Source organism: Phaenicophaeus curvirostris, chromosome 31 (assembly GCF_032191515.1).
Source record: "Phaenicophaeus curvirostris isolate KB17595 chromosome 31, BPBGC_Pcur_1.0, whole genome shotgun sequence".
Taxonomy (NCBI): Eukaryota; Metazoa; Chordata; class Aves; order Cuculiformes; family Cuculidae; genus Phaenicophaeus; species Phaenicophaeus curvirostris.
The window spans coordinates 68,128-140,002 of NC_091422.1; the positions used below are offsets into that span (position 1 = coordinate 68,128).

Sequence of the window (71,875 nt, forward strand, 5' to 3'; positions counted from 1 at the left end):
GGTGGCCGTGTCGGTTGCCCCCAACTCCTGGGCCTCACACGAAGAGCTGGAGCAGAACCTGGCGGTAGCCACAGTGGCCATGTTGGTAGCCCCGGTCTCTTGGCTCTGGCTCGAAGAGCTTGAGAAGGTTCTGGAGCCCATGGCGGACGTGGTGGTGGCCGTGTTGGTCGTCCCCATCTCGTGGGTCTCGCAGGGGGGGTTGGAACAGAACCTGATGGTAGCCACGGTGGCCGTGCTGGTAGCCACAGTCCCCTGGGCCTCAGATGAAGACCCAGAGAAGGTTCTGGAGCCCATGGCAGACGTGGTGGTGGCCGTGTTGGTCGTCCCCGTCTCGTGGGTCTCACAAGGGGGGTTGGAGCAGAACCTGCTGGTAGCCACAGTGGCCGTGCTGGTAGCCATGGTCTCTTGGCTCTGACTTGAAGACCTGGAGAAGGTTCTGGAGCCCATGGAGGTCGTCACCGTGTTGGTCGTCCCCGTCTCGTGGGTCTCGCGGGGGGGGTTAGAGCAGAACCTGCTGGTAGCCACGGTGGCCACATTGGTAGCCGCCATCTCCTGGCTCTCACACGAAGAGCTGGGGGACAAGTTCGAGCCGGTGGCCACCGTGGTGGTGGCCGTGTTGGTCGTCCCCGTCTCGTGCGTCTCGCATGGAGGGTTGGAGCAGAACCTGCCGGTGGCCATGCTGGCCGCGCCAGTAGCCACGGTGGCCTGGGCCTCACCCGACGAGCCGGAGCAGAACCTGGCAGTGGCCATGGCAGCGGCCGCGGCGGCCTCGTGGAGCTCTCCAGGTTGCCCGGAGCCCCCGCGGCTCCCGGGGCTGGGCCCGGGCGAGCCATCAGCCAGCAGCTGGAGCTGGGGGGCTAGCGCGGCGCCCACGTTGGCCACCAGGCTGGTGGTGGCCGTGTTGGTGGTCCCCGTCTCGTGGGTCTCGCAGGGCGGGTTGGAGCAGAGCAGGGTGACGGTGGCCGCCTCGCTGGCCGCCTCGGGGGCCCCGGCGGCCGCCGACTCCGAGGTGGGAGAAGCCAAGATGGAGACGGGCAGCTCCTGCATGGGCGGCGCCCCCACCCCGCTCGGCGTCGTGATCAGCGTCACCCGCGCCGGCGCCGCCACCGGCTGGGGGCCAACCCGCAGTCAGAGGTAGCCCAGGGCCGCCCCAAGCCACAGGCAGGGCCCCGCGGCCACCGACCGCGCGGGGCGGCCACCGCGCCAGCCCACAGGTGGCCACCGGGCCCTGCCGCACGGCCCATGGTAGGGGGCCTCGAGGTGCTACTGGGGGCCCTCAAGGTCCCACTGGTGGCCCTCAAGGTCAACCAGGTAGCCCACAAGGTCCTATTGGTGGCCCTCAAGGTCCCTCTGGTGGCCCACGAGCTCCCACTGGTGGCCCTCATGGTCCCACTGGTGGCCCTCAAGGTCCCACTTGTGTCCTATAAGGTCCTATTGGTGGCCCACGAGGTCCTACTGGTGGCCCTCATGGTCCCACTGGTGGCCCTCAAGGTCCCACTTGTGTCCTATAAGGTCCTATTGGTGGCCCACGAGGTCCTACTGGTGGCCCTCAAGGTCCCACTGGTGGCCTTCAAAGTCCTACTTGTGCCCTATAAGGTCCTATTGGTGGCCCACAAGGTCCTACTGGTGGCCCTCAAGGTCGCACTGGTGGCCCACGACCTCCTATTGGTGGCCTATAAGGTCCTATCTGTGGCCTATAAGGTCCCCCTGGTGGCCCTCAAGGTCTTATTTGTGGCCCTCAGGTCCTATTGGTGGGCCATGAAGTCCTATTGGTGGCCCTCAAGGTCCCACTGGTGGCCCACAACGTCCCACTGGTGGCTCTCAAGGTCCTATTAGTGGCCCTTAAGGTCCCAGTGGTGGCCCTCAAGGTCCCATCAGTGGTCCACGACCACAACCTCCCTCTAATCTATGGATCCTCCCATCTGGTGGCCCCTGGAGCCCAACTAGTGGCCCTTAAGCTCCTATTTGTGGCCCACAAGGTCCCACTGGTGTCCTATAAGGTCCCACTGGTGGCCCTCAAGGTCCTACTTGTGGCCCTCAAGGTCCTATTGGTGGTCCTCAAGGTCCTATTGGTGGCCCTTAAGGTCCCACTGGTTGCCTATAAGGTCCCACTGGTGGCCCTCAAGGTCCTACTTGTGGCCCTCAAGGTCCCACTGGTGGCCCTCAAGGTCCCACTGGTGGCCTATAATGTCCCACTGGTGGCCCTCAAGGTCCTGTTGGTGGTCCTCAAGGTCCTACTGGTGGCCTATAATGTCCCACTGGTAGCCCACAAGGTCCTACTGGTGGCCCTCAAGGTCCCACTGGTGGCCCCCAACCCCCTGCTGGCCTCCCACATCGGTAGCCACGTGATCCTACAGGTAGCCCCCAAGCTCTCGCTGGTAGCCCCGGCCCCGCCGCACCCCCTCCCGGCCCTGTAGCCGCAGTAGCCCCCTCAGTAGCCGCAGTAGCCCCCCCGGTAGCCCACCTGGACAGCGATGGTGGCGGTGGCCAAGGCGGTGGTGGCGGCGGCCGAGACGGTGGTGGGGTAGGGGCTGAGGACCTGGCTGGAGAGGGTGGCGATGGCCCCCAGCGTCGTGATGGGGGTGGCTAGCGAGGCCGAGGCCCCGTGGCCACCCGCCCCGGCCAGGCTGTTGGACACGGTGCCCGTCACCGTCCCCAGCGTCGTCACCCCTGCACCGTAACAAAGGAGACGCTCGTTAGGCTGAGAAGCACGGGGAACAGGGTAATTAGCCCCGGGAACCACGCGGCTACTGACGTCCAGGGCTAAGTAGCCACTCTAATGGCAGGAGAGCAGGTGAATTAGCCCCTTGAACAACGTGGCTACTGACACTGGGGACCAAGTAGCCACTCAAATAGCACAGGAACGTGTTAATTAGCCACGTTAATTATGTGGCTACTGATATTCAAGGCCAAGTAGCCACTCGAAGGGCCTCCAAATGTGTTAATTAGCAGATTTAATGATGGGGCTACCGACATCCAGGGCCAAGTAGCCACTTGAATGGCCTCCAAATGTGTTAATTAGCTGCTTTAATGATGTGGCTACTGACACAGAGGACCAAGTAGCCACTCAAATAGCACAGGAACGTGTTAATTAGCCACGTTAATTATGTGGCTACTGATATTCAAGGCCAAGTAGCCACTCGAAGGGCCTCCAAATGTGTTAATTAGCAGATTTAATGATGGGGCTACCGACATCCAGGGCCAAGTAGCCACTTGAATGGCCTCCAAATGTGTTAATTAGCTGCTTTAATGATGTGGCTACTGACACAGAGGACCAAGTAGCCACTCAAATAGCACAGGAACGTGTTAATTAGCCACGTTAATTATGTGGCTACTGATATTCCAGGCCAAGTAGCCACTCGAAGGGCCTCCAAATGTGTTAATTAGCAGCTTTAATGATGGGGCTACTGACACTGGGGACCAAGTAGCCAATCTAATGGCCTCCAAATGTGTTAAGTAGCAGATTTAATGATGGGGCTACCGACATCCAGGGCCAAGTAGCCACTTGAATGGCCTCCAAATGTGTTAATTAGCAGCTTTAATGATGGGGCTACTGACACTGGGGACCAAGTAGCCACTCGAATAGCACAGGAACGTGTTAATTAGCCACGTTAATTATGTGGCTACTGATATTCCAGGCCAAGTAGCCACTCGAAGGGCCTCCAAATGTGTTAATTAGCAGCTTTAATGATGTGGCTACTGACATCCAGGGCCAAGTAGCCACTCGAATGGCCTCCAAATGTGTTAATTAGCAGCTTTAATGATGTGGCTACTGACATCCAGGGCCAAGTAGCCAATCTAATGGCCTCCAAATGTGTTAATTAGCTGCTTTAATGATGTGGCTACTGACAATGGGGACCAAGTAGCCACTCTAATAGCACAGGAACGTGCTAATTAGCCACTTTAATGATGTGGCTACTGATATCTAGGGTCTAGTAGCCACTCGAATGGTGTGGGAAAGTGTTAATTAGCCACATTAATGATGTGGCTACTGACACGCAGGGCTAAGTAGCCACCCAAATGGCCTCGGAATGTGTTAATTAGCTGCTTTAATGATGTGGCTACTGACACTCAGGGCTAATTAGCCACTCGAACGGCACGAGGTGCACTAATTAGCCACGCTAATGGCTTGGCGATGTGCTAATTAGCCGCTCTAACCATGTGGCTACCGACACCAAGGGCCAAGTAGCCACTCGAATGGGCTGGCAGGGAATGTCAGGGACTAATTAGCCACTCTAATGGGGGGGGAACTTGTTAATTAGCCACTCTAGGGGGTGGGGGAGGCTAATTAGCCACCCTAATGACACAGGGCACGGTAATTAGCCACTCTAATGACCCAGGGGGTGGTAATTAGCCATTCTAATGACATCGAACATTTCAGCAAAGCCTTTGACACAGTTTCTCCCAGCGTTCTGCTTGAGAAACTGTCACCTCTGGCCTGGACAGGCGCACGCTCTCCTGGGCGGAAAACTGGTTGGCTGGCCGGGCCCAGAGAGTGGTGGGAAATGGTGTGAAATCCAGCTGGAGGCCAGTGACAAGTGGGGTTCCCCAGGGCTCAGTGCTGGGTCCAGCCCTGTTCAATGTCTTCATCAATGACCTGGATGAAGGCATCGAGTGCACCCTTAGCAAGTTTGCGGACGACACTAAGCTGGGTGGAAGTGTCGATCTGCTGGAGGGTCGGGAGGCTCTGCAAAGGGATCTGAACAGGCTGGACCGCTGGGCTGAGTCCAACGGCATGAGGTTTAACAAGGCCAAATGCCGGGTCCTGCACTTGGGGCACAACAACCCTGTGCAGTGCTACAGACTGGGAGAAGTCTGTCTAGAAAGCTGCCTGGAGGAGAGGGACCTGGGGGTGTTGGTTGACAGCGACTGAACATGAGCCAGCAGTGTGCCCAGGTGGCCAAGAAGGCCAATGGCATCTTGGCTTGTATCAGAAACGGCGTGACCAGCAGGTCCAGGGAGGTTATCCTCCCTCTGGACTCGGCACTGGTGAGACCGCTCCTCGAATACTGTGTTCAGTTCTGGGCCCCTCCCCACAAGAAGGATGTTGAGGCTCTGGAGAGAGTCCAGAGAAGAGCAACGAAGCTGGTGAGGGGGCTGGAGAACAGGCCTTATGAGGAGCGGCTGAGAGAGCTGGGGGTGTTTAGCCTGGAGAAGAGGAGGCTGAGGGGAGACCACATTGCTCTCTACAACTACCTGAAAGGACGTTGTAGAGAGGAGGGTGCTGGCCTCTTCTTCCAAGTGACAGGGGACAGGACAAGAGGGAATGGCCTCAAGCTCCGCCAGGGGAGGTTTAGGCTGGACGTTAGGAAAAAATTCTTTACAGAAAGGGTCATTGGGCACTGGAACAGGCTGCCCAGGGAGGTGGTTGAGTCACCTTCCCTGGAGGTGTTTAAGGCACGGGTGGATGAGGTGCTGAGGAATATGGTTTAGTGTTTGATAGGAACGGTTGGACTCGAAGATCCAATGGGTCTCTTCCAACCTGGTTATTCTGTGATTCTGTGAGTTTATGAACTGTTCACGTGGGCAGCCAATGTTCTGAGTACATAAAGGGCTCTGTTTCTCTTATCTTAACTTCTTAAGAATGCATAGCTTAAATAGTCCTGATGAAAGTGAGTTAATATATTAAACATGTTGTCTGCAGGGATTTTTTTTTTGTTGTTTAAATTTGGCCTGGTGTGATCAGCAGTCATGTGCTCACTCAAAATATAATCTTCCGTGTTTTGTTTGAGCATGTTTTTTGGTAATGGATTCTTCTACTAATTTAACTGTATAAATACAAGATCTTAACTAGTGTAGTGTGCTGGTATGGAAAACTAGTAGCTTTGTGACATTTGTGGTTTGACAAGTGAAGTTGTGCATGCTCCACATTAGCTCATATATACTCGTGAGATTGACAGTGGTGTAATTGTACTGATCTATATATACCTGTATACACAGAGGGGTGATAGGCCCTCAGGCTGTTTAATAACTGTTTAAGCATTTTCGTATCTCTTCAGAAAGTATCATGAGGTTTAGGTCACCTCTTTATCAAAACTTTTGTTGTAAAATGAAACTTTTTACTTAAATATTGCTTTGCTTTAGCTAAAGGCAGTTTTAGCCATCTTTTTTTTCATGCCCCTAGATGTCTTTTCTAGTGCAATTTTTCCCTTTAGCTCTAGTTTTTATCAGAGCCTACTGCTTTAAAATCCATATATTCTGAGGTTCATATCTTCTGACTGTTATGCAGGTCAACCTCTCCATCTCATTCCAGTCCACACTGATGACACAGTTTTAGCTACCTTAATTTTTTTTTTGCACTTCTAAATGTCCTGCTTTGCCTTCAATGTTCCTGGTTTTGTGTCAAAAGTTGAACAGCAGTTGTAGAAAGAACTGTTTAGTGATAATACCATGAGTTTGAACTGCTCAAGCATCCACCTTTTTATTTCCAGAATAACAACCTATTAAAATATATGGCTGTGCTTCGATCACAGTAATGGAGCTTGGTCTCAGCTGAAAATAACATTGTTGAGATTGCTTATAGTTATGGAACTGTGTGACATATTCACATATCTACATCTCTCATTAAGAGCTAAAGGGAAAAGGAAACAAGGTGTAAAGGCTTTTTGGTTTGTGGAGCCATTTTTCTGTAGATGGAAGCAAAGACCTCTTGGTTGATGTTAGAGTAAGAGAGTGGCTCAGACCTTGAAAACCATTGGCATGCCCATGTCAGTCATCCTTGAAATATGTTGGAAAGGTAGACCATCCCTGTAAAAAGCCAGATTCAGTGCTCTCAAAGCTTGGAGTATTGTAGCCGAACTTCACTTTCAGACAGATAAGTAGCATGTATAAAAGATGACTGGATGTCAGACCATTTTCCTTAAATATATGTGTAATCACAATTTAATGATAGGAGATGAAGTCAGAATGTGGAGTCTCTAAACCCAGGTGCACTTTCTGGAATCTGTTTTTGTGCTGAAGGTGTGTGTTTTCATACAGTGTCATTACAGCCTGAATCTTCCAAGGCAAACTGGATAAAATGTTTTCTTAGACTGCTTTTTGAGATTGATGATGTGGCTAAAACAAAAATCAAGATTTCTGTGGTTGGGAATGAAAAGAGACAGTTGGAGGATAAGTGCCCAGCTTATACATCTCACCAGCTGTTTCTATGTTACTTTCTCAAAACTGCTGATCTGGCATTTCTTCTTGTTCACTGTGTATTGAAACCACTTACACATTGAGAACAGCAAGTCTACTGTTCCTGACTTTGACAGGCAAAAGAAGGCGGCACCTGTAGCTACTTAGGAACTTGAAAGGTGGTACCTAGCAAAACCCCCCTCAGTCCAAACATTTGGAAGAGCTTCATGAATTTCAACTTGTTATATGCCCAATTTGAAATCCTTTCATGAGACTTCTCGGGGACCAGAGCTGTTGAGGAGGGTTTTATGTGAGTGAAATACAAGTGATGAAGGGCAGAGAAAATAGCGTAGATGGTTGCTTTTTGGTATGAGGCTGGAGGGAATACTTTTATAATTAGATTGTTGACTTGGTTTGAAAACAGGCCTTAAGAGCGAGCTGGAAAATAGATAGAGCTTACTTCATTGCACTTGGAGTGGGTATAATTTTATAAACTAGCCTGAAATTGTGTTTTCTCTTCAGAATCTATTCCAACGTTAAGTACTATGAAAACGTAGCAAGTTACTCCCAGCATTTCTGTAGTTGTCTACATGGCTGCATAACTGTACTAGATGTTATTTTATGTTGTTCAATAATTACTGAAATTAACATGAGGTAATTTTGATCTAAAGTAATGAGTTAACTCGGGGAGGAATAAACACTACTTGATGTGCTCTTACTGTGGCATCAGCTTATGGCCTTCCAGTATGATCTGACTTCCTGAAATAAAGATTACCTAGTTTGCCTGGATTAGTTGATGGTATCATGAGTCACTGCTAGAAAAATATTTCTTGGGTTTATAAACTTGAAAGCTAAGAGATAAAATTAAATAATGCACTAGAGAAGATAGTGTTTCCTGGATTTATTTTAGTAAACAAACAAGAAAAAAAATGCAGGGGTGCATGACTCAACTTTCATTTGTCTTGCTTTGTGGGAGTGAAGGTAGAAAAATATATGTCTTGTTCTTCTGAGTTTAGGATTAATACATTTTCACACTTAGTGATGTGCTTCAATTTGAAAGTACTTTTTTGTTTTGTCTGTTACTTTGAACGTCAAGTCAGTAGTTTTTCATTGTTTTATATTTTATTAAAAAAACCCCACAAAAACAACCACCAAGCACATTCAGGTTGTGCCAGACCTTTGTTTCACTACTTTTGAGGCCTTCTGGATCCGTATTTTATCTCCAAAAACTTTTAGAGTTTAGCTAGATAAATCTTGCATGCATGGGTACTAGTAGTGGAAAGCGATCCATTTCTTTGAAGCTTATTTCTTTGAGAAAGTAAAATCTGTAGGTTTTAACCACCTTTTTTTTCTCTTGTAATGTTTTTTGGTGTTCTAGGGTTTTTTTCATGTTTAAGACTGTAGTTGTGCTGTGTGCAGTGCGCTTGGCTGCGTTCAGTCAGCTTCTTGGGAGAATTCACATTAGTGGTTAATGTGCAGGTTGGTAGGCTGAAAGAGTCAGTTTTCAGTGCTCTGCTCTTGTCATGAAGATTAAGTGTTTTCTTATTCATGTACTTATCTTCTGTACTGACTTCTCCTCAGTTTTTGTGCCTGCTGTTCTTAGCTTTACCCTGAGAAACTATTTCCCTCTTCTGCAAATGGAATTAAAGAGTTAATATTTTAAAAAGGAGGTATTGCACAAATGTACAAATACATTGTATACTACTTTTGATGTTTGTAATGTTTTTCTCCTTCCACTTTGAATTTACCTGTTTCACACTCTCAATCTTCTTGGTATTCCTAATTCTCCATTTCTTGATGCATTAACTCAAATTTTAAGTTTTGTGTGAAAATAAGCTTTTGAATTTTGCATGGAAAAAGATATTAAGATTGTAACTTGTGAAGGGGTTGCAGGTTTTTGTACTTAAAAAGGATCTCCATTGAGTGATACTTCTGTACCATAGTGTCTGGTAGCCTTACTGTGTGAGCTTTTTCATGTTAGAAAAGGCACACTTGTTGCTATAGGTAATGGAAAAAACAAATAATTTATTATCATAGAATAACCAGGTTGGAAGAGACCCACCGGATCATCGAGTCCAACCATTCCTATCAAACACTAACCCATGTCCCTTAGCACCTCATCTACCCGTGCCTTAAACACCTCCAGGGAAGGGGACTCAACCCCCTCCCTGGGCAGCCTGTTCCAGTGCCCTTTTGGGTAGCAACTCTTCAGATAAGGAAGAGAAGTAAGTGTAGTTTTTACTTGAAATGCATGTTAAGTTGTGTTTTTTAAAAAATATTACACAGGCACATTTATTATTATGCTACAAGTAGCGAAAACTATAATTGTAGGGTTAATATGTTGTTTTCACTGTTGTGCAAGTGACAGACTGTAAATATGTATGGAACTGTCTCTTTGAGTAGCTAAATGTAATGGGTATATGGAACTCATCTTAAATATTATTCTTGCCTCAAGCAGACTGAGGAAACAGATGAGATCTCGATGATTAAAGAGGGAAGGGGGAAGCATTTAGCTTCAAGGGAAGAGCTTTGGCAGAAACTTGTCTCATCGGATGTGTCATGCTGTTGCTGGGTGATGTTTTTTCGTTTGCTGGAAGTGTGATTATGTTTGGTTACCCCTTATGTAATATTCACGTGTGAGTTGCGGTAAAACAAATATCTTTTTTCTTTGTCCCACCATATAAAACCATTTTAAACTTGTATCTGTTAAGTAATATTTTATGTTATCTTAAATCTCAGCACCTTTTCAAGTCTCTGTTGGGTGATAGAATCCTTTTTTTCTGTAAGGACGTTCCTAGCTTGTTTGTATGTGGAAACAACAAAACGATTGTTTTCCACTAAATAGGCTGAAAAGACAGTTAAAAAGGTGTGATTAGTTTTTCTGGTGTTTCCAGGTAGAGCAAGTTTATGGTTACCCAAGTTCTGTTCTAGAACTGATCTTTGGTATCCAAGCTACTTGTGCTGAGCAGGCAGCCATTGTAAGTGTTGCTTTTAATTGTCGTTTTTAATTTTCAGGAAGCAGATTTTTTTTTTTCTTTTTTAAACATGCCCCCTTTTTCTGCTTGGCATTTTAAATCCTTTTTCATTCACTCTGTTCCGTGACAACCGCTGTATTTGCTTATTGTAGCAAATGACAAGCCAAGTAGTTTTCTTTTTCTGAAAACTATAAACAGAACCACTCACAGAACTGTTGTGTTTTAAAATCGTGAGTTGATTTCCTTTACTGTTAAGTCTCTCAAAAAGCTATGGGAGTAACTTAATTTAAAATCCTCATCAGGCCAAAACTTTGAAATTGGTGGATTTATTTTGTTTCTTCTTAACCTCTTTTTTTTTTTGTTTTGAGGAGGGACAGGAAAAGCTGTAGTAACTTCAGGCTTACTGCTGCACAAAACACTTGTTTGTGTCCTACATATTTGCAAATTCAGTTATTTGCAATATTATTTCTCTTTAAGTGTTTGGAATACAGTCAAGTCACTTTATAAATATATCTTTAATCACTTAACTGACTAAATACAGACATATATGTTAAACCATAATATTCTAGAATTATTCTGGTTTTGGTTTTGCATTGTTACGGGTCTTTAATTGCTACCTTGTTATTGTCAGGGTTAGCTGCTTTAGCTGTGTACTTAGAAGCTTCTTATAGGACATTGATAAGACTGGTTTTGATTTTGCACTTAATAGGAAACATCTGAATGGTAGATTTTCCTCCCAAGTTACTCAAATGTATTAAAGAAGGGGAAGTAGTGTATTGGTGTGGTGCTGAATTGAGGGGGGTGTCAGAAAGATGTTTCAGCCTTTCTTTTACTACCTGTATCTGTACTGAATGAGAAAGGGAAGACAAAAGGCCCCATGTTCTCCTTATGGACAGTAGTAATTTAAAATGTAAAGACAGGTTGGGGAATGATGCATGGAGAGTCTTTTAAGGGTATAAGAATTGCACAGTGACAAAATTCTTGAAGGAAATTATTGCAGAAAGTCGCATGAAAATGTTGCCTCCTTTCTGATTTTCTGCACTGTATATTGCACAAGGAACAGGCCGCTTTGTTTTGACAATTTTGTGCTCACAACATGAGGACAAACATATGCATGTCCCTTTGACTTTTGTTTGAAGAATGTCAGAGGGGATAAAGGGTTTTTTTAATTGTTTTGAGTGTTCTTTTTGGTACAGACCTTTAGCTGTGTTCTGGTTTAAGGTCCTGTTTCAAAGCATGGCATGTTGATTATTTCGAACAAAAAAGGGGTTAGTGTCTATTCTAGAAAACGCTGTTCCCTAAGGTAACAAAAACAGACAGTAAAATATACACAGAATTGTAAACCAAACATTATTTCCCACCCTCCCTTCCATACAGAATGAGAATGTATGCAGTGTGGTTTGGAATTTATTTCGTAGTTACCGTAGCTGCTTTTCTGCTGAGAATTGACCAATTTTAGACTTTTTTTATTGTCTCCTGAGACCTACAAATGCATAGTTTCAGGTATCCATACTCTGAAAAATAAGTATGTTATTCATTTTCTTTCTGACCAGTTTGAGGTGGGGAGGGCTGTTTCTGTGAATCTTTTGAGTTGCAGACTAACTGCCTAACTAAGGCAACGATGTGGTGATGGTGTCTTCCTTTCTGTGCTGCCTCTGATAGTTCTGTGGCAGGCCAGTTCAGAGAGCTGATGCAGAAAAGGATTGATGGCTTTTTTAGAGAAAAAAAATAGTCCCTGAACTAGGTTGCTTTGGGTTCAGATGACTAGTCTAGGTGCAGCAAGGGCAACTAGTAGGACTGTATAGGCCTTTATAAAGTATGGGCAGTAGAACTGCATGTTTCAGAGACAACAATGTCTGTTATAACCATAAGCCTTTATTGCATTGTTTTTGAATGGTAATTATTTGCAGAAGCAATATGTTAATGTTAGGACCAGGAACTTATCAAAAGTTCATACGTGCCTAACCAAAGAGCAAGATGAGGGAGTCCTGTAACTTTTCCCTCTCTTAACTATTCTCAGTTAACCTAATTTATTGTAGTTAGTAACTTTTTGGTGGCTGTCTTTTTCAGCTCATGCAGCCTCTTTCAACTCTTATAGCCATTCCGCATCCACAGCGCCCCTTTGGTAAGGAGCTCCACAGTGTAACTGCACACTCTGTGAATGTCCCAGTTTAGCAGGTGACAGCTGAAGGGGCACTAATTTCTCCCCTTCTTCCTCTACTCCAAATTGTGAAGGGGAATCAGGTAAGGTAAAATAGACCTAAAGGCTGAAACAGAAAACTGATATAAAATATTTAAAACCCAAAGTCTATAAATACTCAGACAGTCATGGAATGCACACTACCAGCAGTGGTTACTAGAAGACACATGCCTAAGCACAGCCACCCCAGTCAGTGAGGATGTCACAGTCCTTGCGGAGAGGTTGTGAAAATCGGAACTGGACTTGGCACAGCAGCCAGACTTGAAGCAGGGCAGCCATCGAGAAGGGCCATCCCAAGGGAGTTTCTCACTTGCATAAGGAGCATGACATTTATGGTGTGAAATACATTCTTTGGTCAGTTTAGGTCAACTGTCCAATCCTTTTTACAGTTCTTTACAGTTATCACTTTATGCTACCAGGAGAAAATACCAAAACACTGCCATCAGGAAATGTTGTCTCGTTGCTTGAAATAATTTATGAATGTATCTACACTGTACCTCTCAGGTCAAAATGTTATGAAACACTGTGGTGAGAACTACCTTTGTTTGAATATTTGGAGGCTATACGCACTAAAGGACCTTGGATCCATCTACTGTGTTTCTCCTAATGCTTTTGTGTTTTCCTGTACAAGGGATCTTGTTAAAAGTATTTCAGAGAACTCTGTAGGTGTGTGAGGCGGTACTATTTTATGAAGCGTTTATGTTCCACGTTAGAGCATTTATCTACAAGTCTGCTAATTCTCTTCCAGTTGACCTAGATATTTGCTGCATTAAGCTAACAAATTTTCAAAGAGTAATTATTAAAATAGATTTGGTGGAAAGTAAGAATCTACTTACAAATCGATCTCGGCTGTTGATGAGGAGAAATAGTTGCTGGTCCCTTTGTAAGTAACTGCTTTGCTTTGGAGCAGCTATAACCAAACTGACAGAAATGGAGACACTGTCCATCTTGCAGAGCCTTGAACAAAGTTAGGCATGCAACTTTGAAAATAGAAATGTAGGCCCCTTAACCTGCCTTCTAAGTGCTTTCTTTAGTTCATGGGAAATCAGACCAATCTGTGAGATTCACAGGCTTTTAAATTGAAAAAAATCCTGAACAGAGATGTATCTGTTTTTTTGTTCAGTCTGTGCTTTGTTGGTCAGCCTGGCTTTTGATGTGGATATACAGGTATAACTAGGATTGGCACTTCGTTAACATTCTTGAAGCCAGTTACTTGTGTCTTCTGTATGGTCAAGTGCTTTACCTTCCTTTCTACGACATGGCTGATGGCATTGTGTTTCTCAACCTGCTTCTCATTTTGTCAGCATGTAGGAGGTCTCAGGCTTACTTAGCTGGAGGAGAGTGCCCTAAGCTCTGAAGTGCAGCTAATCCACTCCTGCTATTATTGAAACTGTGCTGTTATGATGAAAAAAATATAAAGCAAGAGTAAGTGAGCCTGACTGTAGTGCAGTGAGATGCCACGTGCAAGAGCATAGAAGAAACAGTTTTCAGTCGCTGCGTAGAGTACTGTATATGAGTCACATCTTAGCTGTTCATTAAAGGAGAAGAGACAAGCCAAAGCCCTTGGCCTTCTGCTTGCTGGGTCACTGTAGCATAACGACTGGTCTATTACAGAATTGGTGGGTGCCTTTACTGATGTCTGTTCTGTTACGTTGCCTTGTGCTGAACTCAGTGCTGTGTTTTATACATGGAGTGCTCTACAAGGATGGAGCCTTTCAAGGGACTTGTATAGAAATACCAGGTGGTCCTGGGTTATTGAGCCTCCCAATGTGGGCATAGTGCCAGAAGTTTGCATTTATTAATAGAAACAAGATTGACAAGGTGACCAAGGAAGGATTTATCTCCATTTTCTTCATGAAAACACTTTTTTCATCTTCATATTTCCCTATAAATAGTAATGCAGTTCCAATCAGAGCATAACTAGTCTTACCTCCATCGTATGGATAAAAAAGTCTATATTTACTTTCTGATAAGAAGAGGTGACTGGTATATTTGTGCCTTTATGTCAGCAGAGAAAAGCAGAAATAGTGCACTCTACTCAATCCCTTCATTGAAAGTTTTAGAATGGAATATCTGAGTATTGTTATAGACTCTCTAACTTGTATCCTCTTGTGAAATGGAAACCTGTGTTTTAATGCAGAGTGTAGTATCTACTGTGATTCTGTGTAAGAAGAAATTATTTCCTGCCTTAGCCTCTGAAAAAGAATAGTTTAAGGTCCTTTATAATTTATAATGTAGGTCAGTTTTTTCGATTACACACCCTACACCTGAGGGAGAAGGAGGGGAGGTAAAGCAGGTACAATACTAAATACTTAGTATTTCTGACTAAAGAGAATGTTTTCCCTTGTAATATATATTTAAATGTTTTTATCATTAGGTTGTTGAAGACTATGCTGGAAGGTGGCAAGTTCCTCTGCCTCAGCTTCAGGTGCTTCAGACGGCGCTCTGTTGTTTCACATCTGCCTGTGAATCATTCCCAGCTGAATGTGAGCATGTACAATACGTATTGAGTAGCCTAGCTTTGTAAGTACATCTTATTTATTTTATTACTTTATGTGTAAATGTGTTACTTTTATAATAGCAATAGGGTCTCAGAGATCCTCAGAGCTTTTTAGAGTAATTTTACCAGGTGACGTAGATACATGGAACCAAGAATTGTTAACTGAGGGTACAAAACCTAGAATTCAGTCTTTTTATGTCATCTGAATCTTCAAGTCAGGCATTACAATGTTGTCACATGTTTTCCTGCAAAATAAATAATCTAAAGAAATAAGTGATAACTATATAGACTTTTTGGAATAGTCTTATTTTGAAGTATTTGAAGACTGATCTTTGACAGTACATGATTGTAATATCTAAAGTTTTTACCGTTCTGCCTCTAGTGATGTAATAAGTGAAGTATTTAAGATAAATTTCTTGTAGTGTTTAAGAAATTAGTCAATTTTAAAATGGATTTTTATGTCTGAGTCATCAGAAAGCTGACTTGTTAAACAGTTAACTGAGAAAATGTCATATTCAACTTTACTACAGAATGTTGCATCATAAATCTTTCTATAATCTTGATGCTTCTTGATGCATTGGTGGTTTTCCCATACGAAGACTGAAAGTGTCAGGGTAATGATCAGTAGATAAGTAAAAGCAATTTTTTTCATGTTCTAAAAACCTGCTTTTCGCATTTCAAAACCTTAGTGTGGAATGGAATAAAAAAAAAGTCTTTAAGTGAGTTAGATATACTGAGCTGAGATGCAATATACTTTATTTTCTCTCAGCCTATGGGGATGAACATCTAAAAGATAGCTTTATAGTATGGTTTGAGTAAACTGGATTCATTTGTCCAGCTGGTTAAATGGCTTTCTTGTTGAACAGTGCTTTTGAATGCAGTTTGGTATCTCAGTTCAGAATTTTACGTGTAAGCGTCTTATTCCTGCTTCATGTAGTCATCAGAAGTGAATGCTCTCCTAGTCATCCTCTTTTAGTTTACCCGGTCAGGACAACTGGGTTGCTTATCCTTTCCATCATTGTTGAGCTGTTGGTACTAATTACATAGGAGTCAAGGCTTTATTCTGTACTCTGATAGAATATAGGCTGTCTTTAAGTGTTGGAGAAACTTCACCAAAGAGATTTATTCTTGTGTGTGTGACATGGGACTACTTGTGGAATCATAAGACCAAGGTTTTTAAAACTGGAATCCTTAGATATCAAAGAATGACCAGCAATTGCGTCAAACCATGGTTACCCTGGGTTGTTTTTTCACTAATTTTTAGGAAAATCATGATGTTTGTATACTTGTATATGTCAAAGCGTGGGAGGAGAAAAGGTAGAAATGCAGGTATTTATTGTATGTAAGGTGGTCCCTTCTTGATAATCTAGAATTGGTCGCTGAGTTCCTGTCTGCTCTAGTTTTGCATGGGATACCATAAAGTGATCCTGAGACTTGGTAGTTACAGTTACCTGGGAAACCTTGCATGAGTCTCTCTTGAAAATTTGGTGTATATCAAGTCTTCAGTTCTTGGAGAGCAAAAATCTGCTTAACTATTTTCATATTCAAGTAAGATTTCCTTAGTAACCAGACGATAAACTATTAACAGTAATGACTGTTGCATTTCTTATACTTATTAGCCTTGCTATTCATCACAAGTGAACCAGTATTACCATTAATATCAGGATTTTAATAATGTTGCCAGCATACTAGTGTTGTTAGGCAATCTTCTGATGTCTGTAATATCAAAGTAGTGATATGATAGATTCAGAAACACCATCATTATAAGTGGATGGGTTTAAATAGGGATGTGCAGTGCTGCAAATTGGTTTAAGATAACAGGGCCAAGCTGGAATTGACTATAGTAATTTTAACTGAATGGAGACTGGTGATGAGGAAATATAAAGTAATCTATCAAGATATAAATATTAGTCTGATAAGCTTGGAGCAGATGTGGTGATAGGGAAGAAAACTGTAGTGTACACTTGTTCACTGTTAACCAAAAAAAGAATCTGGAAATTAAGATCCTATTTTCTTTAAAACAGTCAAAGCAAATAAAAATCAATGCATGCGTCATTTGCTATAACTAGTTGATGCCTTAAATAAGTTCCAACTTGACTGCCTTTTAGACCATGACATGACTCATGTCTGACCTTTCCTGAGAGTCAAGAATGCTCCAAAATTTTGTTTATCAACATGAAATGAAATAATGTTTTCCAGAACAAAGTACTTACTTGGGTACTGGTTGTTTTTTTTAATGCCGTATTTGAGTTGAGATTCAAGTACCTAACATGGAGAAAAATTTTGTCATTGAACATAATGGATGTGTATCTTAAATTTTTTAGGTCTGTTTTTGGCATAGCTTATGGCTGGTTAGGAAAAAAATTACTGCAGCATAATCTGAAGGAAATCTAATTTTTTATTATTTTTGTTATTTCTGTACAAAGCTGCATTTTGCTTACATGAATGTTAAGATCTTTTAATGCACTGTATTTCTGAAAATGTTATATAGAGGAAAAAAAATGCCTTAAGTTCCCGTTTTACTATGCTTTTAATTAACTTTAATAAACATTTTTGTTAGGAATGCTTTGGCTGTTAACTTCAAATACATTTAAATGTAATTAGATTTAAATTTGTGGATGACTGCAGTGAATTGAGTTATTCTGCAAGGCGTTCCTTGTCCAGCTGTTCATGAAAATCTGCCTTTTGTTTTAAGAGCTGTTGCAACAAAAGACTAAATGCTGTAGTCAAAGGATTTGCTGTCAGCAAGATCTTCACTCAAAAACCTGTAGGTTGGAAGAGTGCTGGAACCTCTTTCAGGAATTATCTTCCACCTTCTCCCTCTCTGCCTCCTTATTGGCCCAGTTCATTTGGAAAATGTCTAGAATAGTCTTAAGGAAAATTATTCCTATTTTCTTCTGTTACAAGACCGAAGCCTCTTCAGTCATATTTCTAAAATTCCCTTGATACGCAGTTTATCTTTCAGTACTGTCTTTCCCTCTGAGAGTCATGTAGTTATTGCCTGCTGCTCATGACTTTCTCAAGCAGCAGCTGCAGATTACATTAGTTCAAGACTTGGTTTATTACCTTTTCCAAAGAGAAATTAAATTTCTCAGTCTTAAAGCAGAGCAGTAGCGGGGGCACTGGAGTTGCCTGCAGATCCAGGATATCCAACTGCCTAGTTTTTGAATGAATTGCCTGTATTCCAAGTATTATTCTGGAAGTATGCTTCTATAAGCAAAGACTTAAATTGACTTGAGCTCTGGAAATCTTCCTTTTAACAGCCTCTCCTATACTGTTATTGGGATTATTTGTCTCAGTCACTGTATTTAAAATTAAATAAATAAATAAATAAAGCTATTGTAAGATGATGGAAAACACGGAGGCCACAGGTCAGTTTGAATCTAGGTTTTCATATAAAGACTTCAGGGGGTACTGTGGTGTGGCAGGCCTAAATGGAACAAAATGTTTTAAGTAGAAAGTGCTTATCATACGTGAAATCATGAATTGTTGGGAATCTGCATTGACATGAAGTTTCCATTCCTTGAATGTAACTTCTTCTACACTGTGCATGCTATAGTAACTTTACAGTTGTCCTCTTTCTTCCTGAAAATTGCTGTATAACTGACCAACATTTCTGCTTTTGGTGAAGGTTCAGTTCTGTAATGGTGAATGAGGAGACACAGTATTGAGGACATAGGAGTTCTTGAGGGAGATGATCAGGCAGGTTCTGTGATCTAAATGTCCTGAACTTATGAAAAGGGTGCAGCAGAAGGAGTTTTAAATCGTGCTTAAGTATAATCTGTTTGATTTGATCTCGTTAGCTTATCTATAGCTGTATTGTATTTGGGACTCGATGCCTTCTGAAAAATGCTTGCAGTGTGTGTGTAAGTAACTGATGAAATCCAAGACAAAACATCAGACCAATGTAAAGGTTTTGAAATATGAGTTATGTTTAGAGTGTGGGCATTAGCTGAACTTTTTAGATTGACTCTGGCATGAGCACTAGTCTAGAACTTATGAAAGTCCTAATTTCAATTTTTGTCCTGTGAAAACTAAGACTTGTGGTAGTTTCATTTTTTGAATGAATGTTTTTAGTTTGGTTGACTTGTCACCACTTCTGTTTTTTAGGAGTTTTTTTGAATTGCTGCTGTTCTTTGGAAAGGATGAGTTCTATGAAGATCCTTTGAAAGATATTTTAGGTTCAATCCAGGTAGTGTTGCCTACTTTATATAAACTTTTAGTATTATTTTAGTACATGTAAAGACAGGTTTTGTGGATATGTAAATATGTAACCTGGAGAAAACATGCCATTATAGTGAGAGGAGGTAGTTGCTTTACTTACATTTAAAACCAAAGGGTGTAGGGGGGAAGGGGATGGATATTTAAAGGAAAAGCCATTTATTCTAATGTTTATCGTTAGCATTGCTATTTGAATCTACTTGGAGTAAGCAAAATGCGCTCCTCTTTGTTATACCAGTATTGTTAAAGACTTACTTTATATGTAGCCTGTATAGTAGAGGGAAGCTTTGCTTCATTATAACGAATTAAAACTTAATGTCATCCAGTGTTGCATACCAGTTCACGACATGAAACCTTAAGGTTCCCGCTGTGGTTTTAAACAGTAAGATTGAAATTGAAGCTCTGTTTTAGTCAGCTCTTTGAGTCTGCATAAACTCTCATTGTTTGAGGCTGGTGTGCTTATGACACAGCACAAGGCACGAGCACAGTCAGTCATAACCTGACTGGGACAAGGTTTTGTCTGGCTATATAAAACTGCATAAGATAAATCATCCTGGATTAAAAAAAAACAAACTTACCATTTTTGCCAGTTAGGTCTTTTTGATCTGAACTGATTTCAGAGTTGAATTCACTGCATGGGAACACAACCACTTGTGCCACCATAGAATGAAAACCAGGGTTGCTTCTTCTGTTAATACTGAGAACAGAATTGTAGTTTGAAAAATAGCTGTCTCTGTTATTTTTATGTTGAAACCTGTTTGTTACTGCTGCTACAAATTAATGTGTCAGCACTATTTACCTTAATCATCAAATCCAGCAGCACTTACATGCTTAATTAGAATTGGTGGAATAATGGGGTCAAGGAGTGGCTCAGGAATGGGTAGGGTCTCTTGCGTGAGAGTAATTGGAGATTTTTTGCAGTCCTGCAATGAGTGCTTTTCGAAAACAGTCTTATTAGTTGCCATGACTTTTAAACAATGAATACATTGAATATGCCTCTACATCATTTTCTAGAGAAATAATTTCTGAATCAGTTGTGTATTCAAAATGGTCGTGAAAACCATTGTGATGGTTACTTAATGATTTTTTACCATCACACATTTATCTGAATATAAAATAAAAATATTTAGTTGAAACTAAACGAATTCACAGTAAAGAAGCATAAGTGAAGAAGTTAATTGTATGTGCATAGAAGCCATTCTTCAGCTACAACTTTTTGTTTCAAAATTAGATACCCTTTTCTTGTGATGAAAATTCAAATGTTGATTAATGTTGACACTTTTACCAGCAAGTAACAAGGGAGAGTGTTGAACTTGGCATATGTGAAAATCATGGATGGCTAAAACATTCTGGATTATTTTAGGCAAGCAGAATTTGTTATGTAGAGATTTGGAGAAAAATTATTGCTTGAGGGCTGGTGACTCACATGGCTTAATTTGTTTTTTCCCTTGTAGAATCTGGACACTGTCACTGGATCACAAATCCAGCATCAGCGTGTCTAAATCTGTACATTGTTATGCAAATGACAAGCTCTTGCTGCATGCCTGTAGAAAACATGAGCATTCTGTCTTCCATAGTTCTGTATTATTGTTTTCAGAGAACATAAATTGTTGCTTTAGGGCTTTGTGTAGGCTCAAACAATAAATGACTTTGTAGTTTGAATTGTTGACTGAGGAAATATTTAAATATGCATAGTTTTTTCCTGTCTCTTAACTTTTGAATTGTCTAACTTTAGATGATTTTTTTCTTTTTCTAATAGTTTTTCTTTTTACATGTAGGAATGTCAGAACCTTCTAAGTAAATACAGAAATATGAACCTGGAACTAGTAACCCGTATCATCAGAGATGGTGGACCATGGGAGGATCCAGTATTACAAGCAATTCTTAAAGCAAAACCCGTATCACAGGAATTAGGTATATCATGTACCACGTTAATTTTTTAGAGTACTGAAAAATGTGTTAAGTAATGCTTTTTTTAATATTAGGGTCAGGTGTTGACAGCAAGTGTTGCACACAATTTAACTGTTTTTCTGTAGTAAAATGTGCTGATGCTCTTCTTTAATAAAACTAATTTTTTCTTGCTAGTGGTTTAAGTCTGCTTTTGTAGTGTAGAGATGAGATTATTCAGATAAGAGACTACTAAGCGGTTTACTTATAAAATGAATTTACTGAACTCAGGTGTTCAACTCCTGAAAGAGCATGGAGAGTGACTTGACTTCACTTAAGCTACTGAAGTAACATGATTAGGGAGGACCTGATCTGCATTTTTGTCTCATGGTGCTCTGACTTGTTTGATTTTCATTTCAAATTGTAAATACTCATGCTTGTGACTTTTCTTGGTTCTGTTTAGAACGAGGGCTGTGACTACACCTGATAGATGCTTTCTGTTTATGTGTATGTAATTCCTAGAGCTGGGAGTAGGAAAAAGATTTCTGTTCAGGTGCAAAGTAAACCTGCAATTTTGATGGCAAGTAGAAACAAACATTACCAGAATGTTAATGGAAGTTCGTATCCAGTCTACAGTAAAATCTTTACTAACAGCTTAGGCGATATATTTGCTGGTATCTCTTAAAAGTCTTTCTATTTGATAGTGGTCGAAAATACTAGTATTTCTCCAGTTACTATGGTGTAATGCACAATTCAAATTCATTACTGTGTTTATGATAATGTGTTGGTTCTTTAGCGAGAGGTAGAGGACTATAAAGTTTGAACAGCTCAGAGAGCTGCCCCCGTTGCCAGGGACAGTATTTGATAGAATAGTAACACAATTGATTAGGTAGTCTTTGTTGTTTTTTCTCTTGGAAAGCAGGCACTCAAGCAACATGGTTTACCCATGACTTTTATTCAATATCTGATAAACTTCTAGACAAAGACCTACAGAAACAAAATGAGAAGAAATAATCCTGTTGTTCTGTATCTTGTGACGAACTTGAGAAGTTTTGGTGGTTATGATCTGAAGTTAGGCTTCAGTCTTGATCTCTCTCAAAGAATTAGTTTAGTCCTTTCCCTTAGTTATTCCCTTGAACATCATAAAGTCTCTAAATGACAGGTAACAATTTGAGGATTTTTACTTAGTTTTAACCTGGCAGAGTAGAAATGAGTCTGCCTGTTGTCACTACGTGATCATTTTGCTTCCTTTTGTTGCAGGCCACTTCTCCTTCCCCTCTACTGAGGTATTCTTCCTCCTTTTATCTTTCCGTGTCCTGCACGCACATACCCTTGATGCATCTCATTTGTGGTGACCAATATTTTATTTTAGATAATATCTTCTGGAGCTTTTTCTTTCTTGCCTCACTTCCTCTAAAATCTGATGCTTGTGAAGTCTTACACAAAGCAAACTTTATGTGCTGCTTTATAGGCTGGCAGTGTTTGGTGTGTATCTTGAAATTTAGCCATATAGTTCCTCAGGGATCATAAATGAGGAAAACTGCCAATTTTTGCTGAGTCACCAACCATTACTTGCAAAAGTCAGTTTGATAAATATGCTCTGTGTGAACTACATAATCCTGTCTTGGATTCATTAATTACTTGGAGGAGCTTAGGCCAAGACAAACCAAGCTGGGTCTGTCTTTACGTGAGTTTAGTGTGCTCCAAGATGTTGCAGTCTGTTTTGAGAGGGCTGGAAAGGAAAGCAATCTTTGGATTTAAAGAAAAATAGTAGTATTGAAATATAGAAGCAATAAACTTTTAGTAGTTAGAAAGAATAAGACAGCATACTGTGAACATCTACAACAATATTGTAGACAGAGGTACACTGAGATGTAAGCAGTTAATTGGTGTCTAAGCTGATGGTTGGCATCTGTCACTAAAACAAAGCAGTGCGCATGCTGCCTGGACAAGAACAGATGTTGTGTTCTCCAAGCCATTTTTAATGTATTCCAGACTTGGCTAAATGCTTCTGTAGTTAGTTGTCTTGAAGCATTCTGCTACAGGGAGGGAGCACAATCCTGCCAGTGGTGTAGTTGGAACTCGCAGTCTATTTAAAAAAGTCTTGGAGGGTCTAGGAAACCTCTGTCCCTGGGCACTTGTGCTGTCAATGTTCAAGGGTGTAGGAGACCCTCTTCCCTGGGAACTTGTACTGTCAGAAGTGGGATTCTTATTTATGGAGCAGAGGGGCATACTGACCTAAGAGTTCACTACACAGAAAGTGGGAATGGTATAATAAGTTAACCTGTGTTGTGGAAGAGGAAATATGTAAGAGGACAATCAGGCCATATTGTCCAATGCATTACATAAACATTGGCACACCATTAGCACCTCACAGTGTGCATTTACTTAACAAGATGCAAACAATTCTCAAAATAAAAGCAGCAATACTGCATTTTGCATCCTTGTGTGATATGTTAACTTTTAAGAGAAGCTAGGATCTCTGATCTTTCATAAGAGACCTACTGTCTTTCATAACAGAGACATTACCTTTTTTGTAATTTCCTAATTACTTAAATGTTAAGTATTTTGAGTATCTCACTTGAAACCATTCTGTTCAAATGTTAGTTTTAATCACAGAATCACAGAATAACCAGGTTGGAAGAGACCCACCGGATCACCGAGTCCAACCGTTCCTACCAAACACTAAACCATATCCCTCAGCACCTCGTCCACCCGTGCCTTAAACACCTCCAGGGAAGGTGACTCAACCACCTCCCTGGGCAGCCTGTTCCAGTGCCCAATGACCCTTTCTGTAAAGAATTTTTTCCTAACGTCCAGCCTAAACCTCCCCTGGCGGAGCTTGAGGCCATTCCCTCTTGTCCTGTCCCCTGTCACTTGGGAGAAGAGGCCAGCACCCTCCTCTCTACAACGTCCTTTCAGGTAGTTGTAGAGAGCAATGAGGTCACCCCTCAGCCTCCTCTTCTCCAGGCTAAACAACCCCAGCTCTCTCAGCCGCTCCTCATAAGGCCTGTTCTCCAGCCCTTTCACCAGCCTCGTTGCTCTTCTCTGTACTCTCTCCAGAGCCTCAACATCCTTCTTGTGGTGAGGGGCCCAGAACTGAACACAGTATTCGAGGAGCGGTCTCACCAGTGCCGAGTCCAGAGGGAGGATAACCTCCCTGGACCTGCTGGTCACGCCGTTTCTGATACAAGCCAAGATGCCATTGGCCTTCTTGGCCACCTGGGCACACTGCTGGCTCATATTCAGTCGGCTGTCAACCAACACCCCCAGGTCCCTCTCCTCCAGGCAGCTTTCTAGACAGACTTCTCCCAGTCTGTAGCACTGCATAGGGTTGTTGTGCCCCAAGTGCAGGACCCGGCATTTGGCCTTGTTAAACCTCATGCCGTTGGACTCAGCCCAGCGGTCCAGCCTGTTCAGATCCCTTTGCAGAGCCTCCCGACCCTCCAGCAGATCAACACTTCCACCCAGCTTAGTGTCGTCCGCAAACTTGCTAAGGGTGCACTCGATGCCTTCATCCAGGTCATTGATGAAGACATTGAACAGGGCTGGACCCAGCACTGAGCCCTGGGGAACCCCACTTGTCGCTGGCCTCCAGCTGGATTTCACACCATTTCCCACCACTCTCTGGGCCCGGCCATCCAACCAGTTTTCCACCCAGCAGAGTGTGCGCCTGTCCAGGCCAGAGGTGACAGTTTCTCAAGCAGAATCCTGTGAGAAACTGTGTCAAAGGCTTTGCTGAAGTCCAGGAAGACCACATCCACAGCCTTTCCCTCATCCAGTAGCCGGGTCACTTTGTCATAGAAGGCGATCAGGTTAGTCTGGCAAGACCTGCCTTTTGTGAACCCATGTTGACTGGGCCTGATCACCCGGTTCTCTTGCATGTGCTTCATGATAGCACTCAAGATCACCTGTTCCATGACTTTCCCTGGCACTGAGGTCAGACTGACAGGCCTGGAGTTTTTTAATCTTAGCCTTTAGGTCTGAAAATTTCCAGAAGTCGGGGCCTAGATTTTAAAGGTATTTCAGGATTTAGAATGGTGCATAGTAGCACTTTTAGATGAAGTGTATTTTCCATTTCTCCAAGCTAAGTTAAGGTGTTCAAAGCTACTTAAAGGAACAGTATGTGAATTGCATTAAACTTTTTCACCACTCTGACCTCTTTCATTTTAATGGGTGATGAGTATCCCAGTTGTTTAAATATTTATAATTATAGCGTTGGAAGTGATGTCGACTCTATATGTCCGACAATCACCTGGATTCCAAGTTCTAAGAAAGGAGGGAGCTTTCTTTCTTGAAAATGCTCATATCTGCTTTTGTATAGTGTGTATTTTACTAATCCTTTGCAACACCTTGTGTTGATTAGAAACAAACTGCTGAATTAGATTACTGTAAAGTAACAATTTGTTTCCAAGTAGAAAGACAGGTTCTTGATGGTATTTAATTTAATATGATAGCTTCTTTAGCAGACCCTTTTTTATAGCATTTGTTGACGTTGCACTATTAAAAACAACATTACATTTAAATATATTTGTTGTTTGGACTTCATATTCTAATTGCCTTTAAATCTTTCTTTTCTGTACAGTTAATAAATATTTAAGCTCTGAAAATCCACTGTTCTTTGAACTACGTGCCAGATACCTTATTGCCTGTGAACGCATCCCTGAGGCAATGGCTCTTATCAAATCTTGCATAAATCATCCAGATATCAGTAAAGATCTGTATTTCCATCAAGCTCTTTTCACCTGTCTTTATATGTCACCATTAGAAGATCAGCTATTCCAGGAGGTATTGTTTGTCAGTATACATTTTTTTTAATGAAGTGGTACATTATACTTACTGTGTACAAGTTGTCAAGAGGAACATATGGAACTCTGGTTTTGTAGAACCAAATGTCATAAAATCAGATGACTGCACCAGTGTTTAACTTAGTGCTGGCTTGCATTTTGAAAGGTTAAATGTTAAGCACCTACAAATCTTGTTGACCTAAATGGAATTTTTTGGTCAAGTTTACTTGTAGATATATTCCCCAAATAACTTGAGAAATTAATATTTTGTAATTTCAGTATGTTGGCTATTTTAGTATTCATTATTTTAGCAAAAGCACTTGAGCCTAATTGATGTCAGTCCAGTGTTTTGTATGTTATATGGTTTTGTTAGTGTTGAAGGTTGTTTTTTAATGATGCCTCAGTGTGTAAAATGACACTAGCTGTATGTGGCCTTACTTTTACCACTGATAGCACTTATTAGGTAACAATTGTTTTCTTAACCTTGTTTTAAGAACAAGCTGCCATTGTGCAAAAAAGTGGTTTTGTGTAATCTTAATTTCCAGACAATTATTGATTGTCATTACTCAGAAATATGGAAGAGCTCTAAATATCTCAAAAAATTCTATTCACAGACGTACACAAAAAGTGTTCCATAGTTGTCCTATGTTAATAGCAATCCCTGAAATTTTCAGTAGCTTCTTTAATATAGCAAGGTCTGATAGGTTTTTTATTTCATGCTAGCAAATTTATCTAAATTGATTTTATTTTAATTGTATAGCACTTGTTGAGGACTGATTGCAAGAGTGGAATTGAGATCATCTGCAACACTGAAAAAGAAGGGAAGACTACCTTAGCCTTACAGCTATGTGAATCGTTCCTAGTCCCACAGCTTCAAAATGGGGACATGTATTGTATATGGTAAATACTTTATTTTTGGTGAAGCAGCTTAGCAGATAATAAATGCTTATTGCCAAAATGAAACACGCATAACTTTGAGATACAGCTGGAGTTTAAAATACCAGTCTAACATGATCTGTAAACATTCCTAGTTATATCTGTTCCGCCTGTTGCCTTTTTACACACCATCATGTTCAGTGGTAGGCTATATAGTACATAACACTTATTAACTGTTTCAAAGTATCAGAAAGGTGAGCCTTCGTAGTTGAGGCTCTAAATACCTAAAAATATGACATTTATTATTAGCAATGTGTAACAATATACAGTCTGACTCTCTGGCAATGCAGATATTTTGCTGTTATGCTCATTAAATGACACTGCTTTTAATAACAGAACTGTAGAATGTCACCCATGTGTCTTAAAAGAGAATGTGGTTCTGAAAATGTGCTATGAATTATGCAAACTTCTACTTCATAAACAGAGCCGTAACATAAATGATGGTCCTCTAGAAAACATTTGAGAGAGAATGTTACATGCACGCTGAATTGGCTTGATAGTTGGACACTTTTATGGCTAAGAAGCGTTTCTAAAGACCTATAGAAACAAATTCCATTATTCTGAGGAGTGAAAGATGACTAGGCAAGATAATGCTTTTATTTAGCCTGTATAAGTTTTGTACCTAAAGTAACATCTGCATTCCTTGATAAAGTATGCTTAATTTGTTTGATTATGAAGTTGAAGGAAAAAGGGTTAAAGATTTGATTTTTTTTTCGTGTCAATATAGATTACATTGCTAATCTGCATAACTAATTTTAATTGAATTTAGAATCTATATAGGATTTGCTTGTTCCCACGTTTCAGAGAATTGAAAAATGTCTCCTTTCTTTTTTCTTGAGGAAGTAGTGAAGGTCAGACATGAAAATACTTGGTTTATTAATAACATTTTTCCTTAATGATTGGATAAGTAAATTATTATGTTGAATAAAAACCTGTTGAATTATGACTGACATACATTTATGGTACAACATATTGGCAATACCTAGTGGCATTTTTCAGTCTGTTTAGAAGAAGATGGGCATGACTGTCCCCATAGGGCAGATTAAGAAGTTTAACCAAAAAAGGTACATAGTTTGTGTGAGCCCAGTGACCAACTTTGGAACGGAATCTAGCTTTGATTCCAAATGCTACATTTCCTGACTTATGCGTATCAGTTACATTGCTAGTGCTTTCTGGTTTGGGGCTTCAGTCTTTTTAAAAATATTAAATTAAATTTAATTTTTATACCTTTTGCTGTATTAACATATTAACCTTGCTCTTACCCAACTGATCATCAAATCTTGCATCTTCCATTTTGAACATTGCTGTTCAAAACAAGATGCCTATCCTTATATTCTGGCAAACTGGATGTCAAACATGAAATTCCAAAAGAGACTAATGTTTCATATCTGTTTAATAAAGAAACCGGTTTGACATCTTAGTATTTTAATCTTATGTTCAGAATATAAAACTTGTGGATCTTTGAAAGGATTTAGAGCAGTTATGTCTGTGCAGCTAGAATAGCTATTTTGGTTTTTTACAGAGTCTGAGCCTTAACAATTGTGTAACCAGCAAGAGAAATCTGTATAATGCTTAATAGATAATGTAAACTGGAACAAAGCTTGTGAGGGCATGACTATACTGTCATTCAGATTTTTGAAGTAGGAGCCCACATTGTGTTTTCTTACCTAGGGAAGATTTTAGTGACTTCAGCACAGCTTAAATCATCTTGCCTTGTCCAGAATTGAGGACCTTGCAGATCCTGCAAAGATCTACCATCCAACACGACTAGCAAAGATAAGATCAGAATAGATTAGAAAGGTGTAAATAGCAAGTAGTTGCTATTGCTTAATGTGAAGCAGCCTATATGAAATCTTCACACTGAAACCGTTAGCTCTCCTATTAAGTCTGAGGAAGATGGACTTCAGGCAGCTCTGTCACAAAGCTCTTGCTGTTCTCATTGCCAGTAAGAAGGAATTCTAGATTTAGATGATCTGCATTATTTTTCTTAAGTGAAAGCCCAGTTATTAAGCACAGAGCAAGCTGTGTGTGGTCTTACTAGAAATTTTTGTGTACAAGATACTGGTAAGGGATCAGTCCCTGATGATGTGATTAATGACTTTCTAATATCAAAAAAGAGATGTCTCTTTAGGAAGACAGGCAAATTTTGATGGAACAAGTATAGTAGAATGGCTTGCTTTCTCTGCCAGGAAATTTCTAAATGCTGTTTTGGCTGTTTTCAAATGGTTCCTGTGCAGTAAATTCAGTAAGTCAGGGATTTTTTTCCTGTATGTTCAGTCAGCCTTTGGCCATTTAGTAAATGTTTGGTGAAGCGTACTCTCTGTACCCCAGGAAAGATAGCCTTTCTACTTGTCAATAGTAGCAAAGGGTTTAGACCTAGCTAAGGTAGGACACGCTTAACCATTCTCTTACGTTGCTGATGGAGGCACTCAGTGGTGTGGTTTTTTGTGGGGGGTTGACACGCTGGAATACCTGGTTGCCTCTGATAAAGAGGTACGGAGTTCTGTGATCCCACAGTAACAATTTAAATTTCCCCAACTTGTGTCCACAATAAACACAGACCTCAGTCTGGACTAAGTTCTACTAGCCAAGAAGTAAATGTCATTTAAGTGCTATACTAGTATGCCATAATAACAGAGCAAATAGAAACTCCTCCTGCCTACATTATCTCAAGTTTATCATCTGTGTTGGGGTCAGTGACACAGAATCTTAAGTGCTGCTGATTTCAGTTGGTATCCAGAGCATTTAAGTGGCTGAAATGGAGTCAATCAGCTCTTCAAGAATGCTTTAATCCCTAATGATTATCAAAATCGGAAATGAGCTTGAGAAGCCTTCATCTACATGGAGGTGTAAGACTAAAATATTTCACATCAGAATCTAGTCAAATGGTAGTTAAACTGATTTAGTAGCTTGTTTTTTACCAACGGAGCTGCTTCTGCTTTTAGTTTTCTCCATTACTTTTTTGGCTCTTTTCTTGTGCCAGCTGTCACACTTGTTTGAACACATGGCAAGCCACTTCAACCTCTAATCTCTCATAATAATATGAGTTTTCTCAAATTCAATGTGATTACTATTGAAATGGCTTGCTCTGAAGTAATGTGAGATGAAGTAGAAAATAAGTTGGTTTTTTTAACTGCTTAATATTTAACAGCAAAAATGTTCCTTCTTCTGTACTTCAGATTGAGACTTTTACTGAACTGTTATGAATGGTTTGGTGTGCAAAGACACTAGTTAGCATCAGGCATGTGCATGAAGTTTGCAAAGACTTTCAAGTATGCAGATTTCTAGCCTGGTGAAGGCAGAGGTGAACAGTTTGTATCTTTAGAAAACATGTCAAACTAATTTTTTTGTGGGCAGAGCTGCTTGTAGAACTCCTTTTTCACGCTTTCCTCTATGTAAGCTGGATGTTTCAACTTCAGTTTTCTTGGGCTCTTAACGAAAGAAAAAGTCAAGCTCGCTTGTCTAGCTCTTAACATGTCAAGCAGAATTGTAGAGTTGTCCTAAATTTAGAAGTGAAGTTGATGTTTTGTTATAGATAGTTCTGTCACTTCCCTTCATGCAGGCACTGACCTCACTAGACAAGCTTAATTTTGTCTGATATGTACCTGGCACATACTAGGGACTCTGGAAGATCAGCCAAATGTTATGTTAGTAACTGAGTTTGTGCTTTCTGAGGGAGGAGGCTAGTGGAATAAAAAGGTGCCTTCCTTCTGAAAATGGAAGCCGATTGGTCCCCTGTTTTCATTATAGTGTTATGGTAGGAATTCTACCTAGTCCTAGCTATATGTACTTCTCTGTAAAATCTTCATGCTGGCAAATCTTAAAACGAAAACTTGCTTTTCCAAGTCTCTGAGTTGAATTGCATAGAACTTATAGGTTAACTTCAATTAGCTATATTTTGTAGACTAAACTCGTCAATACCTGTGTAGGAGTTCTGTTAGCAGTCTGTTTTTCTGTTACCTGGTATCAGTCAGAAATGTTATTTGACTGAAGATCCTAGAGATATCTGAATAGCTTTAAAGCCTGATGCTTTAATGTAACCTCTATTGGCTAGAAAGACCAGTGATGACAGCAGTAAAAAAAGGAAATTCTATTACACACAGAACTGGAGAACATCAATATTTCCTATCAATCGATCATATAAGAAGCTAGCTTTCTACAACGCTCCCATTTTCCATATTCCAGGCACTTTCCTGAGGAATTCCTCATCCTTGCACTAGAAGTAATTTAATCTCAAGAGCACACAGAGCTTTCCGTTCAGTGTAACATTTATTGCCTGGGTAGGTGCTGTAGCATCAGATTTTATTATGCAGTTTTCTATACTAAGCTGAATACATTAATATCGACTATTTAATTGGCTCAGTGATAGGAGATACTCTGAATGCTTTAATGAAGTAATTGAGTTGCATTTTCTGTTATGCACATTGGGTACTATTGTGGTGTTACATATATTGGTATTATGCCTTCAAATGTTATTTTAGTTGCAGAATGTACAATGTTCTTAGTAATGCATCATGCTTAGTGATAGAGTTCTAAAACTCAGTCTAATCAAAATATTTTGTTCTGTACTTATAGGGAGCTGATCTTCATTTGGAGTAAACTGCAGCTTAAATCTAACCCATCAAAGCAAGTATTTGTTGACCAATGCTACCAACTTTTAAGAATTGCTACAAATATCAGAGTAATTTTCCCATTCATGAAAGTCATTAAGGATGAAGTAAGTTTTGTTTGTTTTACCCCACCCCACCATTATTTTTATAAACAGTTAGAGAAGTGATGTTTTTATTGTGTAATGGACACTTTCGGCAAGAAGTGAAGAGGGGATAGGCAAAGACACCATATGAACTTAAAGGTTTTGTCAAGTTCCGGAATGTGCTTCAATGTTCAAGTTTTTTTTTTAATTAGTTAACTGAATTATCAGTTTTTGTTTGTCTGCAGCAGGTTTGAGCAATGCCATCCTCTATAAATAAATGGGGAAATTATTATAAATACGTGGAGTAAATGTGAAAAGAGCATAATTTACTTTTGTTTTAGCCTGGCTAACCCTTGTTAATTTCTGAATTCTTTCACTGGTTCTAAGCAAATCTGAAGTGCTTAGTGTAATGTAAAGTAAAAGCTAGACTAAGATAAGAGAAGATATAATTTTGCTTCAGAAAAGTGCGCTGTTTTGTGCTTCAGATGTTAGTCTTACACCATTCTCTACAAACATCTGCAAAAGAGTTGATGTGCAATGCTTCACACAGGAGTGCAAGTTGTTTCCAAAGAAATGGTGGGTTTTATCATTAACCTGGCTGACCAGAGCTCCTTCATATTCTATGCCCTAAATTAATTATAAATTACTGGTGCTGCTGTACAGTTCTAAATGCAATGATGTGCTGCTGTTCAAGATTTTTATCTCAGTATGTATTCTTAAGTACTTGTGGTGATGTGAATAACTTGTATTTGCATCTGAATGATCGTATTTTTTTTATTAACCCACTACTTATGGAGCTTAGTATGTAACTTTTAATATCCATTTAAATATAGATAGGCATTACTGATTTCTAAACTCCCTGAAACTCTTCTCACTACATCAGCATGTTTCTGATATCCCTCCAAACTACATATTCAGGGCAGGGCAGGAATTCTTATTGGAAGGATAGTTTGTCAATTCTGAAAAGTCAAGTCGTTAAGAAAGCATCGCCATGAGTTGTTGTTTCACTAGTGGCCATTGTTTAAAATGGAAGGCAGTATTTTATAGCACGTATTTTAATGCAATGCAAATAAAATTAATTGGGATGAGGACAAAATATAGAGTAACTGTCCAATTATAATGCAAAACAGCCTAGGTAATGAAGGTGCAGATGGAAGATACTGCTAGGTCAGGTATGATTTGCAGCAGTCTTGTTTTATATGCCCAAATCATTACCTTTAACTATAGAACTGCACGTGGCAAAAATATCTGAAGCTTTGTTGATGGTAGCTGTATGGCTTATGGTGCAAACCAGATGTTATTTTTGAGCATATCTGTATTTTAGTTTTGTTTGAACATTGTTTTACAATGTACATACCTTTAAGTGAAGTTAACTAACAGGATGCTTTCTGAACTCATAACTGTTTAAGTAGCTGAATATAAATGGGATGTTGATGTTTGTGCATTGTTTATATTCTTTTCCTTGTAGGTCTGATATAAAAAAAATAAAATAATTACTTCCAGGCTCTAGAATTCTGTGAGCCCATAAGGAAAATACCATTATGCGTTATTTGTACTTATGTATATTGTAATTTCCTTTCTGTAGGTTGGTGAAGATGGTCTTCAGATATGTGTTGAGATATGTGGATGTGCCCTACAGTTGGATCTCCGTGAAGATCCCAACATGAAAAGTCTTATTTATAAAGCAATTGCACATTTTCTGCCAAATGACTTGGAGATCCTCAGAATTTGTGCTCTTTCAATCTTTTTTCTTGAGCGCCCCTTGGAATCTTACTACACTGTTGAATATTTATATAAATGTGCTGATGAAGAATACAATGAATGCACTAGTTCTGTTCAAAACCGTGTACGTTTTGAATTGCTTCCAATTTTGAAAAAAGGTTTGTCTTTTGATCCTGAGTTTTGGAATTTCTTGATGATCAAGCAGAATTGTTTAGCATTATTGGGCGATAAAGCCTTCACTGGCTTAAGTGAAAGTGCACCGGAAAACTCTGCTGCAAATACAGAGAAGATAACAGAGTATAGGACTCTCAGTGAGGAACGTGTCTGCTTAACAGATGTAAGCAATGGGGAGCTTGACCCTGAAGATCACTCTGAAGCCCAGTCCAAAGGTAATGCCAAAAAGAACCATGAAGCTCTTGAGGCATCTAAAATGTTAGATCAAACTGAACCAATACACCGCTGTGTAATATGCAACAAAGAATTTCTTGGTGGTCACATTGTGAAACATGCACAAGCTCACCAAAAAAAGGGCAGTTTTTCCTGTGTACTGTGCACCAGAAAGTTCAGGCAAAAAGGACTTATGCTGAAGCACTTAAGGAATCATGTCAGGAAGATAGAAAGGCAACATCTTGCTGCAGTTCTTGAGTCTAGTCAGCAGGCTCCAGCTCCTAATGAACTAGAGTGTTCTGATATTTCTCTGTCTCTTGAAAATGGGAATTCTGATGGTTCCAAAGATAATGAACCAGAGACTGCAATAGCTCCAAGTGCTGACCTTGTGGTCCAGGTGGAGGAGGAGAATGTAGAACAGGTATTTGATGTGGTGGAAAACCGTCTAAGTGACCAGGATGATGATGCTACTGAGAATAGTAGTGACAGCTGTTTTAATAATGTTCCTGATACTCTAAGTACAGGAAGTTTGCCCGAAGATGATGAGAGCTCTAGTAAAGAATCGCCTATTCTGCACAAAGTGAATGGATCTTTTTGTCCTCAAAAAGACATTGACGCTACGGATGAAGAAGGAAGCTTTAAGTGCCCTGCTAGCGGTTGTGCTAGAGTGTTTAAAAAGATAAGATTTCTCAATAAACATGCAAGAAAAGCTCATCCGACTGACTTGAAGGTGCAGCAGCATATAATGAAATGGAATAAAGGAAAATGTCGGTTCTGCCAGAGAAAATTTGCTGATTCCCAACACTTTATAGACCACCTGAAGAGACATGTGTATCCAAATGTTTACTTTTGTTTACACTTTAATTGTAATCAGAGATTTAAGCTGTCAACTGAGCTTGCAGAACATACAAAAAGTCATAGTGTTTTTAAGGCTCAGTGCAATTTTGCAGAGTGCTGTGAGCTATTTGAGGAGCTCCCTTTGCTGTATGAACATGAGGCTCAGCATTATTTAAATAAAACATCAGAATGTTCAGAAGGTGCGAGTGAAAAAGATTCTTCAGATGATCCTTCAGAACTCTGTAGTTACCAAGATGATGAATCTATTAATGAAAAAGAAACTGTAGATTTACCAGTTCCAACATGGAAATCAAGAAAGGATTCTACAGAACCAAAGACATATATTCAAACTGGTGAGAAGAAACCAAATAATGGAATTCACAATGGAAATGAAAGTTCATCTGAGGGTAGTGCTACAGTTTTAAGTTTGATAGACCAAAAGACACCTGTGTTACAGCCAAATTCTGAAAACTCTAATGTTGTTAGTGACCAACTGGTCAATGGGCACAGTGACCTAGATAAGACGTCATCAAAGTCATCAGAAATACCTTTGGACAGAGTGGCAGATGAAACAAGGACAGAAAATGGGTCAGTGTTACCGGCTTTACAGAACTGCCATGACGTACCACAAAATAATACTGCTGCCTCACATTTACCTTCTAAACCAAATCAGACAACAGAGACTACTTCATATGGTGTCAGCTTAACAAAACCGTATGTTAGACCATTGCCTCCAAGCTATCTTGATGAACGATACATTAGCATGCCAAAACGTAGAAAAATTTTGACTGATTAAGTAAATGCTGATTCTGAACAAGATAAACTTTGTAGCAAATCAACAGAAAGACTTAGATGTGGCAACTGCTTGACCATCTACTGTAATTCAGAAGCACTTGAGGCTCACCTTGCACAAAAGAAGTGTCAGACGCTCTTTGGATTCGATTCAGATGATGAAAGTAAGTTTTACAATCCTTTTGAGTTGATTTGTTTGGAGGTGAACACCAACTAGAAAATGATTTGTGAAAACGGGCCACCTAATGGAATAGATAAGACAGACACTACTTCTAAGCAACTGTCATGTGCCAGAATTTAGATAATTACAGTACAGTACTAAATTGGAAGTTCAAAGTGGATGTACTGTCTAGAATAAGAAAGAGATGGGGACAATTGGTAGGCAGCTCTAATGGAAAAGGCTTCTTATGGATCAGAAGAGGGAAACTTAATCTTTCCTTTAAAACTGAATGTGTTGAAAAACATAAGTGGTGTTCTAGATTAAATAGTGATTTTCATTGATTGGTCTTCATTTTGATCCCAATGCATTCTCTTTTACAGGTGCCTGATTCAATGTTGTGGGGAAAATGTATTGAATGAGGAGTGGTGTAAGAAAACACTACAAGAAGAAGCATCAGTTCGTTTCCCAGTTGGCCTTAATCATAAAGCAGTCTCAAATTACTAAAGAAAACCATGACCTTGATAAAGACAAAGCACATTTTCTAGACAAAACTCACAGAGGAATAAATAGGAGCTCTGCAGGTCTTGAGTCCAGAAAGGTTGCTACAAAATCCCCAAAGTACCAGTTATCCTAAAAGCCACGTTCATTCCAAACATGTGATAGAAGCTTAGCGGCACAGTCTTTCTAGCATGAAGGCTTGAAGAAAATAAGGCAGACGGTTGAGCAAGCAGAGAAGGCAAAGGTGTTAATTGCCTTATGGAAATTAAACCACCCAATTCTGAAACCTAGTTTAGATGGAAAATGTGGGGTTAAAGTATAGCTATCTACACAGCTGGGAAGGAATCATTCAAGAAGGTGTTATTATAATGTGGATAAAAAAATGTGTAGTGGAACCATGCATTCTTCTTTCAGAGTTTTAGTACGTGATTCCATTATCTGCTGAAAAAAACATAGAGCTCATTTAATAAACTTAGAATCCAAAAAGAGGAGTGTAGAAAGAAATCTTAAGATGGATGGAATGCTCAAATAGCCAAAACTTGAAGTATGGGGCATGCAAGGAAAAGTGAGTTGATGCAATATGAAGTGTGAAAGTTACATGCAATGGAAATCAAATGCATGCACATGAAGCCCTGTTCAAGGCTATAGTAAATGTGCGTGTTAAGTGTCCTGTAAAACATCGTTGTAGGTGCAGGAAGACTAACACAAGAAATACATGCATAATTGTGTGGCTGTTAGCAGAAGCAGACTGAAGCAAATACAGAATGTGAAGGGGGTTAAGCTTGCATTAACTGATTTCATGCAAGTAGAGGTCCTTCAGCTGTTGGCATGACTGAGAAGAACTTCAGATAGCTTCCCGTTTTAAAAAAAATAGTTTAGAAAAGGCAGACAAAAGCGGAGCACATGTCAAGTTGAAAAAAAAAAAGATCAGGAAGAGCATGTTTCACAGATGTGATATTGCTTAATGGTGGTAGGTCACAACTCAGTACTGTAACTACTTATTTGCTGTCTAGAGGAAGGGAGAAAACGCGTATTGGCTTGACCTTAAGACACATTACAACCTTATCTAGTAGTATCTCTTGAAAAGCTAGCCTTTCCCAGAAGTTAGTGAAGGAGTTAGACTTAAATGTTAAGCACTTTATCCAAAATTCACTGTTCATAGAAACAATTAGAATGTGGAAACAGGAAATTTGAGTCATTCAGCTCCTGCTAGGTGGGTGGACTAGATGACTGATAAAGGTCCCTTCCAACCCAAAGCATTCTATGATTCTGTATGCAACTTTGAAATACTGGACATTTAGAAACCAAAAAGATGCTGTTGTAGTTTTCAGTCTTCTCACCCCAACCAGAGGTGTGGTAGATCTGCACATTGTCTAATTACTCTGCTAACTTATCCTCTAATTCACCTTATACTGCCTTGCCACCAAAAAATGCTTTATTTGGGATCCAGTTCTGTGCGAGTAGCTGAAAATTTTAATGTTATTGTAGGCACACGAGATACAGTAATGAAAACTGATCTGTATAGATGGAGTCATCACAGAACTGTTGGACAGCAAAGACCAACTATTCCTGCCTAGCTAGTTTGCTTACTGAATATTTCATCACAATGTGTGTGTGGCATAATAAGATGACCATCTTGCTTAAATCAAAGGGTACGTAAAAACTAAGGAGTAAAATATCAAGAGGTGCATAAAAGATCTGTTTATTGTAGCAACGGCTCACACTTGCAATACTAAGGATTTTATTGTGAAGTAGGCTGTTGAGTAGTTCTGGAACCTCAACTTAATTATTCAGTAATGCCTCTGCTAATAATCCTCTGTGAAATTAAACAGATATTTGCATTAGTTTTGCTTCCTTTTCTCTTCCTGGAGGTAAAAAGAACTCAAATTCAAAATCCTACTCTTTTTGAATTCTAGAAAATTTATGCCTTAACTTTGAGTTAGATTAACTTAAAAGGTTATAAAATTATGATCACAGGTATGTGTGCATTACATTAATAATGATGACTGGCCCACTTTTAGAGATTTGTACGACACTAGAGGCACCAAAGAATTTTTTTTGCAGTAGCAAAAAACTGATTTAAATGCATCGTTCATTATATATACATATATATATACACACACTATCTATTTACACATATATAAATACGTTAAAAAGGTTTTAAACGTAAAATTAGTGGGGACCTTATCAACCAAATGCACTTTCACATTTTTTTTTTTTGCTTTCAAGTTACCAACTAATTTTTAAGGACTCTCTTATGATCTTGAATGTTCCCAGGCTCCCCTTTCTCTGCTTACATTGTTAATCTCGTTAAATTTGCTTAAATATATTTGGAAAAAAAGGTTAATTTTAAAATATTACAGTTTTTAAAATCTGAAAACTTGGATAACAAAAATGTTTGTGTGAAGTCTTTTAAATGTACCTTTAATCTTTGGTGCTTTTTTGCCTTTTCCTGGAGCTCTGTGTGTTTGAAGATGCTTTAAAACCATGATTGAGAGTTGTATTTTCTTTGGTTTAAAGTGTGTAGATAAATGCATCTATGTACATGCATAAACTGTGACCATAATTTTTTGTACCTGCATTAAACTAATTTTTGTTTAAATATGCTTTTCTTGGACACCACCATTTGTTTATACCATGTGTTCAGTATCTATACTTTGGACAACTGTAAAACTGAATTCTTGTGTAGGTGAACATTAGAATCACCTAACACCTATCAGAAATAATGCTAAATTGACTTAAAGTAGCAAGTGGGTGGTAACAATAAGTACTGATTTTTATTTCCAAAGACATTGTATTTTCATTAAACTACTCTCTCATACCTGTTGGCATTCTCAGCTAGTTGCAGTATTGAGCAACTTTAATTTGGAGCAAAACGATGCTTATAATGTGTGTGGGATAATTCTACACGCTTTTTAAGGATTCTTTAGCATGTTAAGTATTATCCTTCTAGGGCTGGAAGAGGTTCGGAATTGGATTGAGTGGAATTGAAAGGTTTTTTTCCCAAGCATTAAGCATTGTAGGGTACAATTGGAAACACTTTAAGATGTATTGCTTTGATTCAAGAAATGCTGAAGTACATGTGTAATGGAAGCATGCCAATATCTCAAAGCTGCCTGAAGTTATACATGAGCATAGGAGCTTTTTTGGATCAAAGTTTGTGCATTTCATTGATGATAATCATGTTCCAATAACATTCCTCCAGGTGGCTCTAACTTGGATTTAGGCTTTCTTTTTAAGACTGTCTACTCTAACCTGATCATGGTTCACCATAAAGGTCATGTAAGCTCTTATTTTCAAAGAGTTGCTGCTTGGCAGGCACCTTTCACAAAAAAAAATATTGAAAGTGGTCATATCTGTGGGGAAAGGTCACTGGTACTTTGGTTAATTAGCCATATGCATTAAAACAATAAATTGTATAGTTTGGATAATTTATAACATTAAACTTTGTGATTTTAATATCACATTGAAGGTTCAGCTGTACTCATTTCTTTTACTGTTTAACACCAGTGGTGTGGACAAAAGACTCAAAAGGGGGTGGTAGTGTTACTATTTTCTTAATTTATTTGGTACTGTATAACACCTTTCTGATTAAATGCAGTGTATGCATTTTGGGACTCTGTTAATTTGTAAAAGCTGTTACAGGTTCAGCAAGTAAGGAACTTTGTGCTTCCTTGTTGAATGTTAAATTATTTTACTTTGCATTTTATATGGAGTACAAATTAAAACTGAGCCATCAAACTGCAATAAATCAACAGTAGTGTTTAATTTTAAAAACTTTTTGTGTACTGTACATAGATTTGTTCAATAAAACATTGTCTTTGTTGTTGATAGAAATTGATCTTGTCTTTTGGGGAATGACTCTGAAAGTACTGTTGCAATGTTTATAGTTATCGTGATATCCTAGGCATATGGTTGGTGTACAGCAATCTGGTATTGATGTTCCACCTGTGTGGATATTTGTATTTGAATAGACATTGTATTCAAGTATATCCAAGGATGCCTGAGATTACCAAGAAAACTAATGCAGAACTCCTGAGTCTTTTCTCCCCCTCCCCCTTCTCTCTAGCTAATTAACTATCTGCTTTGGTAAATTTGGGACCTCTTTGTTAAATAAGTCTTTGGAAAGTCATAATATTATTACAACTTGCTTACAAGCAGAAGAGCAAAGCATGTCTGTGTGTGAGGGAGAGGAATAGCTTTTTTGGTCATCAGTCTGAGATGTATGAAGAACTTGCCTATATGCTGAAAAAGCATCAATCAGCGTTTGAACCTTTGGCATCAGGCTATCCATTCCTCAGATGTGACTGTCTTTAACAATCTCGAAAACACTGGCAGCTTTAAGAACCAGACTTCTTAATTTGCAAGTATACCCAAGTAATTTACAGGCATCATGGATACAAGCATATGGATGATATGCTCCCCGATAAAGAGAATTGATCACCAGGGGAAATTGTAATCTGCTCAGCCCAGATCTCTAGGCAACGCAGGCCTGTCAAGTTTCCGATCTGGTGAGAAAAGGCTCATGAAGAGTGGGTTTTAACATGCATATAGGGAACATCGTAAGGTTGGCAGGGCAGAGAGAGTCAGTAGTGTTTGGGAGGAATATATTAAAGCTTGCTAGGAAAAGTTGTATGTGGTATTTCAAGAAATCAGAAAATCTGTGTTCGATTTAATGTCTTGAATTGTATTTATTCGTGCGAGGCAGTGGCTTCAAAATGCAGGTGAAGTTCAACACTCTGAAGCTATTGTGTAAGGCTTGAAAGCTGAATTTTGAGCCACAGACAAGTCTGGATGCAGCAGTTTTAAGATATCTCTGCTTCTAGTTTTTCCTCCATCATAAAGTTGTTAAAGATTCTTCAGTGGCACTGTTACAAGTACCAAATGCTGGCTTAAACCTCCCCTCCTGGGAAGATTGGTTGGCACAAATGCAGAGAGCTGAGCCTCAGTTGTGGCATTTCATGAGCTTATGTTTGTTTCCAGTCTTGCTGCTCTTAGCGATAGTAACTTCTAGTGTGTTTTCCATTGTTTTGTTCAGTCCCCTTGATTGAAAGCTGTAGTCCAGAAATAAAGACAGTGCAATTTATTTTTTTTTTCACGCCAAAAAGTTAAATACTGTCATCTGAAAATGCTGGGTTATTGAGATTTATTATTCACAGTCCTGTAAATTCTTAATGTCCTTTGATCTCAGATTTTGACTGTCTTCTACAAAATTTTGAATGCTGCCTTTTTTTGTTGTTGTTGGTAACTTGAAGCATGTATTTAATTTCTGCTTTGTATAATTTTGACAGGGTCTTTGCTAAAAAAAGTTAAGTTCGGGTATAAGGGCAAGGGCTCTCAAATCTCTGGTATTGTAGCAGGCAAAATAGTTGCCAGAACTGTGAGGTATACATAAGCCATTTGATAAATTCACTGTGAAATATCTTAACATACCAGCTGCAAACTTTAGCGCCCTGGACTTTATTGTAATTCATTTGACATGCTAACAATTCAAGCAGAAGGAAAAATTTCTCAATAGAATTACCTGGAGTTTGCTTAGCTTTCAAAGGAAGTGGGGGGGAAAGTCTGTAACTGGTATTTCAGTGAAGTTTAGTTCTTGCCAATCCAAATAACCTGTCTTGCTGGTGCCAGAGCAGTGCCTATGGGACTTGAGAGCACTATCTAGCACTACCTGACGCTATATTCCTGTGTATCAATATCATTAAATCCAGTACTTTGTCTCAGTGCTTGACTTCTGCACTGCCTCATAGGGGAAAAAAAAAAGGGATGGTTGACTTTTTAGGGATATAATTTGCAGTAAATAGAATTTTGAGTTGGGGGAGAGGGACAGGATGGAGGAGAGGATCACTCGTAGTGACTTTCTGAATTATAACTGCAGTTTAATGTTGCAAGGGTTCTATTCAGCTTTTGTTTATATAGGCTAATGATTTTCCCATTTATTCCTCTATGGGAACACCAGTTTACATTCCTTGACAATGATCAAAGTCAAGTTTGAATAAAAACTGTGCAGGTTGTTCTGAGTTATTGGAAAGACAAGATAATTAAACCTATTTCAGAGATTTTTCTCTGTTCCCATCACCACCTCTAAAGGGAAAGCCCTTAAAAATTATAGGTGTAAACCTGCTAAAAGTGATGGCCTTCATTTAAAATAAGAAGAGATCTGATCATTAAAGAGACTCTCCAATCACTGTGATGACAATGCACTTTTCTTCTCTCAAGATTAATGGGAATGTGACCACTCTAAGGCAACTGGCCAAAAAGAGTTTCATTCTCTTTTCAGTAAATGTCTCAAAATAATCTAATTTGAAAAATGGCATCTTGCATTTTTTTTATTTCAAGTCCTAGAATATTCAGTTAGCTATTACTTCAGTGAAGGCTGCAAATCTAAATAGGTTTATTGAAATGTAAGCAAAACTTAAGTGAAAGGTCATTTGTATTTCTCAGATGCATTTCCTTAATTTTAAGCTTGCAGGATTAATTTTAAAAATTCAAGATTTCGGCAGCAAAATTGCCTTGGTGGCAGGTAGGTTGTCCCATTTTCTGATGAACCAATTTTGCTTTGTAAACTAATGATATATAGAATTCTGCGCTGCGTGTTGTGTAGAGAAGTCCTCCTTTAACATGAGTGCACAAGTAACTGGCCTTGTGGAATTTTTAATAGCTGTATGGCAAGGGCAGGTATATGTCTCGTCAACAGAAGCTGTTACATAGCACTCTAGTTGTACACGAGGGGAAATTTGGCACAGCAGTCAGCAAACATTGTGTTGAACCTTTCCAAATGCTGTAGGACTGAATTTTTATCTGAAAGTTAGACTTAAAATTCATAAGCAAAATTGGTTCAACTGTTCCTGGTTTGTTTTGCATTCATAGTTATAGCTCCAGAGAATAGCTGTTTTTCTAGCAGAATGTACATTGGTTTTCCTTCTGGTGAACCTGGGAGATCTGCATGGACAGTATTTTAGACTTTAAAGAGGAAACAATGATCTATTAGGTTGGTGCAAAAATAATTGCCATTTGTAACTACCAGCTTCAAAGCAGCCGATCTCAGCTTAGAATAAAGTTTACTGATTGATACATGAACCATTAGAATCTATGCATTTTTGCCAACAAGAAAAAAGTCTGTATTCTGGTACCATAGAATTCTGGACTCATGGAACCGATGAATTCTTTGAAGGCGTTTTGAGCTGCTGCTTGGTTGCAGAAAACCTCTTGCAGGAAGTTGTCAAGATGCTTAAAAAATTAAGACGGTTGGTGGGAGAGAGGTCTGGTGAGTAAGCCAGGTGAGGTAGAGTTTCTCATCTTCAACTCGTACAACAAAGTTACTTGAAATTGCTTTTTTCCCATCTTTAATTTGACAGCATAATACAAAAAAGAATAAACTGTGAAAACAAAATCACTAGCATAAATACAGTTAAATAAAAGTTTAATCCAAAATAAGCATCACAGTTTATGGTGACAAAAATGGCAATTGTTTTTGCATCAACCTAATAAAACAAATGTATGTGTAACATGGTGGGTAGGAGCATGTTCTGTGTTCGTGTAGATGTTCTATGTTAGGTTTATGAGATCTTGAGGGTGGGAATTTGTTACAACAGATCTGAATTGAGCCTAAAATAAGGAAAAGTTGAGTTGTTCTGTCACATCCTAGTGACAGAACCAAGTAATTTTAACTCCTGTCTTCAAGTGGTGGTCAGTGTATCCTTACGGACTCTAGTTCTTCCTGTTTTGAAACAACAGGCAGTTTTAGCACCAAAAGTTGTGCTCCTCCTTAAAGCATGGGTTTGATGAGGGTGCCTGCTTTTAGTGCCATAGTGAGGTCAAGGAGTTGTCGCACCTGCATTTTTCTCAGCACCAGCCCTCATGTAGCTTATGCACCTTAGCTCACCTGAAGCTTCCACTGTCATCCTTTTTGCTTTTCATTCATCTTTCATTTCCATCTTTTCCTTATTCTTTTCTCTCTCTAACTCATAATGTGACTGAGAAGATACTGCCAAGTGAAGGAGCAGCACAAGCTTCAAGCCTTGCATGCAGCAGAAAGGCAGCTTTGGCTTATAGAACATTTCTGTGTTTTGCGGATGTGTGTAACTTGCTTGGTCTAAGTTCCCAAGGCGTCCAACAGCTCCCTCTGTCCCAAGTGGAAGATTTGCTCTGTGCCACAGAGGCTCACCTCAGATATCCAAAGGTCGGCCGGTCAAGCTGAAGTGACCACTGCAGAGGCTACCACAGCTTGAGGCCTATCAACATTGACTTCCACAGACCATTAATGCCAACAGCACGTGCCTGACCTCAGCAGGAGCACTAAGCTGCCCCCAAGGACTCGAGGGTGGCTGCCGTGGACTGCTGGGACCTGTCGGGAGCCTTGTTGGTGTAAAGCCTTCCTCTCTGAGCATGCTCTGACCCCAGGGAGCTCCTTGGGAATAGTAAGACTAGATGTGCTGACTCTACACCAGTGATGAAAATACATTGTTCAAGTAAACAGGTGTAGGAAAATTCCACTTTCTGCTCTTCTTTAGCAGTGGACAGGTAGGGTTGGACTTGGTGATTTAAAAGGTCTTTTCCAAACTAGCAATTCTATGATTCTTTGCAGCTGCAGCTGGTTTTGCAAGGGATAAGGCAGGGAAGTTGCAGTACACCCTGGGGGCCAGCGGTGGAGAGCAGACTGGGTTCTGAGCACTCTGTAGCAATGCTGTGCTGGCTTGAGTGGGGGAACACAATTAGCGTGATGTGTTCACCACATGAAGGAAGGGAAGGCTGATACTTAATTACAGAATCATAGAATGGTTTGGGTAGGAAGGGACCTTAAAGCTTTAGCATCCAGTTCCACGCCCCCTGCTACGGGCTAGGACACCTCCTATCCAACCTGGCCTTGAACACCTCCAGGGATGGGGCATCCACAGCTTCCCTGGGCAACCTGTGCCAGTGTCTCACCATCCTCATCATGAAGAAATTTTTCCTAATGTCTAATCTAAATTTTATAGCCATTCCCCCTTGTCCTACCACTACATGCCCTTCTCAAAAGTCCCACTCGAGCCTTCTTGTAGCCCCCTTCAGGTACTGGAAGGCCGCTATAGGGTGTCCTCTGAGCCTTCTCTTCTCCAGGCTGAACAATCCTAACCCTCTCAGCCTCTCCTCATAGCAGAGGTCCCCCAGCCCTTGGATCATCTCTGTGGCCTCCTCTGGACCCATTCTTACAGTTCCATATCCTTCATATACTGGGGACTCCAGAACTGGACACAATGCTCCAGGTGGGGTCCCACAAGAGCGGAGCAGAGGGGCAGAATCACCTCCCTCAACCTGCTGGCTCCATCATAAAGTCCATATATATATATATATATATGAAGCGGTGCCTGCTGCCCTCAGCTCTGTTCGCAGCCTTTTCTTATCTTGAAGGCCGGGCAGAGAGCTGGAGCCAGCTCCAAATTAACAGCAGTTCTGACTGTGGCGAAGTTCACACCAACGCTGCCATCAGACCCGCAGAGCGCTCCCAGCGGCGGCCGCAGGACAGGCAGGCGGCGCTGCGGGGCGGGGCGGCGCCTCCCGCTCGGGGCGATGGCGGCGCTGGGGCTGAGCGAGCGGGAGCGCGCCGGGTGCCGGGAGCTGCTGGAGCTGCTGCGGACCGAGGAGCTGCTGGCGCTGGCCGACACCGTCACCAACCGCGTGGTGCACCCGGAGAGCCGACAAGGTGCGCGGCAGCCTCGCCCTGCTCCCCGCTCCCCGCCGGCGGGGATCGAGGGAGCCTCCTCCCTGCTCCCCGTTCCCTGTTCCCTGCCGGCAGGGATCGCTGGAGCCTGATCCCTGCTCTTTCCTCCCCCGTTTCTCTGCTTCCCTGATTCTCTGCTCCTTCCTCCCTGCGCCTTTCTTCCCGTTCGTGGCTCCCCTCCCCGTGCCGGCGGAGATCACGGGTCCCCGTTCCCTGCCCGGGGCGGCCCTGGGCTCGCGGTGGGGGTTGGGGTGGGGAGGGGGACGCTCCTTCGCCCCGCGGAGGCCGCAGCCGCGGCTGCCTCGGTGCTGGCTGCGGGGAGGCTGCTCCTGCGGCGGGGAGAGGCGTGGGCCGAGGAATTTAAATTAGGCTCATAGAATAGTTTGGGTTGGAAGGGACCTTAAAGATGATCCAGTTCCAGCCCCCTGCCACGGACAGGAACACCTCCCACCAGCCCAGGCTGCCCAAGGCCCCATCCACCCTGGCCTTGAACACCTCCAGGGATGGGGCAGCCACAGCTTCCCTGGGCAACCTGTGCTGGTGCCTCACGCTCTCACATTGAAGAAATTCTTCCTAATGTCTAGTCTAAATATTCCCTTCTCCATTTTATGCCCGTTGCCCCTTGTCCTGTCACTACAAGACTTTGTAAACAGTCCCTCCCCAGCCTTCTTGTAGGCCCCCTTCTGTTACTGGAAAGTCACTATAATATCTCCTCCGAGCCTTCTCTTCTCCAGGCTGAACAAGCCCAACTCTCTCAGCCTGTCCTCATATGGAAGGCGCTCCAGCCCTCGCATCATCTTTGTAGCCCTTCTCTGGACCCATTCCAACAGCTCCATGTCCTTACGTTAAGGATTCCAGAACTGGACACAGTACTCCAGATGAGGTCTCACGAGAGAGGAATAGAGGGGCAGAATCACCTCCCTTGACCTGCTGGCCACATTTCTTTTGATGCAGCCCAGGGTAGGGTTGACCTTCTGAGCTGCAAGAGCACATTGCCAACTCATGGTGAGCTTCTCATCAGCCAGATTAGATTTAGACTAGACATTAGGAAGAAATTCTTCACAATGAGGGTGGTGAGGCACCGGCACAGGTTGACTAGGGAAGCCGTGGATGCCCTGGAGGTGTTCAAGGCCAGGTTGGATGGGGCTTTGAGCAGCCTGGTCTGGTGGGAGGTGTCTGCCCATGGCAGGGGGGTTGGCACCGTATGATCTTTAAGGTAATTTAGGTATCTTAAGGTATCTCTGACCTATAACGTGAGCATCATTGAATATTCTGCCCTAGACAGAGAAAATACTGCCATGTGAAGGAGCAGCACAAGCTTCAAGCCTTGCATGTAGTAGAAAAGCAGCTTTAGCTTATAGAACATTTCTGTGTTTTGCGGATGTGTGTAACTTGCTTGGTCTAAGTTCCCAAGGCGTCCAACAGCTCCCTCTGTCCCAAGTGGAGATTTGCTCCGTGCCACAGAGGCTGCACCTCAGATATCCAAAGGTCGGCCGGTCGAGCTGAAGTGACCACTGCAGAGGCTACCACAGCTTGAGGCCTATCAACATTGACTTCCACAGACCATTAATGCCAACAGCACGTGCCTGACCTCAGCAGGAGCACTGAGCTGTCCCCAAGGACTTGAGGGTGGCTGCTGTGGACTGCTGGGTCCTGTCGGGAGCCTTGTAAAGCCTCCCAGTCCATGCAGGCTGTGACCCTAGAGTGCTCAGACCTAGCTTGCAGTTTGTGGCAAATTGGCAGATCTCAAGCAGGTCTTTTTCTCTCGAAGAACACCCTTCACCCTCCCCCTGGTGAGCTTCATGCAGTGTCATGCCCTTTCTTATGCCCTGTTATTGTTTAAAAATTATATTTAAGACCCATGTGCCTCTTGCTGTTTGCATTAAATGACATTTGATTTCAGGCTTTTAAAGGCTAAATCACAAATCAAATATATTTTGTAGAACCCAGCACTTTCAGGTGTTGCCATCCCCCATCATTTTGTAGGTGTTGAGACCACTAGGGAGGGGGGAGTTGATTTTGCCTCTCTACTCTGTTGTGGGACCACACCTGGAGTACTGGAGGTCAATTCTAGGGTCTCTAGCACAGAAGGAACATAGATCTGTTAAAGCAAGTCCAGAGGAGGGCCATGAAGATGATCCAAGGGCTGGAGCTCCTTCCATACAGGACAAGCTGAGAGAGCTGGGGTTGTTCAGCCAGAAGAGAAGGCTCCTGGGAGACCTTATAGCAGCCTTCTAGTACTTAAAGGGGGCTACAGGAAAGATGGGGACGGGCTCTTTATCAGGGAGTGTAGTGATTGGATGAGGGATAACAGGTTTCAGCTGAAAGAGAGGAGTTGGAACTGGATGATCTTCCAGCCCACATCATTCTAGGATTCTGTGATTTGTTTCATGACATTTAATTTTGTATCTGAATTACTTCAGGACACTCAGCATATTGCCTTGAAATATACTCATCCAAAAACCTTGAATGTGTTTTGTGTGATACAAAGCTGACCTGTAGGATTTGCTGAGCACATTTCTTAAAAAGGTCTTATGCCTGTAGTTTTTGCTTCTTTTTTTATCTGCTTTTCACAGTGATTGTAGGTTTATTTAAAATATGTTAATTTTTAATTTCAGCTATTAGCCTCTTCTTGTTTAAACATACGATTTTTATAGGTATCGTGGTAAGTACCCAACCTCAGTTCAGGTGAGAAATGGCTACTGCAGCTACTTCAAAAGTGAAATGAATTTCAGTTTCATGTTTCTTGATTTTGCCACAGAGCCTTGTAGCTGATTTTCTTAATGTAACATTTCAGTGCACACTATCATTGTGTGACAATACGTGGTGTTTTCTTACAAACCTGGGAGTAGTAACTTTATTAATGTGGAAATGAAACAGATTTAATTCCATCTCTGTGTATCTTCAGGAACCTAGGTGGAAACTCACTTCCACTACTGTGTATTTTTTCAAAGAAAAATGCAAACTTCTGATACTAGAGTTCTTGTTCAGCATACAAGGAATCAGAGCTTACCATAGTTATCTCTCTGTCTGCATTTCTTTCAATTTTCTGTTTATGGAAAAAACCTGACAACTTGCATTTTCTTCAGAAGAACAGTGTGTGCTCTGACTGAATTGTGTGATCTACCCATTTGATGCAGAAATTAAAACTCAGATTCCATATTCAGAAGAACTATAAAATCTATGTCTGTTTCTTCTTTCTCTGTGTAGTCTTGCTTCCAAGAAGACATGTGGATGGTTTGTTTTGAATATCCTAGAGCTTTTCAAATGGAAAGTGAAACCAAGCTCAGGTTTTGCTAAGTGAAAGTGCTGTGTGGTGACACGAAGCCGGAAGACCTAAATAATTTAATGTTACAGGAACTTATTTCCTGCATCTCAGGAAGTATAGGCAAAATGTGTCGTGCGCAAGAATCTTTGTACTTCTTGAAGCACTTGAAGTTTCTAAATGGCTTGAAAATATTTGAAAAATATTAGTAATTTCATTTGGAAGTAAAAATTGCATCCTTCAAGCTGAAGTAATACATAATTCTAAGCAGTCATGGATGCTGGAAGTAGGGATTACAAGATAGCAAAGTCTTCAGTAAAACCAACACTTTTTTGAAATATGTTCTTAGGTATCTTCTGTGTCTAATATGATTAGTTTGCAAACAAAATTTAAAGTCTTTGCATTTCATTTAGATTTGTCTTGGTTTGTGTTTGGTGCTGGTCACGAGTTCAAGAAATGGCTTAGGTTTGCATTTTAATCATGAGGAAAGCAACTGCTAACTTAAATTTCTTTACTTGCAGAAGCCATTCAGGCCATTTTGGTTTACAGCCAAAGTGCAGAAGAACTTCTGAAACGCAGAAAAGTCTATCGAGAAATAATTTTTAAGTATTTAGCAGCACAAGAAATTCCAGTTCCCCCTTCCTCTGAGAAGCATCAACTCATTGATTGTGTAAAGCAATACTGGAGTGGGAAGCTCACAACATATGCCTCAGAATCAGAAGAGAAAAAAACACATGCAGAGGTGAGTGCTGCTTTCTGAGATGCTTGAGGATGCTTAGTGTTGCTTTTGCAAGATATCCAGTATAAATGCTCTAATGTACATCCAAATATCCAAATTGTGTTTAGGAAGGTACTGAAGGTCTTTAACTCTTCCTTTTTTTGATTTGGTTTGGTTTGTTTGGTGTTTTGTTTTTTGTTTGTGTGGTTTTTTTGGTTTTGTTTTTTTTTTTAGGTACATAATTTAAAGATATCTGTGCCAACATATCACTTGCAGAGCACAATCTTCTGCTCTGTCTTGCGAAGTACCTTAGTGCATTTGAATTCTAATGTGTGGGATCTTCTCAGTGCTTGGAGTTTTTAAGTTATACTGTAAGCTAAAATAGAAGTTATGCACAATTAATTCTGTGGATTCAGGGACAACTGAAAACACTGTTGTTAATACAGAAACCCTGCATAGCCCCTTGTAATTTTTTTAAGTTTTGGTATAAATCAAGGGTTTACAGTCATCCTTCAGCCACATCAGGGAAACCACTGGTAGGGCACGTCTGTCGATAGTGGTCTAAAATGTTGAGCAGGAGGGAGGGAACAGAGAGAAAAGTGCCTGTATTAAGTGGCTTTGCACTGTGTAGAGACAGTGCAATCAAAGTGATGCTGTCTGTAAGCTGGTTTCCTTCTTAGTCTTTCAGTTAGAGTGCAGAAAGGATTTTAGTGAAATTATATAAATGTACAGAAATGTAAAGTTTGTAGCAGTGCCAGGTCTGTGTCATTTTTTTCCTTGATATTAGTAACACTTAATACGGTGTAACTAAATTTGTTTTGGAAATGATAGATTATTTTGGAGTTCAAAATCTTGCCATTTAGCAAATCCTTGTGGTGTAATGAACTTCAAGCGTTTTATTAGTCTTGGATCTTTACCGAGTAGTTCTAACTAGCCACCTTGCTCTTTCAAGTGCTGTACTTGTGAGACCTACTGGGCAACAGCCCCACCAGCTGGACTGTTAGAGCTCTGTAGATGTTGATAACCTGTTGCATTGAGCTTTCTCTCGGGGATTAGCGTATAAGAATTATAATTTAGCTGAGAATCGTTTTCAAAACAATTTTTTGTGTGCATCTTTTGGAAAAAAAAAGGGTTGCTCTTGAAGGGACACTTCACAAGTATTAACCAAAGTTTTATGATTGAAGGTAAGTAAATTAAATTCTCCGAAGTTGTTGAAACACATTCACAAAGAGTGAGAAATTCAACTGGCTATTTATCACATACATCTTTCTTTGCCTTTGTTTTCTTTTAATTCTGGTGGCTCTAACCGTTTTGAACAGATGGATAGCATGAATTAGAAATTCAGAACTAGAAACAGAATTAGAAATTAAGTACAATTTATTGTGAAACAAATAGAACATTTCTACTTTGAAGTCTCCAAACTTTTCACACTTAATACTTGCTTAAAACATACTTAATTTAGTACTTACTGGGCTTTGATGTTAGCAAACTTGTGATGTTTAGTTTACATCTAAAAATCTTGTTATCAAGTTCCAAATGCTGAGAAGCCCTACACAATTACTGTACGTTTATTTCTTGTTCAAAAAATGCTTTGCCTTACAGTTGGAGGTCATGTGTCTTTATGTTGGAAAGTTTGGATTATTTTTCCTAAGTAAAAAGTCTTACCTATTGTAAAAGAAAGCAGAGGGTAAACAAACTGTGTATGCACAAGTTAAGTAGGCTCACAGGAGTGTTGCTTGAGCATCTGATTATTGCAATTTACAGTGATGCTTCTTTTACAAAGAAGCATCCTCTAAACCGAATGTATTCTTATAAGCAACTTTAAAACCTGTCCTAAATATCTAATTGCTAAGCAACTTGTTTGTGCTTAACTTTCACTGTTTTTCTGCACATAGTTGTAGGCGTACCAAGAAGTCAACTGCAAGGAATAGATCTTTTTCTCAGCTTGACCCATAATAGTGTCTAAAAAAATCTCTACTGCTTACTTTGTTGCAGTATATATTTAGTGATAGAGCACTTGGAGTGGTTTGTCCCCTCTTCTGATACAGTTTTCAGACCATGACTACTGGTTCCTCACTGATACTTGCTTTTGCTACTTACTGTGAATTGGCTTCAAAAGTTTATACCCACCACTTTGTTGTCATTTTCAGCAACCCATCATTAAACTTAAAAATTATTTTGAAGTATTTCTTATCACTCTACATCTTAGGTGCATTTTTGGAGGGCATGTATGTGTCATTTTCTGTTAAACAAGGAAAAAAAGAGCACAAGTGGCTTGTCCATAACCTATGAGGAAGTAGTGGAAGAAGTGTTATGAATAGTTTCATGCTTTCTTTCACTGGTCCATTCTTCTCTAAGGCTCCTAGACAGGACAAGAATCTTCGACTGAGCATTTTCAAACTATTCTACAAAGGCTTGGCTGTCTACTAACAATGTGTACTTTGTCTCACTACTTAAAAATACTTTCTCAGCACATTCAGTGTTGAAGAAAGGATATTATAACACTCTGAAGGGAAGATTTTTTTGGCAGGCTGAGCAGAATTGTCTTTATTCCCGGAGTAAGCCTATGCTGCTCTGTGAAAATGCCTCCAGTCCCCCTATCCTGATGTCTTATTGTCTCAGTCCATTTTAAGTGGTCAGTTGTACAATTTGAAAAATAACTGAGATTGCATAAGATTTTTGTCTATTTTGGAGGAGCAAAGGTATGATTTTATTTGATTTGGGCTCTTTTCCTATTAGAAATATGGTGAAGACTACAAACATCACTCACAAAAGTGAACAAGTACCTTTTGGATGGGTTTTGGCAGTCTTACTGCTGCCAGGGCTAAATTTGGGCATGTGATGTGTGAGAAAAATTTCTGGAAGGCATTAATTCTTTGAATATCTGTTCTTCCTGGATTAGTTGTCCATTCTGTAAGCATATTCCACTGACGTAGGCAAAATACCCCCATAAATCCAAAGTATTCTGTCAGCTTCAGCTATTAGGATGTACATAATCAAAAGATGTCTTCCCACCAAGTGCTATTTGTTCTTATCAGTTACATGAAGATGCAGAGACTGACACAATTCACCAAATTAAAAGCTACCAAAAAGAAGAGCCTGAAGGCAAGATGAAACAGCAGAAACACATCAACACAATTGCTTATTTATAAGCACTTTTTAGTAAATTGATATATTGTCCTGGGTTTGCCTGGGATAGAGTTAATTTTCAGAAGAAGTTGGGGTACAGCTAGGGCAGCTGATCCAAACTGGCCAAAGGGATATTGGATACCATGACATCATGCTCAGAATGTAAGGGGGTAGTTGGCTAGGGGGTGGGGCTGGCAACATGATTCGTAGCGTGGTAGGTGATGCGGTTTGTGGCGCAATTAGCAACACGGTAATCACGACTGAGTTTTGCAGCAAGGTTCGGGGGTGCAGCTGCAGAGCATGGCTTGGATTTCTGGATTGGTAGCATGTCAGGTGTTGGATTTTGGGCAGTGAGTGATTATTGGTTTATTTTCTCTTCCTTTGCTGCCCTGTTAAACTGTCCTTATCCCAACCCATGAGTTTTCCCTTCTTTTTTCCTGATTCTACTCCCAGTCCCACTTGTGGAAGGTACAGTGAGTGAGCAGCCATGGGGTTCTTTGTTGCCAGCAGTAGCCAAGCCGTGACATAGACCTTAATGTGAGATCGGCTTTTCAGGTTGGATTTGTATCCTTCTTGTTTTGAAGACCAAGACAAAGCTGAAAAACTACTCTTACTGTATTTCAAAGAACCTACTCAGATTCTCTAGATAAGATAATCATGATGTTAAAAATAAATGAGATTTTACTCTATAGTTTTTCTTCAGGACTGTCTCAGAACACTTGAAGGTTTAGAGTGTTTTAAAAGAAAAGGATTTACATGAAGTTATATTGTTTTAAGTGGTAGCTTGCATGTTGAAGCTAAATAGTTCTAAGAAAAAAATGTGCTTGATTGCAGAATCACGGAGAGAGACAAAAGCCACCACAAGATCACATTCACAATCTAGGAGAAGAATTCTGTCAATGGTTCTTTGAACTCCTGAATTCTCAACATCCCTTGGGAGTAAAAGCTGAAGAAGGATGGGGACCACAGCACTTTTGGGAGGATGCTAAAATGAAGTTGTGTTACAACACATTAGAAAAAAACATGGAAGAGTATATTGGTGCAGAAATGGTTAGCCTTCGCCTGCTCTCATTGGTTAAAGAAGAATATATTCTATTCAACCCTAATTTGCATTCCAATGGACTGAAGTGTGCCATGTCTCCACATGGGTTAGTGCTGGTAGCTGTGGCTGGCACGATACATAGGGACAACACTTGTTTGGGCATCTTTGAACAAATTTTTGGACTTATTAGCTGTCCTGTTAGGCAGAATACCTGGAAAATAAAAGTTGTGAATCTTAAAATAGTTGGACAGAACACTATGGGTCCTGGGATGCAAATTGAAAAACCCTCCCTAAAATATGAGTCACACCAATTGCAAGAGTTATATGATGGGAAAGAACTGACTGTTTGAACCACAGAAATTCTGAGCAACTCTTTCACAACTGAATGACTGGGGGAACATACCACTTTTGGTGCATAGCTGAATATTGAAATGGTTAGGACCATGGGATGTTGTCTCTTTTTTGAGTCAGATCTGCTGGATGGCAAACTGACGTACAGAGTCTAAACTGTTAATACAAGCGATGCTTTTGGTTACCCTTCCAGGAGCAACAAACATTTCAGAGAATGACTTTATATTTTGTACTGTAGTTGTGAATGGAATTAGTTTGGTTATTCTTGCCTGCAAAACATGGTTACGTTTAAATATGGGATGGCCGCAGTATGTCATGAACTAGATGACTTCAGGTTCACAGTTTTCATGTTGCTTCTCTTCAGGTCACCAGTTAAAACTCTTACCTGAGTTGTAACAGGAAGTTGTTCCTTCTGGCTTTTTGGAATTTGGATTAGCAAGTGTCTAAATGGAGATGTGAATCCCAAGAAAACCATCTGCTAGTGTAGGGAGTTTTTGGAGAGGACAGACATTATAATACAAATACAAACTGCTGCCATTTATCTTCTGAATGTGGTTCCTCACTGTGTAACAGAAGTAGTTTAATGGGACAATGCAAGAAACTTTGCATCATACAAGTCTCTTTCTCTTAGGGTTAATAGGTTCCTTTCGTTTTACCTCATGTTTCCAGCTTTGTCATGAATACAGACAAACTCTGTTGTATTTTGTCCTCAAGCAGACAAATTTGAGATGGTTGCCCAGGCATCCGTTTGTAGCACTGACTCACTGACCCTTGTGTCAAGTAGTTGATTTCATGACCTACCGCAGCACTGTATGAACCAAATGCTTTGATAATTATTTTGTATATACCTAAAACAGATTTTAATATAAAAGATGTGATTTTTATATATTTTCTCAAAATCAGAATTTTATCTATGTTGAAGTGTTTTATTACATTGACATTACGTCTTGAGTTCACTGTAAAAATAAAATATATTATTCTAAAATAATTTCTAAGCAAAATCTCAAATACTGCGTTGGAATTTTCTATCCCAATAAATGTTGTAGCTTATTAAGCTACTGATGTACAATAAATAAAAATCAACCTGAATTTAAAATTTGGAAGAAGCAGTTTCGTTCTGTGTATTGAGAATTGCATTCCTCTTCAGGTGAGGACAAAAGCCTACCTGAAGGCCTGAATGGGTACCTTTTCAACAGTCAGTATGGCCATCTGTAGTTCAACTAAATATTTTGTCATTGGCAGAACTGTACTTTCTAGTGGCAGCGTAGCTATTACTTTAGTTAGTGTGTTAAATATGAACATGACTAAGGGTGTAGTTTTCATTACTGCTGTAAGTTGCTGTGGTGTGGGTGGTCCACTCCCTCCACTCGGGTACCTGTCCTGGTTTCCTTCTTGTGTTGGCATTATTACTTACGCTAACTCTGAACAAGAGAGACTGGTACTAATGAAAACTAACTCCTTGTCAGAAAGGCTTCAGACTGATCAGCTCTGTAGGAACGCTGGCCACACAAGTGCTAGTGTCAGTGTGAGGAACAGAGATGAGAATTTGGTTTTTTTTGGTGACAACCTGAATTTCTGTGGGCTTAAGCAAGTTATCAAATAACAGCCTTCATTAATTGTTACGTTCAAAATGTTTATGCCTGATAACTTCAAAATACTGACTGCAAGGAGTGTTGTGGTAAATCAGCTTTTTACTAAGGCTGGTACTTAAGAACTTGTTCTTACTTGTTCAGTTCTCCTAAACAAAGTACACAAGACGTTAAATTGTCACAGCCTTGTGACCTCTGTGTAAATCCCTGTTCAGTTGCAGACTTGAGTAGGTGCTGTTCGATTTACTGATGACCTGTTGGTGCAGTTGCTGCTGTTGCTCTTTGTCAGGCTGTTAAGAATTTGCATACATTATACTGCTCATTAGCTGTTGATAACTGACTTCTGCGGCAGCTGATTTTGATGTGTCCTTATGGGTTACTTCAAACTAGTTACCAAGGAGCAAGTGGTAGCAGCAGTTGATGAGCAGTTGATGGTTGCTGCTGAGCAGCACTTATCCCAGGCTGCTGCTGCAAAATGCAGGAAATGGCACAGTGTCTGTTCCTTACAATCCCACCACCTGAGTATTTGGTAGGCACTGACAGTCAGCTGATGGTGAGCAACTGTTACTAATGGGTATGACTTTTTATCCTGTGATACACCTTCCTCTTTTTCTCCCAGGCCCGCGTTCTCTCTTTAAAAAGCATCCTCTTCCCTTCTATATGGGTTTTATTTACACTTGGAAAAAGGGATTCCAGTCCTATAATGGTTCTTATGGCTCTCCATCTTGCATGGAGGCAAGAACTGGGTTTTGAAAGCTGCTGCCAGATCAGTCAGCACCGGCAGAGCTGTTTGCAGTCAGGTTGTAAGGGGGGCAGAGAGGTGGCACTGCCTCTGCTCCTTCATATTTTGTGTATGTAGCATGTTCATTTTGTGCCAAGGGAGAGTTGTGAGGTCCTGTCTGCAGTAGTGCACCATAGGATATCACAGATAACTTTTAGGCGTTCTGATTATTATTTGTAATATATGTCCTTACTGGAAATTCAGAATTCAATTTTCAAATAATTGTCACATTCAGAATTCCTTTTTTTTTTTAAGAAGAAAAACACTGAGTGCCATGTAAATATGAGAAGATACTCTTAGCTTTACCTTGACTTTAAGGAAAAAGTTAGGACTTGTTTAAATAAAGTACAGCCAAAAAGCTTGAAATATTTATGGAATTGATTTAATCACTCCCTCTAGATGCTGCCATTCAGAGCTGAAGTAACTTGTAGCTGGTTTACCTTTGGAAACAATGGCCATCTTAGTTGCATTTAGGAGATTATGCAAAAATAAATAAAACTTATTTAAAACTGTTTTCGTTAATTTTCCTCTCTTATCACTATTTAGTCAAGCCTCAAGACATATTTTCAGTACAATTTCTTATGCTTATCACTACTACTTAAGCTGAAAAGCTAAATTTATATTTTCTAGATCTATCTCTGCCAAGTAATTTGTTAGTAAGCAAAATACTGACTTGCAACAAAGCGGGCAGGACTTGCGGAATCAACAAGCAAGCTATAACTTGCTATAGTCATATAACATATTATATTTATTCCTATGGCTCATGGAAGTTTAGCATCCTTTGTGTGCTAGGGCCTCGTGGAAGCGCTCAAAGCAGCGCTGTTGGAAGTAGGGACCCATAGAAGATTGGTCTTCCTTCTAAAGGTTTTTAAGTACCCCGCTTCACTCTGAGGACAAACTCCAGCCCCTTCGCAATGCTACATCACCCAAGAGGCAGGAAGCTCCCCTCTTTTTGCCAGCCATAAGGATCTTCCAACTCCCCAGCAGTGCTTCCTCTGGAAGGCACTTTCATCTCCAACATGTCCAATTTAGACTCCAAAGCGTTGAGTTATCTCGGCATGTGATGGTGCCACCATGCCAACCACAGCAGCTTGGGTGGGCAAAGTACCGGAGCAAAGGCAAGAGGCTGAATAATCACAAACTTAGACAGGCGTCTGCTCAGTGCAACGCTTGGGATTTTGAGACAATTCAGCTTTTGGTATTGTTACCTGCCTCTTTGAAACAACCGAGTGACAGAATTCCTGAAATAAGCAGAAGGAGGAAAGATTTTAGGAGAGAATAAGGTTTCGAAGGTACCAGAAATTAACTGGTGGCAGTGGCAGAGGGCTCTGCACAGCCCAGACTGGGCCCAAGTGCTGCAGCCTGATGGCTCGGGCAGTCCTTTCGCTGGAAAAAGCTGCTAGGGAGAGAGCTGAAAGCTGGCAGCTCCTTTCCAAAGTCCTCCCAAAGCAGGGATGCAGTGATGGAGCAAGCTGAGGGGCTACAGCTGAGACCCTGGACACTGCCAGCTGGGGTGGCTCTGGAAAAAACCATTTGTGTGCAAGGATCTGCTTGCAAAAATGCACCTGCTGACCCAGGGAGCATGGAGAAACTGCAAACACATTAGGAAAGAACTGAGGGAATTCTCCTTTCACCCTTCCTCAGCGCAGAGGAAGGGGTAGCACAACCATGGGAACCTGGCCCATGCCAGACATTGATGTATGCCCAGTGCTACCCCTTGGGCCAGGGTGCCAGAACAGTCAATCCCTAAAAGTTGCCCCCTTCTCCCCCTTCTCCTTTTTCGCCCCATTCTCCCCCTTCTCCTTTTTCGCCCCGCTTGCTCCCTTCTCCTTTCAATACACATTTCTATTTTCTCATGTAAAATCCTATTCAAAACCATAACCAAACCCAGTGACACAGCTCCTCCTCCAATTACGCGGCCTTGTTTGAAATCACGGCATGAACTTTGGACCCACAAGGGCGCAGGCACCGGCCCATCCGAGCCGCGCAGCCGCTGCAGGAGGGAGCAGAGCAGCCAAGCCCTGGGCCCCTGCCACGTCCCACATTCGAGCTTCATGTGGAAGCAGTTTTCTCCAGGGCATTTATGATCGTGCACGTCTCCAAGACGAGTCAATCTGCCCGCCAAAAGGAAAATGATTCCCATAAACCAAAAGCTCAGCTGTGGCAGCGTTTAACACACATGAAGTGCTGTCAGCTGAAGTTAAACACCTTTGTTTTCCCCTGCGACTGCCCCACGCAGTAGCTGAAGGTCACACCACCACGGGCTTTCCCTCCCTCACATGGTGCAGGACCCCTGGCAGGTTAACCCCCGAGGCCGAATCTGGATGAGACCTCACTGAAGTAAAGAAATGAGGTCTTGGTAGAAGAGAGTGCTCTGCCCTTGTGTCTTCAAACAGCCCCCACAGCCAGGGAGTTACGTAATCATTAAGGTTGGAAAAGACCTCCAAGTTCATCCAGTCCAACTGCCAGCACAACACCGCCGTGCCTGCTAAACCCAGAGTGCCGTGTCCACATGTGCTTTGAACCCCTCGAGGGATGGAGACTCCACCACTGCCCTGGGCAGCCCCTGTCAGTAAAGAAGTTTTTCCTAATACCCGATCTAAACCTCCCTTGGACCAACCTGAGGCCATGTCCTCTCATCCTATCATTGCTGCAAAGGAACCATTCAGCTAGGATCATGGTCATATTGGATTTAAATCATTGCAAACATGGCAGAGAATAAAACCACCCACGCTTCCCCGATCCCTCTGCGCCCTTTCTATCAAGATCAACAAACTAGAAATCGGTTACAGCAGCAGCAGTTGAACAGGCTGGTGACACCACCAGCAGGTGAGGAAGAGGACCCGGGTGCCAAATCAGCAGCTTTCCCAGCGTCTTTCAACCCGCTGGGAAACACCAACCATGTCGAGGGCAGGGAACCTCTACAGAGGAGTCGTGGCAAACAGAAAACGACACACAAAAAAGACGGTGTCTTGACTGCAAGAGGCGTTATCAACAAAACATTAATGCTTCCAAAAAGCAATCCTCAAAGTGGAGACGCTGTGCTGACCTTTGCTGTTTCTAGTACCTTCCACATCCTCTGGAGCTACCAAGAGCTCAGGCTGGGTCAGATCCTGGCAGTCCCAACATCCAGCACCACTACCACATCGCATCCACACTATCTCCAGGGGCACAAGGTTCAACCTCCCACCTCTCAGCCCTCCCCTAGACTAAACCTCTGCCACGTCTTCAAACGGCTCGACTGGAGTTACGCTGCCTGCGCTATCATGGTACCAGTACCTTGACCCAGAAAATCATCAGGCGACGAGCTCTCGGGGTACGAGCTCTCGGGGTACGAGCTCTCGGGGTACGAGCTCTCAGAGCATCTAGCCGCACTTGTTTGGTCGGCCCATGGCGGCGCTGCTTACAGATGCACCACGGGTACACGCAGCCAAACTTGGTGCGCCTACGAGCCATGGCTTCAACTGGCACTGAACCTCGCAGACGCACCAAAACCAGCCTGGCTGTCACGAGCACACCAACTGAGACTGTCTCTAACTGTCAGACTGTCTCCAACTGTCACTCTCCTCGTGTGCTACCTCGGGGTAGCACGGCAACGCCGTTACGTAACGGGCACTGGTACTCGGGGGGCGGGCACAGAACCCAACAACATCCAACAGGCATCGCAGGAGGCTCCACAGAGCCTACCTCACACCTCAAGTTTGCATTTCAGACACTCGCCATGCCCGTCTCCATCTCCCAAAACTCAACGCACAAGTGGTTCCAATTCCTCCGCCACCAGTCTAGAGAGTTCAAGCTGAGAAACAAGCACAGGCTAACAACCATCCTCATTCACGAGGAAACACTGCTCATCCTCCAGCGAGGAACATTTTCATCTGATCTATTTAAGGTGCAACTGGCTGTGCTGAGGTCAACACCCCAGCCTGAGCCCGCTGCCTTTTACAGCCCTCTAAAGGGCCAGCTCCAGGTCATACTCTATGGCCTCTCTTCCCATGGTGGTTTGGTTCTAAGGAGGTGGAAGAGGCTGAGAGGAAATTAAAGTTAAGATAAAACAAAAAATTCCTCCTGTACTGGATGAAGATGCTCCCAAAAGACAGACAGCAAACACCACACCGATGCACACAAAGGATTTCACCAGGGCAGTTTCAACAAGCGTGACTGACAACATCACCATTGAGATGCGTGCTTCCTTTTTGCCTTTTCCCCTTCCTTTTCTAAACTTGAGAAATCCACCAGCCTCCTTCGGTCCCTCAGCACATGCAAGACAATACACTGAGCCTGCAGTGGGACCACTCAGCACCCCTCAGTCACCTTCCTCGCGCTCATCCCTGTAGAAAACTAGCACCCCAGCACAGATACAGGCCAGGCTGCTCTGCCCTGTGACCATGAGCTCAAGATTCCAAAACCTGACTTTTGGAATATGGTACAGGTTTGGTTTCAGGGTTACAAACACCTTCTGGAAACTCGGAGGACAAATCAATTTTGATATAAGCTACACGAAAGCAAAATTCCCTCCCTCAACTCCCCAAATCCTAGAATTGAACTTAGATCTGGCTTCACAACCAAGAGGCGATGCCTCATCGTCATTTCATTATCCATGGCCAGTACAGATGAAATTCTTGGTTGCCCAACTCTTCAGATAACTGCCCTCTGCTCAACAGTTTCAGTTCTGCACTGAGCGGGAGCCTCGCTGTTCTGACTTTTTCCAGTGGGTCAGAGTTTGACCAAAGACACTTTCTATTCCTCTAATCTCCTGTTAACACCCAGACCTCAGAAAGACCTGACAGTATCAATGCCGCATACAAAAGGAATACAGGAAAATTTCTAATGGCTTCAGCCACCACCTTCTAACTACCTGGTATTCCTGTAAACTTAAAGTCAGCCCTGTTAAACATTGCTCCTTTCCTCCACCAGACATTTACCCCACCAGCGCCTTTGGGGAGACCTTCTGTAAACCCAAGATACCGAGTTTTACTAGTGGAAACATGATGAAAAGCTTTCTCCCAGCAGCCATCCAGGGAATGGGAATCCCCCTGGCCAAACACAGCTCTGTAATTACACTATTAACACCTCAGGTCCCAGGACGTCCCCAAACTCCACTCTTGGGGATGCTCTTCAAACCAATTAACACTGACCTGTGCTTTGCTTGCAGGATGTGCCCTTACAGCACATTTTGTTCCCAACTTCTGATGATGGAGATCTGGTGGGGAGGGAAATGACACCCCCACCTTGATTGCCCCTTAGGAACAACGTGATAGGAGCATGTCCAGGCAGGATCTGCTTGAGCCGACCTCGGCTCTGGTCAGAGGGGGCTCCTATAAAGAAGGCCCAGGAGTTCAGATGCAAATTTAAGCACCTGAGAATAACCAAAACCTTATCAGTGCATTTTGGCCAAGACCTCATTTGCCATTTCCCAGCAGCCTGAGCAGAAATGCTTTGTGGCTACGAGCAGCCCTTGCAGGAAGCCATGGGGGCAATCAGTGACTCACCTGGCTCTGTTCCTCCGCACCCAGATCATGACACCACACATCCAGGTGTAAAACACATCCAGGAACAGAGAGAAAAGCCACCTGAGACCAAATCCACAGCCCTTCATGGTCACTGCCCTCAAGGCAGCTGTGCGGCCTCAAGCTGGGTGTCCAGCTTCCATCTGTCCCTGACCCTGAGGTGTCACCCAGAGTTCTCAGCCACCAAGGAGAAGAGGGGCTGGACCCGTTGGTGAAGCTGGGGCTGCTCCGATCCTGGCCAGCTCTGGCCAACCCTGCCAGACTCAGTACCCTCAAGCTGCCTGCGCGTCCTCTCGGCCACCCAGGGCTGCTCTCCCCTCCGCTGACCTGCAGCAAGGGCTGAGCACCCACAGCTCCTGCCGGTCGGGTGCCAACGTCTGCCAGAACGGCTCTGGCCAGAAACGGCACCGCTGGGGATGCGGCTGTGCTGGGGGCTCAGCTGGGACCACAACTGGTGGCAGCAGAGACTCTGCACCATCCCTGTGGCTCAGCAGCTCCTACAAGGCCTGACAGCGCGTGTCAGTGCAATGAGGCTCTGAACGATCCCTTCCTGCTGGAGGAGGCTCTGGCGTGTCCAGACGGGTCCCTATACCCTCCGCTTCCCGAGCCCTGTGCTTACAAGGGCTGCATACTCACCGATTGCTTTCTCCAGGTTTTGCCTTGTTATCCACATGCGGCAACACCCCAGACACACTCCAGCAAGGAAGACATCCTGCAGGAAAATGTAACAAAGACTGCTCTTCATGCAAATTCAAACAAAGACAATTAGATCTTTTAGTTCTGCGTTAATTCGTTACCCGTCAAACACAAAAGATACTGCCACTCCGTCTTCCGCATTGTGACAACAGCAGTTTCAAAATTTCTTACTCTTAAATAAAGCTTAACTTATTGTTCATCGAAATAAAAGCAGTGTAGCATAATTAATTCACGTGACAAGTACCATTTCTAAATGCGTGCACAATCGGTTCTATAAAAACTGGACAGAGGTTATTGCAGAACTATACTAATGGCTTTTAGTAGGCATTTCCTCTTTCTTTTTTCCACTTTACAGTCCATAGTTAATTACCCACATTCAATTACTTACAATTAAGTTTCCAATTACTCTGGACACTCTTAAATGCTCCACATTCTAGAGGAAACATATTTTGTTAAAGCACAATGCTCCGTAATAGTCGTGCAAGAATAAACAATACAAGCAGGTATGCCAAAGTTTGCAACCCAAGTGTTCTCCAGCAGTAAATCAACCTGCTCGTCTCACAGAGACTGTGAGCACAGGCTGCTGAAAGGAAGAACGGCAAAGCCGTGAGCAGTGTCGGATCAATCTAAGACCAAATAGCTTAAGTTTCCACACAGTGTAAATCAAGATGAAGGGCTTTGAGATGCAAGTGGGTTTCACTTCAGGGAAGAATGATAGGCACACAGCTAATACTAGAAAAAAAAAACCAAAACCAAACACAAAAAAACCCTGCATGAAAACAAACAAAATAACCCCAAACAATAAAAACCCACCAACCCCCATAAAACTACATAACTGAATCCAATTCACAGAAATACATTTTGGAGGAGTAGTAAGGGTACTACTGTAAAAGAAAGGGATTGACAAAGACATTAATTGCCACATTGAAAGAATCTCCCCTCACATCATAAATTCACATTCTGGACTGCAAGGTCCAGAAGAACAGAATTGGAGTTTGCACTTGGGTAACGTTATCACGTTACCTCATTCAGACTTGCAGGTGTTAAGACTAGAAAAATTTTGGAGCCTTGTGACAAGAATTACAGAACAGAAGTAAGCAGAGCATCTCTAGGTGGGTATGGGAAGAAAGAAACGTCTCCATCCCATCTGGAGGCAGATTCTGCCAGGCATCATTCCAAATGACTGCACATGCAGGGGAGTGAAAATAAAATATTGTCCGATTAAGATCTGTGCTTCGGGCCAGACCGAGATACAGAGATCTGATGGAAAGGTGGCAGAATCCCATGACGCTATTGAACTCTTTTGGTTTTTCTCAAACTAGCACCTTAAACATATGTGGTTGCTGGACAGCAGGACACGGCATTCAACTTCTTCTCTACAACCCTACCTCCCAAATCAGAGCCAAAAAGCCTAGAACCAGGGCAATAAAGCGTTACAACACAAAAAGCAATTTTCTACTCATTTTGTTTTTTAATTCAGTTTTGTCCTTTTCCAGCTAAGTTAGATTCCTTGGAGCAAATCCAGTAATGCTCTAAGGATAATCAGAAGAGAGTCCTGTAGTCCTGGCCATAGAGCTGTGTCAGTACACGAACAGGAGCCCAAGCGCTGCAAGTCCCCCAGCAGGCAGAGTGCTAACCCACGGTCCTAGGGTGGGAACAAGCGTGTGTCGGGGTAGGGGCAGAGTTCAGGGCTAGTTTGTTTTCTTGTCAATATCTACACGGCTAAAATAACAGAAAAAACAACCCCAAGCACAAACAAGCAAACAAACAAAAACCAAACAAAACCCACAAAAAGAATACCTGGAAACAGAACATCTGTTCCAGATTGAAATGTTCAAACCTGCGGTCATGTCCTAAAGTTATCGACAGGCCAGCCGTACAACACAGGTAGATCTTTACTGCCTTTTTGGCAGATGCTGCACTTACGTTCTTCTTAATTTGCACTTGTTACATAGTTCTGACAGCTAAATGCCATTGAAATCTTAAGAGACGTGCACCTTTACATTCTTTTCGCAAGCTTCAGCACAAGGCATAAACCCACCCTCTGCACATGTCCAAACAGCTGGGAACATCCACCCTGAGGAAGACTTTGCTAGCATAGATCCATGTTTAGTTTGAACGATCACAACCTCGAACATGGTTCAAGAAGATAAAAAGCCATTCCTGCCTCAACCTGCTTTCAGTGCAGTTCAGGTCACATTCAGGTTCATCGTGATGGCACCTGAAATCCTGCAGCTACTAAATATCGACAGAAGATGCTGCTGCCCTAAGTGTTCCATCAGAGGAGCAGATGAGTCCCAAGTCCTGACAGGACGTTACTGAAAGCAGACCGTATCAAAATACCCTCTAACCACCCGCATGCTCAAGCTCAGGAATGTCTGTGTGGCAGAAAAGATAAGCCAAGACAAACATCCCTTTTTGCGTCATATTTTAAGGCACATCTGATTATAAAAAAGCATACATTATTTAAGAAAAGGGAAAAAATACATGTGTATGCATACCTGCTGTCAAATACACAAACACAAGTAGAAATACATGCTATGAGATATTTAGATCCAAATCACCCCTTTCCACTCACACTTTTTAAGCAATCGTGTTTTTCCCTCAGTTTGTACCCAATGCAACAGAGTCAGAAGTAAAATGTCATGATTGCCGTAACGTGGGTTTTGAAATACTGGAGCCAGCTCCTAGCCTTTCTCTGAGGAAATCCTTCCAGCGCCCTGGAGGTCCCAGCTGGAAGCTGTGGATACTTTTGAAGAGGACAGGATGCCAGGCAATGGATAAAACACTGACATCTGTTCATCTAATTAATCCAACCCCCCTGACAGTAATCCAGATGGGCAGAACACAGAGTGATTTTGGGGGACAGGAGAATAAGAACCCTAGTACTCCTGAACCACAGATTTCAAACGGCTTTTAGCTTTGCTGCTTTTATACGAGTAAGCTGTTTCCTTATGAACCAGCTCGTTAGCAGGTCCCAGCTGCTCCATTAACCAGTACGGGGAGATTTGGTATCACCCTAAGAAAACAATAAACTGCTACAGAAAGAGCTTTCTGGACCAACGGAGCAGCCTCACTGGCCTCTTCCAGAAGGAAACCTACCTCTCAGACTTCTCCGCAGGAAGGTTTAAAGCATTACAAAGTTCACAGCAGAGTTGAATATGTACATAAATACACATTCAGATGTATTCACTAAAGCAAGAAGGACTAAAAATAAGCTTACTACACAGTTGAGGCTGCAGTGGTCAGGCTCTGTTCTAAAAAGCAAAAAACCAGTTCCATCTGCAATGCCTTTGATAGTTCACTAATTAATGATCAAAACGCATGTGCTTCAGCATCATTTTATGCTTTTATATGGATATCTTATTCCATTATAATTATCACAGACCATAGAAGTCTATCAGGGCCAATCATTTCTTAATGCAATTAAATTCCCAGGGGAACAATACGAAGTAGTTTATATTGGTGAAATCTAGGAGAGCTTATAACCAAATGGGAGCCTACTAGTCTACTGCAATTATTCCAAACTAGAAAAGTAAAACAAACCGCATGAATTTTTAACAGATTTTCTGGAATACTTGAATTAAAACAATCAGTAGGTGTCAGAAGTTGCAATATGAGCTCATCTTCAGACTCCTCCTACATCCTCTAGCACTCACCTCTTCGGGGAAAGGATTATGCAGCCGCCTTCTCCTCCTGGATGAAATCCCCCACTCTCAAAAGAGCTCTCTGGGCTATTCGTCTGCTTCCCAGTCCTGTTAACACAACACCTTTAACTCTTTCTCTTTCACAACGCCATGACAATTCCTATTAAAACAAGCCTTGAAAACCACTCCTCTACAACACAAATAATTATTAGTTCTTTCACCCAAAGGTATTAACATGAAGATTGGAGCAGAGAAACAATAAGAAGTCTCTAGGGATGGATTCTATCTACATACATCTTACCCTGTTCTTTTAGTCATTTTTAGAACACCTCCATCCCGGAGCTGGTAAAACAAATTATTCTCTTTCCCATTCTTTCACTCCCTCTCTGCTGACATCCTGACGGTGATGCTTTTCTTTCTCTGCCCACACAAGAACCTTTCAGGCTTTAGTATGCTCTTTACCCCAAGACCTGCTTAAGAAAAGCGATACATAGCACGCTGATGGGGGCCAGAACGTGATTTATTTCCCATTTCATGGTTTCCCCCGAGGACCCAAGTAATCACTGTGAGAACATCTCGTCGCTGCCACTGTTTTAGTTCCATTTGCTCCCCCTCGTAAGAGCCATGTTTGATTTAACATCTTGCATTTATCCAAGATAATACTGAGGTGTTCTAAAAAATGTTGAATTTTGAGAAATAAATCTTCAGCACATCAATCTACATTGGGCAGCAGTTTGCACAGCTCTTTCCAAACAACACACAGTTCCACTATTCCTTACATCATTTGCTTGTCTAAGCATTTTGTAGTCCCATTGAATAAAGCCCAGTACCTGTTATGACGTACAAGGCTAACTTCATAAAGGAACTTCAAAGACAACTTAGTCCTAAAGAAGATATCTTACCTCTTCTTAACAAACACAGACCTAAGAAAATTGTCTGTAGAAGAAGAAAAGGCAGATTAAGAAAACACCAGCCAGCATTAGCTGAAGTGAATAGCCTCCTTCTCCAGGCACCTACGCCAAGTGCAGAAAGCAGCACACCTCTGCTGGGATATTTTCACCAGGGAAGATTTTATAGCAGGAGTTCAGGAGAGCAGGGGCAGACAGTGGGCACTTGGAGCCAGGAGAGCTTCGCTGCTGTCAGCTGCCAAGCGGGAACAGAGTAGGAGAATCACCAGAGAGGTGGAGCAGAAAAAGGTTGGCTTCAATAGAACTCAGCCTTCTCTGATTGTTCCTATGAATTACAGAAGAGAAATATCATAACAGTAAATCATGACTGGCAGTGAACTATTTTCCTAAGTACACTGAAGAGCACAGAATATAAGAATTTCTTCTTGCATCAATATTCCACGGCAATAGCTTTTCTCCCGAGGCTTAGAGAAATCCTTCCTCCTCTAATCCTGTTTTCCAGTGACAACTTAAGAACTGAAATGGCAACAATTACCCCTTTCTAGTGCTAATTAACAAATTGCCAAGATTTCGTGAGTGGCCCCCCCCCTGCCCCACAGACCCCCCCTGCCCCATAGATCCCCCCCCCAGCCCCACGGATGCCTCCTAAGTGACCGCCCCCCCCTTCTTAAACCTTCAGCCTCCTTCTCGCCTTCGTCTTCGCCTTCGATGCCTTCGTCACCTGCCGAGCCAAGATGGCACCCGCCGGGGGGCAGGGTGGGTGTGGGGGGGGATCTATGGGGCAGGGAGGGGTCTATGGGGCAGAGGGAGGGATCTATGGGGCACAGAGAGGGATCTATGGGGCACAGAGAGGGGTCTATGGGGCACACCACCCCCTTTCTCCCCCAGATGCCGACTCCTCCTGAGGCGACGGCCCTGCCCCACGGCGCTGCCCCATAACCAGCCACCCCCCACCCCCCCGCCCAGCCCCATAAGTGTGGGGCGAGCGTCAAGATCTCAAAGCTTCTCCGCGGTTGTGGTCTGTGTGGGGATCTATGGGGCTGGGGAGGGATCTATGGGGCTGGGGAGGGATCTATGGGGCAGAGAGGAGGGATCTATGGGGCAGAGAGGAGGGATCTATGGGGCAGAGAGGAGGGATCTATGGGGCACAGAGAGGGATCTATGGGGCACAGAGAGGGATCTATGGGGCAGAGGGAGGGATCTATGGGGCAGAGGGAGGGATCTATGGGGCAGAGGGAGGGATCTATGGGGCAGAGGGAGGGGTCTATGGGGCACACCACCCCCTTTCTCCCCCCAGATGCCGACTCCTCCTGAGGCGACGGCCCTGCCCCACGGCGCTGCCCCATAACCAGCCACCCCCCACCCCCCTGCCCAGCCCCATAAGTGTGGGGCGAGCGTCAAGATCTCAAAGCTTCTCCGCGGTCGTGGTCTGTGTGGGGATCTATGGGGCAGAGGGAGGGATCTATGGGGCAGAGAGGGGGGATCTATGGGGCAGGGGGCTCGCAGGCCGCCGTCTGCCCCCCAATTAAGAGCCCGGGAGCCACTTGTGGGGCAGAGGCCTTTATTGGGGGACGCCTTCCTCCTCCTCCTCCTCCTCGTCCTCTTCTGCTTGGGGGCTGCGGTAGCCCCAGAGGCGCACGGTGCCGTCCCACTGTGGGGCAGAGCCAGAGGGCCTGCCCCACACATCCCAGCCCTGCCCCATAGATCCTCCCCCTGCCCCATAGATCCTCCCCCTGCCCCACAGGGACCCATAGAACCCAATGGGGACCCATAGAACTCAATAGGGACCCATAGAACCCAATGGGGACCCCAATAGGGACCCAATATAACCCAATGGGGCCCCCATAGAACCCAATGGGGCCCCCATAGAACCCAATGGGGACCCCAATAGGGACCCATAGAACCCAATGGGGACCCACAGAACCCAATGGGGACCCACAGAACCCAATGGGGACCCCAATAGGGACCCATAGAACCCAATGGGGACCCATAGAGACCCCAATGGGGACCCTATAGAGCCCAATGAGGACACTATAGAGCACAATGGGGACCCACAGAACCCAATGGGGACCCTATAGAGCCCAATGGGGACCCCATAGAACCCAATGGGGACCCCCAGAAACCAATGGGGACCCTATAGAGCCCAATGGGGACCCTATAGAACCCAATGGGGACCCATAGAAACCAATGGGGACCCCATAGAAACCAATGGGGACCCATAGAAGCCAATGGGGACCCAATAGAAACCAATGGGGACCCATAGAACCCAATAAGAACCAATAGAACCTAATGGGGAACCCATAGAACCCAATGGGGACTCAATGGGGACCCATAGAACCCAATGGGGACCCATAGAACCCAATGGGGACCCCATAGAGACCCCAATAGGAACCCCATAGAACCCAACGGGGACCCATAGAACCCTATAGAACCCAATGGGGACCCAATAAAGACCCATAGAACCCAATGGGGACCCAATACAACCCAATGGGGACCTATAGAACCCAATGGGGACCTATAGAACCCAACGGAAAGCACCGGAAGCTGACGGGGCCCCCTGGCTGCCCCATAGCTGCCCCATGGCGCCCCCCCAGGGGCGCACCGAGGCGCCAGGGCTGGGGTCCCCAGCAGACGTCGCGCACGCAGCCGCGGTGCCGGCTGAGCCGCCGCAGCACCCGCCCCGTCAGCACGTTGTACACTGCGGGGGGGGGGGGGCCGGGGGGGGAACGAGGGGGTCAGGGGGTGCCCTCTGCCCTATAGATCCACCCCCCGGACCCATAGAGACCCACCCGGACCCATAGACCCCTCTTCTGCCCCATAGATCCCTCCCTCTGCCCCACAGATCCCTCTTCTGCCCCATAGATCCCTCCCTCTGCCCCACAGACCCCTCTCTGACCCATAGATCCAATCTGTGACCCATAGACCCCTCTCTCTGCCCCACAGATCCCTCTCTCTGCCCCGCAGATCCCTCTCTCTGCCCCGTAGACCCCTCTCTCTGCCCCATAGACCCCTCCCTGCCCCATAGACCCCTCCCTGCCCCATAGATCCCTCTCTCTGCCCCATAGACCCCTCTCTCTGCCCCATAGATCCCTCCCTCTGCCCCACAGACCCCTCCCTCAGCCCCACAGACCCCTCCCTCAGCCCCACAGACCCCTCTCTCTGCCCCACAGACCCCTCCCTCTGCCCCATAGACCCCTCTCTGACCCATAGATTCCTCCCTCTGCCCCACAGACCCCTCCCTCTGCCCCACAGACCCCTCCCTCTGCCCCACAGACCCCTCCCTCTGCCCCATAGATCCCCCCTCAGCCCCTTTTCCCACGCTTTCCCCTTCCCGTCCCCGTCGCTCCCCGATGACGTCAACCCCCCCCGCGTCGCTCACCGATGACGCCTCCCGAGGCGCACCCCGCCCCCAGCGCGCGCCCCCCGGCGGGCGCCAGGCGGCAGCGCAGCAGCGTGTGCAGCACCACGTGACCCCGGAACGTCTGCAGCGACGGGTCCCCCGGAAGCAGCGCCGCCGCCGCTGGGGGGTGACGTCATCACGTAAAAAAAAGGGGGGCGTGGCCACGCACGCGCGCGCGCGCCCCCCCCCCCCCCCCCCCCGCGCGCGGCCGCCATGGCAACAAAAAGGGCGGGAAAGGCGAGGCGGGAAATGGAGCGTGAGGAGAGGGGGCGTTAATTAAAGGTAATTAAAGGTAATTAAAGGGGAATGGGGCGGTTGTTGAGGTAATTAAAGGGGTAAATAGGGGGATAGAGGCGGGATATGGGGTAATTAGGGGTGATTAAGGGCGAATTGAGAGGTTATGGGGGTAATTGGGGGGGAAAGGGGTAGTGAAGGTTTAATGAAGGGCTAATTACTGGGAAATTGAGAGGTTATTGGGGTAATTAAGGGGTTAGGAGACTCATTAAGGGATTAGGGGAGTCATTAAGGGTAATTAACGGCGGATTAAGGGCGAATTCAGAGGTTATGGGGGTAATTAAGGTGTCATCGGGGTAAATAGGGGTGAATCCCAGTCCCCCCTTTCCCCCTCCCAGTGCCTCCCAATCCCCCCTTTCCCCTCCCATTCCATCCCAGTGCCTCCCAGTCCCTCCCAGTGCCTCCCAGTCCCCCCCATTCCCCCTCCCAGTTCATCCCAGTCCCCCTCATTCCCCCCCAGTCCACCCTTTCCCCCTCCCAGTGCCTCCCAATCCCCTCCCAGTGCCTCCCAGTCCCCTCTTTCCCCATCCTAGTTCATCCCAGTCCCTCCCAGTTCTTCCCAATCCCCTCCCAGTGCCTCCCAATCCCCTCCCAGTTCATCCCAGTCCCTCCCAGTGCCCCCATTCCCCCTCCCAGTTCATCCCAGTCCCCCCCAATCCCCTCCCAGTCCTTTCCCAGTTCATCCCAGTCCCCCCTTTCCCCCTCCCAGTGCCTCCCAGTCCCCTCCCAGTTCATCCCAGTCCCCTCTTTCCCTCTCCCAGTTCATCCCAGTCCCTCCCAGTCCCCCCTTTCCCCCTCCCAGTTCATCCCAGTGCCTCCCAATCCCCCCTTTCCCCCTCCCAGTTCATCCCAGTGCCCCCCAATCCCCTCCCAGTGCCTCCCAATCCCCTCCCAGTCCCTCCCAGTCCCTCCCAGTGCCCCCCCTCACCGGGCTGTGGATGAAGGTGACCCCCCCACGGTGCCCGGCCAGGCGGCAGACGGGGCGGTGGCCGCGGTGGCCAAGGCTCCGTCGGTCCCAGAGCCGCACCAGCCCGTCGTCCCCCCTGCTCAGCACCAGCTGCCCCCCCGCGTCTGCCAGCGCCACCGCATTCACGTCCGCCTCGTGCACCTCCACCTGACCCCCCCAGTAAGCACCAG

The 71,875-nt window shown here is 42.8% G+C and overlaps 2 protein-coding genes and 1 pseudogene across 2 annotated transcripts in view; 2 read left to right on the top strand and 1 right to left on the bottom strand.

Moving 5' to 3' along the window:
- The window catches only part of LOC138732426 (host cell factor 1-like), a 7,714-nt gene extending 6,470 nt beyond the window's left edge, over window positions 1-1,244 (bottom strand). The window contains exons 1-2 of the mRNA XM_069879039.1: window positions 1,200-1,244; window positions 460-1,110 (exon numbers count right to left, since the gene is read on the bottom strand). Coding sequence (XP_069735140.1) covers window positions 460-1,110; window positions 1,200-1,244 — 696 coding nt within the window. The remainder of the gene's footprint in view (window positions 1-459; window positions 1,111-1,199) is intronic.
- Window positions 1,245-14,697: 13,453 nt separating this feature from the next.
- Window positions 14,698-36,495, top strand: LOC138732419 (zinc finger protein 654-like; annotated as a pseudogene).
- An 8,765-nt stretch (window positions 36,496-45,260) lies between these two features.
- On the top strand, window positions 45,261-54,928 carry LOC138732443 (uncharacterized protein C3orf38 homolog). The gene is made up of 3 exons (XM_069879056.1): window positions 45,261-45,393; window positions 49,198-49,418; window positions 53,358-54,928. Exons 1-3 carry the CDS (start codon window positions 45,261-45,263, stop codon window positions 53,913-53,915), a joined length of 912 nt encoding a protein of 303 aa, XP_069735157.1. The 3' UTR covers window positions 53,916-54,928.
- Window positions 54,929-71,875: the final 16,947 nt, after the last annotated feature.

Excerpts from the sequence above, each read along its gene's own strand:
- LOC138732443 (XM_069879056.1), top strand. The coding sequence starts at position 45,261 with ATGGCGGCGCTGGGGCTGAGCGAGCGGGAGCGCGCCGGGTGCCGGGAG. Across the intron at positions 45,394-49,197 it reads GCACCCGGAGAGCCGACAAG|AAGCCATTCAGGCCATTTTG; the intron begins GTGCGCGGCAGC and ends CTTTACTTGCAG. Across the intron at positions 49,419-53,357 it reads AGAAAAAAACACATGCAGAG|AATCACGGAGAGAGACAAAA; the intron begins GTGAGTGCTGCT and ends GCTTGATTGCAG.